General features: G+C 38.8%; 1 protein-coding gene across 1 annotated transcript; it reads right to left on the bottom strand.

The window, feature by feature from the left end:
• Nucleotides 1-10,270: 10,270 nt before the first annotated feature.
• Nucleotides 10,271-36,335, bottom strand: hs3st2 (heparan sulfate (glucosamine) 3-O-sulfotransferase 2). The gene is made up of 2 exons (XM_084743892.1): nucleotides 35,330-36,335; nucleotides 10,271-11,635 (listed from the first exon to the last, which is right to left on the bottom strand). Exons 1-2 carry the CDS (start codon nucleotides 35,839-35,841, stop codon nucleotides 11,017-11,019), a joined length of 1,131 nt encoding a protein of 376 aa, XP_084600018.1. The 5' UTR covers nucleotides 35,842-36,335; the 3' UTR covers nucleotides 10,271-11,016.
• Nucleotides 36,336-67,076: the final 30,741 nt, after the last annotated feature.

Raw genomic sequence — 67,076 nt, 5'->3', positions numbered from 1 at the left:
GTGGTTAAAAATAAGCAAACATGAACTATTGGTCTGACTGACTGGATGCAAAATTTGCTCCCCTGCATAAACGTCAGATGCATCGTATGACCATCCACCACCAAACCACTAGCTCTCTACATAAAGGGCACTCTTCTTCCTGCATTGGCACTGAACATCTGCACTGGGTATAAAGGTAATAATTAATTGTTATGGAATCATAATGCATAATGCAAGAAAGTCTTGAATTCACACAATCATATTCATAACCTATTTGTTGTCCTTATTGTTTTCTCATATTTTTTCTATTTCACTTACACATGACTGAAAATTTCTTCAACTACTGACTTTCAATTTTTACTGGAAATTCCACCTACAGCAGTACATGAACACAAAGGTACTTAAAAAAGTCCATGCTTTTATCTGCATCACTATGATATGATAATGCAACTTTGAGAAAAGGTAAAGCCAGACTTAGACAAAAACAAGAACCTTCAAGCTCAAATTATTCTCTGAAAGTTTAGTTTCACACTAACTTTAACTGAGACCACCGCCTGTCTGAAAAGTAGGAAAAATAAACCTTACATACCATGAAATCTTTGGAAAATAGTTGACAGTAATAACAATTATGTGATTTGTACTTCATTGACCTAAAACAGGCAAACACTCCCGTGCAGTCCTTGAATTTTGAAGTGCCATCAGAACGTTCGTCTGTTCTGATTCTCGCTGCCAACTGCAGCACACAAGTCATTTATTTTGAGTGAGAGAAAAACACATTCGGAAAAACTTCAGCTTCAGCTCCTTGAAGAAGTGTGGAAGCGTCGGCGTGTCTCAAAGAAAAAGACATTCGCTTCAAAGTCGAACGATGAACTCGGTCTGTGTCAAAGCACCAGCAGAACTTCAAGAAACAGACATAAAAAAAAAAAAATCAGCAGCAAATGGAATTGCACATACTTGTTCTTGACACTTTTGTGGTAAGTCATCACTTGACACTTACAGATAACACAAGGAGTGGAAATGTATTCAAAATCCACACGAGTGTGATGGTAACATTATAATAATCTTTTTCACAGTCTCAAGAAAATCCAGTGCAACACCGCAGCTCTACAGTGGGATGTTTTCTGCCCTTATTTACTGTGCAGTTCAGAATGGTCTGTATATCTGTCTGTATGTTTGTTCACTGTAACTGAACACATCCTACATGAGTGACTTTTTGAATCTTTTCATCACCTCCTCTGATGTACCAGTTTCCAAATCTTACCACCCTTAATATACAACATAATTCCTATGGTTTTCCTGCTTTTTGTATATTAATCAATCGTTTAACTTAATTGGTTCAGACTGACTGTTGATTGACCAGTTTTAATGATTCAGTAGTCAAACAACTTTTGTGCCGCGAGACACAAAGGCTGACAATTCCAGTGGAGCTCACTGTAAGTCCCAGTTATGTCAGCAAACATTAATAATCCTCTTACATTTCGAACCTGTGTAGTGCAACTTGTCATGCATTTCAGATTGATTCCTTTGTTGCCTTCCTATAGCTTTGGAGTGTCTCTGCCAACCAAAAGCCATTAAGCTGTACCCATTTTACAGGCCGACAGAGCAGATGAGCCTCGTTATGTCTTTTACCTTTTTTCTACGATTTGGAGGGCGAAGTCATTCAGATGTAAATTACTGTACTGCCACAAGAAGAGAACAGTTCTGAGCTAAATGTTCAGTGAGTGATTTTCTCTAATTTAGCAGGAAGATGACTGGCAGAGTGTTGTTTTAAAGGTGCTTTAACACACCATTTTCAGCTGTTGTCTCTCTTAGCACATCCCCCTCTGAAAGATGTCAAAACGAGGCTGGTGATAATTTCCTGACAACAGAAACATTTGACATTACCAAAGGTAAAATGCCTCCCATGAAATCAATGATTGTATTGTGACCGGAAATGCAACACAGTGGAAAATTCCAGGCAGAGAGCCGAGGCAGGACTTCATACAAAAAATACTGAGCCTAAACACTGAATTCAGCTTATTCTCTCTTTAGAAAACCATGCACCAGATCTGTGTCGACAGTTCAAAATGTAATTTATTGTTGCTTCACTCTTTAAATCTAAGTTTCTCTAAGTTCTCTCTCTTTTTAAAATTGGCTTCAGTATAACAGCTCCCCAATGGTCTTAAATGAGTCTCAACTCCCAACTTCAGCAGCTTTTAAATCTAAATTAAAAACTCTGTGCCTTGGATGAATTAATTTAACACTTTTCTTGATTAAAGTTGGGGATTTTTTTTTTTACTTCACTCAAACTGTACTACAATTATCATTTCTTTGTGTGCTACTCACTGACCTTTTCTTTTGTTTAATCTATAGTTTTGCTCATATCGTCTTAATGTCTTATGTAAAACATATTTTAAAAAACATCTCTTGGGTGGGAGTGTGACTTCCCAAAGTGTCCACTGGTTGCTGACAATTTCTCCTCGTTTAAAAAATAATCACCTCTAAAGCAGCACAATGGTATTTTCTACAATTTTAAAAAACAAAGATTAAAGAGACAGTTCACCCCCAAATCAAAAACATGTATGTATTTATCCATCGAGATTGGTGGTGGATTTTCGGAGATATCAGCTGTAGAGATGACTGCCTTCTCTCGAACATAAAGGGACTAAACGGCACTCGGCTTGTGCTGCTCGAAGCTCCACATTTGAACAACTCAACAGTAATGTCTCTTTACAGAAATCGTGACCCAGTTACTTCAGATAACCCACATGGACTTTGTTGTGAGCAGTTTTATGTAGGAACTATTTTCTTTCTAGCAGAAATAAAGTAATTCGGTAGATTCTACTGTAGAAAGAAAATAGCTCCTACGTGAAACTGCTCACAACCAGGTTTATCTTGAGTAACACCACGAGCTGAGCACAATTTAGTCCCGTTACATTGGAGATAAGACAGGCATCTATAAATTAATTAATTAATTAAATTTCATAAATTGCACTACAGGTGAGTGAAAAAATAAGCATCTTTGATTTTGGGGTGACCTGTCGCTTTAAAGAGACTAGATATAATGTTATATGAGGTTTCCAGCAGATTCTGTGGTATAGAATAACACCCATTTTTTTAATGTTTTCCAAATAAAATGAGTTTAGTTTTGTTCAAATTTAATGATAATTTGTTTGATCAAACCACAGTCACAGGTGACATGTAATCACATTTCTGCACAAACTGTTGGCGGTTTCATATGTAGCTTTTAGCCAGTTTTTCTACACCTTTTAATTTCTTATTTATGTGTGCGCCATCACAGGTGGCCGGGTGCTAAATAGGTGCCTCATTGGGCCGTCTCAGCTCCACCCCTTCTCCACCTCTTTGCCCATTTTTGGATTAGCGGGACAACAGCCTGAGCCACCATGCTGAGAGTTTCACAATGGCTCCTCAAGAAACCTAAAGGTGATGTCACAGGGACTATGTCTGCGTTTTATACACTCTTTGCTAAAGACTTGTAGACTTCAACAGTAACAGAGTAGTAGTCATGAAGAGAGCTGGCTGGAGAGCAGCAAATATCTTAAAATATTTAATATGTGGGTTGAGGGTTTAGGGCTGTAAGGGGAGAAACAAAAAGACAAGAGAAGGAGTCAGACTGATACTGACAGAATGAGCCCATTTTCTCTGAAAGCATGAAAGTAATGACACAATGGAAATGCTTTGATAAGTCACATTACACTAAACCAGAGCCAGTGTGATTGCAAAGAGCTTCGCTACAATCTATGATAATTTCCCTCTGAGAATCTATCCCAGGCATGCAGGCAGAAGCAATCTCTGTGGCTTTTTTTTTTTCTTCTGATTATTGTCTCCTGTTCTCCAAAGGAAGGCCATTAGTTCCACAATTACAGAGAGTTATATTCAAGAATGATTCACCATTTTTTTTCCAAAATGCCTACACATTAAGGGTCAATGAGGCATTATATCAACAGAGCACGTCCTCCATCCATGTTTACGGCACTGATGGCATTTTATTCACACACTGAAAACAATCATGACAGCTTTATGGTTCCATTTCATTAGAGACGCCTTCATAAATCTCAACCTTACATTAATAATTACGTCTGAATAAGCAACACAAATGTGCGGTATCGATCAAAAAGCCAAACAGAAGCATTACTCTTGTAATACAAAGACTCAGAGGAGTTAAATACTCTAAGTCTTTGCAAAGCTTTTGATATCGTATGTCCACAGAGGCTCAAGAACCGACAGAGATACTAAACACAAAATCTGGCCTTTTAACCAGGAAACAGGAAACAGCAGCACCTGTCTGTGCCTGACAGCTCAGTCACTCCTACTAATGGCATTCAGAGTACCTGCTCACTTTCTCCTTTTTCACCCATTTGTAGTTAAGTGAACTCTTGGTGTTGTTCAGAGTGAAGTGCTATTCATTTTCAACACCTGCTGGGATTTTGAAAGTTCCTCGATCTGTGCTTTCGAGCTGCTTACAGCGGAGGCCGGCGGGCTCTGGGGTTTGGCATGAATGACAAAAGTGGTGAAAGTTTGGATAAGTGCTGGTCATTTGGCAGAGCTCCTCATTGTGTTTTGCTCCTCTTAACATGCCGTTGGGCACATTTTCTCCGTTGAATAAGGACTTAATTATCTAAGTTACAGACTCAGACTGACTGCATTTATCAGGTGTCCTGGAGAGGGTGTCTGTTATCACTGCAGACCCCTTCTATTCCTCTGGGGGTCCCCTGGGCACAGTCCTATACACTGAATTGACTTTCTCTCTGATCCCACATTTAAATGGAAGGCAGTGGGCAGAGCACAGTCCTCTGCCAACACTAAGCTGCAGCCTCCATAACAGTTTGTTTATCATTTGTCTTCCAGTTTTATTTTTACAACAGAATGGCATTTGAATAAAATACTGTTTAGCAGATGCCTTAGGAGACACAGGTATTGCAGCACTGGGAAGCTTTTGTGAAAACAAAAAACAAAAAAAAAATTGGCCTGGGGTTAAATGAAATCCACATCTGTCTGAAATTTAAAGGAGCAATATGACTATTGCATCTCCAAAAATTAGTAGTGCTGTCCAAATAGCGAGTTGGAGCCTAAATAGGTTGAAATCCTATTTAACATACCTTTAATTTTTTATTTAACATTTTATTTAACATCACTGCCCCCTTCTCCCAAGACTCAAGGAAGCTCAGACAGGCTGCAGGAACAATACAGGAGTGCAAGACAAACGCAACAGTGTAATTTAACTATAACAAGTTATGACAAATCCTGGTCAGAGTAGCAAGTATTTCCACTTAGCATGTTTTCCTAATTTTAACATGGTAATTTTATGCTTTATTTCAGTAAATATGTTACAGATTTCTCCTTTAACAGTTCAGCCTTTTCAGAAACATGTTCTTTTGCTTTCTTGCAGAGGGTTATGCTGGAGATATATTTGCTGCTTAGCCACACCCTTTGCATTCGCGTTTGTGTACAGCCATTGCTCCAAACAGATGCAGGATATGTGACGCAGCTATGATGTGTGTGTGAAAACGTGTGTTTTACATCACTGTTGTGTCTTTACAGTAAATGAAGCTATGAAGCTATACAACCAGCAGCTGGCTAACTTAGCTTACCATAAGACTTATCAATTTGCCTAGGTAGCTCAGTTGGTGGAGAACATATTGTACATACATAGGAAAATAATGCACCTGACTATTTCTTGGCTTGGGCCAGTGGAGACGTCCTGGATTCTCCACTGGTTGACTTCTAACAGCCAAGAAATACAAGAGTAGTATCAATTTTATTATCGAAAAACTTTTGCTTTAATGAAATTTAAGCTAATAAAATGACAACACATTAAACTGCGGAACAGCCAAAATTTTGCATTCACAATTTCTGGCTCCATTTCCAGTCCATGAAAATAGTATAAGATTCATGTATTGAATTTTCATGACTAAAAGTGTTTTTAATGATGTTTGCAAAGAGGAATATTAATTAGAAATCACCTATTTTTCAATCACACAGCTGCTTTCTTTCCTGCCATAGTATGGAGTTCTTTTATAGCTGCATGAGAACATACTAATGCAAATCCCTACCTTGCTTGCATGTGAACAATACGTTCAGTACCCCTGAGGGTGGCTACCAACCGCTGCGGCATCCCAGGAGCTGGTATGCATCTTCCACCAGTACTGCTTAATTAGTTGACAGTGCGCCTGGAGACCCATTCTGCACTTGACCTTTGTGAAGGTAAGGCAAGCAGCACATGTTCAGCAGACCAGAGGAAATGAGGTGAGGGGAAAGGTTTTCACATCGGTTAGGGGTTGTGTGTGTGTACATACAATAGTTGTGCTATGTGTAATGGTATTATTCAGTTTTTTTTCCCCAAGAATGCACAGCTTCTTTAATGTGAATCTTGTCATTAGTGTGACACTGAGCTCTTCAGTTGTATTACATCAAGCGTGAAGCAGCTTTGCAGAGACACATTCTGAAAAAAAATATCAACATGCATCTTGCAGAGGATGTAAATCCATTTTTTTGGTACATCTTTTAATTTAGAGGAGCAGCTTGAAGTATGATACGTGGGGATAGGACATGTTCCTGGAGAAACCTCAGGGAATGATGACATATTCAAAAGGTGCAATGATGCAGGTAGAGGTTAGCTCACTTGCCATTTTAGTATTTAATGAGATTTCCTCTGGAGGGGTTTCTGCCTGCCAAGTTTCAAATCATCTAAGGGGAAGCCTGCTCTTCTCATTGTCCATTGGAAAAAAGGAACATCCTCATTATTCTCCATAGCTTTGGCTCATTACGGGGGACAAGGAGATGTCTCGATATAAATACTTTAACACGGTCCCCCACATGGAAGAAGTTGGAGAAAAGTGAAAAACAAGCTATATATCTGTTAGCATTACATCGGGAAATTTCCAGTGACACCAGAAAACAAATAGCAGCAGACTTGGTACATTATGTACAAGATGCCAATAAATACAACATATTCCCATCCTTTTTCTATATATTTTTAATGCTATTGATGTACTTTTTGAAACAGCTTATATTTGCAGTGCTTTCTGGGACACGGCGTATATGCAAGTGTTTTTCTTTAGATGTCGTCCCCACAATACAGAGATTACAGACACAAGCTTGTAAAGTGTGTGAAGTTTCAGGGTTGGAGCCTCAGTAGAATTTCAATAGATTTTCAAGGCAGGAGTTATAAAAGACCTTTGCAGCTTTGGAGTCCATAAGAGGCACAGCAAAACACATATTTGAATGCTGCCTCATTATTTGTCTTTATTTAATAAGAAGGAAAATAAATAGACTCCACGGTAATTGATTTTATTGTGCACTGTTAGACATTTCTGATGAGTGGCAGAGGTGTATTTTACCTCAGAGTCTTTCAAAGTTCATGACATTTACAACAGCTTCTTTGGTATTTACGTTGAAGGTTAGAATGGTCAGTCAGAGAGTTTTTAGTTACCTAGAACACTTTGTTCGTTCATAATGAGAAGTTAATACATTATACACATCGATGAACACCGTGTTTTAATTACCACAATGACTGCATGTGTGACATTGCAGGTGTAGGATGCCTTCGATACTGCAAGAGAGCATGAAAATTAAATGGGTACAAGCATTTGAGAGGGAAGGACGTGCCGAAGTTTGAAAGCTGCCTTTTTCTGCTCTGTAACATGTTTTACATTCTGTTAACAAGGCATGAATATTCCCAAAATAAGTTCATCTAATATTCCTCAACCAAAGTCACATGGACAGTAGCCATATGCAGCACTGATAACACATCAAAGTATTCACAGGGTATCATACGGTGACAGCGGTGTGGGAGTTTTTTCCCCTGCGCCATGTCATCAAGCCCTAAGCATTCTTGGGGAAAAGTTATAATTAACTGAGCTGAGATAAAGTTGAGCTTATTGCTTAACTGGTGTGTCTGCTGATGGCTCACTAAGTAGCAGGCAGCTGCAGACGGCATTGGCAGGTTAATCAAAAAATAATAATAATGGAGAATATCACAAATGACAGTTTAAATACTGCTGTTGGCCAATGCACATGCACTGGAAGAGGGATGCAAGTGAATATATAATTTCCTTAATTTGAAAGGTCACATTGTCACATTTGCACATTAGTCTAAGTGCGCCTCAATAAAGCTGCTCGATTCACAGCCCTGCAGTGGGGGATTAAACAAAGAAAGTGTAACACCTATGGAAGAAGTCACAAGTATTTTTCATGCCCCAAATACCGTTTCATCATCACTAAAGCAGCTTAACTTGGCTGTTTCAGCAGGGTGCTTTGCTCCAATGATCATATTATCTTATTTAAAAAAAATCATTAAATATCCTGTTAGAACAATGAATTACAAGTGAATGCTTTTGTAAAATCTCTTGAATTCAGGAGGTACATTATCTCTAACAGCTGCAGTCTTCCATTGATTGTGTTATATTTCATTCCATCAATGCTGTGAAACATCAAAAAGACAAATAAATTATTATAATAATACCTGTTCTTTTACTTGCAGGTTTGTGTTCACAATACTTTTGAACAAAACTAGTATATAATGTGAATAATTATTCGCTGTGTGTTTAATTACAGTCAGTCAAGGACAGATATTTCATGTTGCAGCTGGTGGGGGCTGGGAGGGTTGTGGAGAGACTTGGTTCACTAGTAACAAACGTGAACAAAACAAATCGGTTGCGTCTTGTGATCACTACAACTACAGATTGTTCTCACCACTCACTACATTTTTCTCCTTCTGTATTGTTTGCCTGTTCTTATGTCACCTGTTGTTGCAAAGTGTCAGAGTGACAGAGACAGTAAAGTAAAGACAATTTCTTGCCTGCCTCCTGTGCACGATGCAAGGGGAGATGGAGGAGTGCTGTGCTGCTGCCGGAGCAGCCATTCACTAAGCTTATGGAATTCGTGGAAATAAATTACAATATAAAAGTTAATTATTATTTGTGTGTATAACTCTCTTTCCCCCTGATAGCCTGAATACCTGGGAAGATTTAATTAATTAATATATTAAATATTTTGACAGTAACAAGAGACCCTTGGCTACAGGTAGGCAGTGGACAAAACCGCTGCACTGCACGACGCAATCTTTCAAAACGTAAAACTGCTGTTTTGCATAATTAGCACAGGAGCTTTGTCAAAATACTGAAGACAGACAACAGTGATTACATTTTAATTCAGTAGTCCCTAAAATCGAAAAATCTCAAACTTCCCTGCTGCTGTTTTCCTTCTGCAAATAAATAAATTTTCCACAAACAAAAATCTCAAAGAAGTACAAGTCAGTCAGTGGACTGATATAAGGAGAATGTCAACATCCCAGACTAATTAGGCTTGATAAGTGAATGTTAAACCAAGAAGCAACATGCAGGCGCTTGCAGTTTCAGCACCGTTGGAAGGTCATGTTGTAGTCAGTTCACAGTGAAAGTTAAATTAAGCCGCTGTCATACGGGACATAAATATCACCTGGGGATGTCTTTTGAAATAATTGCAGAGGTCGTCTGTGTTCTTAATCCTGTGCTGGTCGGACATCTGTAATCTGTGCAATAAAAAGTCCACTGTGCATTTGCTACCATATTACACAACACAGATACACCCAGCATAAATTTGCATGTAATTAATTTGGGCTCTCATTGTCTTATTATTAGTTTTTGCTTGTTTTCCTTGGTCCCTCTGCACTTTTCTTCTTCGTTTTTGTGTCAAGAATTTTGGAGGCTTCAGTGGAAATGATTAAGGACAAGTCTGATTGGCTTCAGGGTGCAAATTCAGGAGGTTAATCTAGCTGCTTAGCATGGAGACCCGTTCAGAGAGAGCACAATCAAATCAATCAAAAGAGGAATCTTGAAAGTTAATGAGATCAATGACATGCATGGCAGCATTTGGTAAAGGACGTTTTATCTTTCAACGGGCTCAATACGAATATCTTTATACCAGTATGTAAGATATATTCCTTGAAATTTGGCCATCAGGTGAAAGTTAATGTCATGCTCAAATGCAGATGAATTTCTTAAGTCTGTCTGTGATTGTAGTCCAGTGTGAACAGTTGAGTGAAGTTGCAAGTTTGAATTTAAACAACTTTAGTTTGACTCAACGGGTTACGAATGAACTACCTGAACGTCACGGAAACGGGCATCTGGTTTGATTTGGAAACCTCGAAGTTAGTGTGCTGCACTTATATATTACACTAGATACTGATCAATATTAGCCAAGGATACACCACAAATGTCGAGAACACATGATTGTATACTAGAAACCATAAGAACTGCTGCTTACCTTTAATCACTTCTGGGCAAGAAGAACAGAAAATATAAATAAATACTTCAAGACTTTTGCCTTTTATTTCGATGATCACAACAAAAATTCCAACACAGAGAGTGCTGAAGTAGAGTTCAACAAATGATAAACCTTTATCTGCATCTGTCTTAATATAACTGTTCTTTTTTTTTCTCAGTTACAGTACATTTATTCGACAAATTTGTCACTGTTGCCTTTGAACTTTTGTCAACAATAAGGAGATAAATTTCATTAAATTGCAGAATAACTGACAGGCTGATTTTATTATTCATTTGACATTTTGCTGCAACTTCATGTCGAGAGCTCATTTTAACAGTGAAGCCGGTGGTTCATTTTGAGCAGATATGATGAATAAATAAGCAATCTGGGCTATGAATATTCAAGCACTGTGATTAATGTAGGTCTGGTGTGGCTAAATGACAAGATAGGAAGGCATTGGGATGATGGCTGGTAAATGAATTAATGCTGGTTGCCTGTTCAGTAATTCATATGTCATGTATGTGATAAGAAACTTGTTCATTCTATATATATTTTTTAAAGAAATGGCACTTGTTATCAGAATGATAACCCAACCCAGAACCCAGCATGATGTGAAACCATTTATTTGATTATATTTTAATGTCTGAGTTGTATATTATTCTATATTCATTTAGTTAATTTATACATAGTTCAATAAACTTCTCATTTAAACGTTTTGCTGAAGATACCCTCATTTATATTTCTGTCCAGTGGTAGCCATTTTGAAAACAGCACTGATTCTGGATGCCGCTCTCAATCCCACTTGAAATCTTGTCCCACAGTTTCATAGAATTTGATATTAAATGGCCTATAAAACTCCTGCAGCTGCTCTATGACCTCCCGTTCGATCTGCACGTGAGTCCTGCCCTTGGATTTGCCGAGGCAGCGCGGCTGGCTGCTGCTCTCCGGCTTCTTGAGACAGGGGAAGCCTTTGGTTCGATTAAAGTAGAAGTGCTTGTCCGTGATTATTCGTTTCAGTCCTAAAAAGTCCTGAACTCTGCCCATTTCCCCTGCCGGATCCGTGATCAGCCGCTCCCCGCTCACAAAATGCATCTGCGATGGACGGAAGTACTGCAGCCAGTTCTCCAGGTGCAAAATATACATCCCGATCCGAATGGCGTTCCAGGAAGAGTCGACAAGACCCAGACTTCTGTTCTTAAAGGCCAGCTCTTCAAACGTGGGGATGTCAGGCTTCTTGGAAAGAGTCTGTGTGTAGTCGGAGATCGCTCTTGTGACCGGGTTACGCACCACAACAATCAGCTTGGTCTCATGGGACATGCTGGAGATGCGTCTGGGCGCCTCTCTGGTGACAAAGTAGCTGGGAGTCTTCTCTAATGTGATCTGGCTGTCTAGAGTTCGTGGCATTAGTCCCCTTGGGAGAAAAACAAAAGAATAAAACACACATGGATGAGTCAGCAAGAGTTGTTATTTGGCTGTCTCAGAGCATTTCCACATGTCTCTTTGATGGATGAGTTTAGGAAAGCAAAGATGAATCCCTACTTGTATTAAAAACAACCTTAGTATTGAACATTATATTACATTACATTTACACTGTGTGGCGTTTAGGCTCTAAAGAAAGGATAAAGAAAAAACATACTGAACAGGTTATGTGTTTGACGCACATAACTGGTCCAGTGTTTTTGTCCTGCAAAAATCTTGGTATCACAAAAGCAAGCAAACACAATTTTCTAACATTTCAAAATAAATGGCAAAAAAAACTTTTTGTCAGTGTTTCTGTCTGTTCAGGTGTTTTATCTTGGTACTTGTCATTTTTCGTCTGGTTTTGCTGCTTGCAACAATATGTTATTTCTTTTTGTTTTCTGCAACCATCTGGCGACCCCTGAAAATGATCTCACATCGCCTTTGGGGTTAAGAAACACGGCTCTAATGTACTACATAATAATTTACCATATTTTATTCTCTCATTATAGTTTTTAAATCTTAATTTGCAAAGTAACCTGTAACTATAGCCAACAAATAAAAGTCTGAAGTAGCAGAAAATGCAAATACTAAAGTAAAGTATCTTAGAACTATGCTCAGGTACACTACTGAATGTCTTTAGTTATTCTCCACCACTAGAAATAAAGAAAGGCTAAAATACACCAGCACTGGTTTTGTAACATGCAGTGTCAAATCTATAGAAATATTCACATTACATAAACTAGAAAATACATTTTGTGACATTTAAAAGAGGCAAACTGTGCAGCACTCCCAACACAGAGTGTCAAATAATGGTATACAAAACCCAAATAAACACAAATGTGAGTATATTTGTCGATATTCACTGATGGCAGGACAGCTTGTACAATCAAAACATGCATCATAATTATCATCATCATGCTGCCAAGATAATAGCTTTGCAAACTACAGGCAAATGTTTCTATTTGTCACATTTGTCATGTGAGTTTTCCTTCCCAGTGTAATATGTCATTCTGCTTTGGCACTTTGGTTCAATAAATGCTGATTAATGAGCGTCTGATGCTGGCTGTAGTGACAATGAATGCCTCAGTCACAATTCAGAGATCATCCATACTTTGTTCCCTGTTTCCTCCAAAGAGAAAAAGGACCATGCTGTGCTGTCTGCACAATAACTCTACAGTGTGGTGAGAATAATTACAACATAGTACTATTAAACTGCTCCTTAACTTGTATGATTACAGAAGATGTAGTGCCTGAATTTCTCTATTTCACAGCATGTGAATCAGTTTCTGGATTTCAAGTGTGTTACTGCACAGTTCTGATGACTAAATACCACACTTTCTTTATTATTGCAGCGGGAAGGCTTCGATTAAAACCTAACCTTTCTCAAAGTTTTCTCTCTCAAGGTAGGGGTAGCCATAGGTTACCTCTGAAGTCTTGGAAATATTGATCCATTTAGCTTTATTTATGAATCCTGAGTTGTTGGCTTGGGTGCCTCAGGGCCACTAGGCAACTATTAATCTTTTATGAGAACAGCACCTTTTCAAGCAAACAGCTTTGCTACACACTAACAAACTTGCAGCCTTTTTCCAGGAGGTGCAGAATCTAAACAGATCTTTGGTTGTGTGCGGAGGAAACTGTCTTCGTTATCTGGTCTGTCAGTTCCTTACATTTTCACCATCCTCAGAGATGAAGATTGCGTAGATGAGAGGATCCCATATGTGCCAGTTCAAAACTGGGCTGGCAATGTGAGCACATCCAGTGAAAGGTCACAGATGGTTGTGCTTAAAATAGTGTATATACAGCGCTGTTCTCTTGACAATATGGCAGCACGGCTTACAGGGTGTTCATGAAAGGCGAATTATGGTAAATCATGATGAGATTTCACACTGAAGTTTTTCACTCACACTGGTTGTGTTTGTTTGGATCCAGTGAGCCCGTCCATCAAAGGAAGTTACAACATGTGCTACCTTACCTTGAGTTATTGATTTCCACTGCTGTTCTGTTTGTTTGCTCCCAGCGAGTCTCAGCACCGGATAACTTACATGACTATTACACAGAAGTCAGACAACACTGAGGGGACTGATATAGAAAAGGTGGAAATAGGAGTGTTAAAAGAGTGGATGCTTTGGTTGAGAAACCAGCTGCACCACATTTGAGATAAAATACTAAAGTGAAAAAATGGAGTGATAATAACATTAGGGTGTTATTTTTCTTTCGACAGACGGTCGAGGGAAAGTTTCTCTGTTTGCTCTGTGGTGATGCTGTTTCGGCTTGAAAGTAGAGCCTGACCGATCTAATGGCCGATATTATCAGTCAACATATTGGCCTATCTGTTGTCTGATTAGCACCTTTATGAAAACTTTTTTTTAAAACATATCATAATAGGGATTGTTTTTATTTGTTAGCTTTATAGGGGCTGTTGTTAGCCTGCTGCGTGGGCTGCTTGATTATGTGCTCTAATGTTTTACTGTTAAATTATTATTATCATTATTAGTATTATTATTAGTATCATTATTGTTGTTGTTAAGGTTTTATATTATTTTTTTTATTTATAGTTATTTATATTTATTCAAAATGCTCTGTTAAAGTTTACTGTTTCAGTGGCTTGATATCATTTTGGACAAAATAACATTTATTGCTAAACTGCCTCCACTATTGTCACCAGTGTTAAACACTTTTTAGGGATCACTGACAAATGTGTGTTTATGTGCAAATTCTATATTCTGTATATTATTTTCTGTACGAAGCTAAGACTTTATTTATGTACAGGTATTATTAAGATGTGATCTTGACCTGGATATCAGTGTGAAGCACATGTCTTTGCAGTTAATACACAGAGACAGAATGCACAGAACATACTGCAATCAAAATGCATCTGGATCACGTCTGCAGGTGGTCTGACTTGCACCATGATTGAATGTCAGCCAAGTGAAAGTTCAATCAGTACGGTTTAGGTGGGTGAAAGAAAAAGCCGCCCAATATGTTCAAAGGTCACCTGACTCCACCTGTTTGATCTCAAGCAGATACACATGAGCCCCCTTAGCAATGCAAAGTAAGAGGCGACACCAGTAGGCGGTGGGTGTGTCATGTCAGAAGGATTAAAATGTATAGAATTAGCATCAGACTGTAACTCTGATCATTTCTTATTAATATTATGAAGATCATTTACAGATTCTGAGGTTGACATGAAGCACAGTCTACTAGCTGTGTTTAAAAGAGACATGAACCTTTACACACAGGTGACACGTCTGTTACAGGCAAATAATAACACAAGTTACCAGCTGGAATGGAAATTTCAAAGAACACCGTTGCTGTAGTGTTGTTGTCAGAGAAGCGAGTATTTCAACTTAACACGTTTCCTTAATCTCTGTGGTCATGTCATGGTCATTTTATGATTCATTACAGTAAATATATTACAGATTTATCCTTTAAGGTTTGGTTAGGTTTAGGCACAAAGACGCCTTGGTTAGGTTTAGGGAAAGATCGTGGTTTGGGTTGAAATAAGTGCTTGGTTAAAGTTCTGGGACCTTCGTAATGATGGTTACAGGAATACACCCTTGGTAAAGGCTGAATGAATGTGGTCATGATTAAAAGAAGCCACCGCTGACTGTTGGTTGGAAACAGAAAAAGAACAGCAGTCTACCTTGTTAAAGTCTGACTGGAGACGACTGATTTGATCTTTTTTTCTTTTGTCTGCATCTCCTAGCAGTCCTTCAAGAGCATCCTGCGATGCTTTTCTTGCACTGGGACACGCGATGCTTCGACCTAACTAACTGAGTATTAACAACAACTCACAATGCAGCCAGACCTGAGACAAAGAAAACGTATACCACTGCTTGTCTATTCAAAGGATTGTTTAACTAGCTGCAACTGCAGCCAAAGATAATAAGATGTAATTGACTGATTAAAAGATATTCGTGTTTATTTTTATTTAACTCAGGGACATTCATAAAGCATGCTTTCATGTCAGTAGAAGCAGTGTGGACCACCAAGTTCCAAGTCGGCTGTCTTGCAGTGATGTTAATGAGGAACACTGGGCTTGTAATATCTGCTAACACTGTTTTGATCTACTAGTTTGTAGTTGGGGCTCATGTTCATGTTCATTTATCTTGTTAAAATTAGCATCAATTCAAAAATAATTTAAATGATGAGCAGATATTAACTGTTTTTGAAAACTCATTTTCTTTGCTCACTCAAAGACATGGCAGCAGCGGCAGCAGCAGCAGCAGCAGCAGCAGCAGCAGCAGCAGCCTTATTTTCAGTTCGTTATTGAGATAGCAGGAATCAGACCAGAAGGAGAACATGCGATACCTGCGGCAGGTGTCTGAACCAACCATCAGGATTTTTCTCGCCCCATGCCCCCAAGAAAGGACCGACAGTGTACACAGAATCTGAAATTAGAAGATAAAATTCAGGGTCTTTGGGTTCTGGTGTGCTTTTACTAAAAGCTGCTCAGTCCTTGCTCGGTAATGATTATTCACAGTTAGAAAATCGACATGATTGTAATTCCAATGTAAATGCTTCAAGGGTAATCACTAATGTTTCTGAAAACTTAACATCTCTATCAGTATGCAGAAACAAACTTTAAAATGATGCACTTTAATGTGAACATCTGGCTTTGTGGGAGCGACACGTGTAAACACAACACACACACACACACACACACACACACACACACACACACGTTAATTAACTGACATTTGAGTGAAGTGCTCTGATTGATTACCACCTTTCACTCAAGAGTCAAGACTAAATTCTTGGGTAAATTTTTCAGCCTTCTTTCCATTCCTTGGTGAAACTTTAAGTCAGGATGCATTACAGGCTTGGCAGTGACATTTTAATCACTCTGGGAAAATGAACTCAGGTGTGAAAGATCTTTACAGATACTGTAGATGAAACCTGGTCGAATAGGTTGAAAGCTAATTTGCTCTGGAAGCTTCAGCATTGCATTTTATGCTGTAAGAAAACATTCTTTAATTTAGGTATGTCTGAAATTCAAAAATCTGAATTTAATTTATTATAAATAGTTTGTATGATATTGTATTGTAAATGCTGATACAATCCAATATTTCTAACTGAGTCACACAATAGAAAGGGGCCTGGCTTCTTATTATTAATAGCAACATTATTACCTAAAATATCAGTTTTGCTTTTATGATGATTATATTATATATATTCCAAATAGGAGAGGGTGAATTCAGCCTTCAGCTACACACCTGTGAAGTTTTGACTGCATTTGAAATTATATTGAAAATATAGCACACTGTATTAAATAAATGGACACACATGAAAACTTGAGTCACACAAATATATATATTTTTCTCATTAAACATCTCAAAACATTTCCACTGCAAATAAAATAGATTTTTGCATTGTTCCGTTTTACTCCTGCCATGTCCGCTACAAATGGAGCACTTGTCTCATCTCATGATAACAATGTACTATATTGCCCAGCAGTAGTAGGTGTCACCAGGACCACATTTTGCCATGATGACACACATACACACCCACAAGGTGAAAACAATGCCAGCCATATGGTGTAGCGGCTGGTAAAAACACACGGCTCCATCTGTTCAAACACATGAGGGAAATGACAGCAACAAATGACTGTAAGGCAGCCACTAATGTGTGTGTGTGTGTGTGTGTGTGTGTGTGTGTGTGTTTATTCTGTTTATTGTTTTTGAGTTAAGTTTTTGATTTGGGTCCCTCCACAATAGGTAGCCTCTGCAGTATATTGCAGTTTGTGTTTTATAGTTTTAGCGTGTTGTACTGCAGAATTATGCCCTCTATGCAAAATGATTAAGCAAACACTAAAATTAATCAGACTTATTTAGAAGTTGCTTTAGAATCGCCTGCATTCAGTATTAAATGATTTTTAACTGGATTTTGGGCTTTGAAATAAAAACATAAATAACCACTTTCTAAAAACAGTTTTGGTCTATAATGATTTGTCGAGATGTTTTATGTTATCTTTATCAAACACTCTCAAATGAGCATATTCCTGCAGCTGTTCAGTTCAGGTAGTTAGGGTCAACAACGGAGAGCATGGCTGTCATTGCCACTCATTAGTGAGCTGCAATGTGCTGTAAGCTGGTCTGCATATTGTAGTGACCCTGAAAGAACCTGCTGGCTATCTCGCCGAACAATTTATCTCTGTTGGCGCAGTGGAGGCAGGAGGTCTGGAGTTCACACTTAGTTCCCTCTGGACGCAGCTATATCATTATGGTGGAATAAGCCACAAACATAGGATGTCTTTATTTCAAAGTACCAAGGACTCCCTATTAAACCCAGATGTACCATTCTCCTGCAGTGAAGAGCTCCGCTGGGAGAACATGCTACACTTTCTACAGCAGCAGGGCAATGCAGGACAGCAATTAGACTGCTACAGGCCAATCAACAGTCAAGTTCAACACAACAACACTCACATTGTTCATCTGAAAATGAAAGTATGTATGCAACATACCTGCAGCAATTCATCAGCAAAGGATTTACAGTTGTAAGCTATTCCCTGTAATGATTTATTTGACTTTTGACAGCCAGTTAATATCTGTAAATTGCCCCGTATTTCTATTTCACTCAAGTTTCGACTTCTCATGGGGCTGTAAATGTTTGGCCATTCATCTGTGGTGTTCAACAAACCGAACATTTGAATCTTTTGTATGTGCTGAATCAGTCGGGATGAGCGCTTTCAACCCTACAGGGTCTGCCCTTACAGACAGCCAATTCTCCATCTCATCAAGTTCACACAGGACTGGAGAAAACCTCATCAAAAACAGGATGCACAGTCCTCTGGGAGGTATTCATTTCTCTGTGAGTTTGAGTAGTGAACCCCATTGTGTAGCTGACTTTTGTGCTTAAATTAGACACTGATCAACATTGGCAGTAAAAGAGAACAGCAACAGTAAAAGGGAACAGTGAAGTAGGCCTAAAACATACAAAACAATGCAAATACCATGAAAGGTTGGGCTAACGCTAGCACTTTATATTAAAGGTACATGAATTATTATAAATTCATACTGCTTCAATTAGAAAGTGATCAACACTGGCATTAACTTGACCTCTGCTCTATGTTTTTCAGTGACAGCACTATCAGAGGACTGTATCAGAGTGATAATCAGCCACCATTTACCTTTAAGCCGCTCACAAATCAGTTAGCTTGAAAGGACATATTATTATGGAGTGTCAGAAACAAGGCCATCAACACTAGAGTCCCAAAGGACTGCAGGAAATTATACAGACTCCAAACTAGAAAGGTTTCCTCTTCTGGAGAGAATGAACCCGCTCAGTAAGGTTCACGGCGACTCGAACATTTACATTTTGATATTTCTCCCACAGAAAATTAACTTCTGGTCCTGTTGATGGTGCTCGAGTAAACATTAAGGGTCAGCAAATATAAGCTCAGAGTCAGCCCAAGGCATAAGGAAACCAAATACCTCCTTAGGGCCCCAGTGTCCCAAGACCACTTGAAATGTTCCACAAGAGAGCTGTATATTAGGCCAATGGTTATGATATAAAACTGCAGAATTCTGCACAGATCTGGTGACATGATCATGTGCACTGTAACAGATGTTAACTGAATTTTGATGCAAACACATTCAAGTCAGACAGGTAACAGACCTCCTCTCTTCTGCTTCAGTGCACTCCTCTGCTCTGGCTAAGGGGCTGGCATGTCCATGGATAGATCATGTCAGTGGACGTATTTGACTGACAGGTGCTGCAGCAAATGTCAATTATTGTGCTGCAATAACTATGATATGATGACGATAAAAATAAAGAAAAGAAAAAGTCCAACATGACAACACCTCCAAAACACAAGAAGGCTTTTCCTCCACTGCTGCCCAAAGAAAAATGAAGAAAACGAAGACAGAGTCAACTTTCATGTATTCTGAGAGGGGACAAATAATTGAGACTTTGGGTCATTGGCAATGTTTCACAAAGTTGAGGAAGAGTTTCCTCTCACTCAACAACTTTTTCCTGTGCAACAAAAAATCAAATTGCAGTTACTGTTTTTGCAAAATGTGACAATTTTACTGTCATTTAACATGTTACTTCCTTCGCATTCAGCTTCACAAATATCTTGGCACACAATGCACAGGCACAGAGGAACTAAAAACGCCATGACAAACCGAGGCTATTTTACACACAAACAAAAGGAATAATTTAGTGTATTGCTGAATTCACATGAAAGGAAAACTGATTAAGAATTTGATGTAGACAGCAGTTTATAATGGTTCACCTGTCTTAAAAACTCAGAAGATTCTAAGATTTTTTAAGGAAGTCTGACACTTTTTCCTGGGTGACAAAGCGCCTAACTTGTACCCCGGTTTCTTTTTTAGTGCGTTATTACAGCTAATAACACAATATACAGTTTTTCTTTATCTGTCTGTCTCTCTTTCTGTCTCTTGTATCAACAGCGTCCATACATGTCTGCTTTTACATCTAACTGTTATTGAATGAAGGCATGTTTTTTACAAATCTGGTTTGTTTATTAATGGCATGCAAGGATTGTAATGTAGTGAGTCTGTAGGGATTAGTTAATGCTGCACAGTGATCAGAGACTCAGGGTAGCCTGTGTAAAGAATGAGTGTGTGTGCTACAGCAGTAGTGTTTATGGAAGCTACAGTGTGTGTATGTTCTCAGTATGCCTCCTATTAAAGCTTCAAAACCGAAAACGCTCCTCCTGATTACTGAACATTACATGGATTATGGCCACTTTGTAGATGAAATGTTATTGGCACATGCAGTATCAAAGGGTTGTCATGTTGTCCTTGAAAAACAAACATTGTTTTTATATAGTTATATACAGTATATAGTTATATGTCTTTTATAGTTGTATTTGAGTTTTTGGCTTCAGGCAAAGTATGAGGGCCCCCAAAGAAATTCTTGCTTCGGGCCCCCTGTTGTCTTGGACTGGGCCTGTAGAAGATTTGTTCAGAGTGCATTTATATTGATTTAAAATTTTAGGGCAATAGCCAATATCACTCAAAATCTCCTTCTGTCTCAAACACAGATAACAACTGACAAATGAACAGGCCCTCAAATCCCATGACTCCCAGAACAAAAATTAAACTTTTTCCAAGAAGAGATATGAATCCATTATAACAGTAAAATCCAAAAGATAACGAACGGAGTACAATGAAATCCCCTGACACACAAACTGCACAAAGATTGGACATTAAAAGCTATTTGGTGCAGGGCTGTTGACTGATCCACCGCCCCCCTCCCCTGTATGTGACACTGAATACATATAAATAAAAAAGCTGCAAATTGCTGCATCACCTTCAGTGTGTGCATGATACCTTTCACAGACTAACGATGAAGTGAAACAGTAGACTGCTCGCTTCCAGACAAGTGTGTCTTTTTGAACAACTTAAACTTCTAAAGAGCATCGCAGGTTCATCGGGGATGCAGACCGTCAGAACAAGTAAAGGTCAGCTTTGAATCATCTCCTTGTGAACGATCAATGAACTCAGAATTTATTACTGTCATTTCACTGTGGTTTGAACTTAAAACAGAATGTTGCATATTGTCAGTTCTGGACGGGCTCTCAGTAAATGTTTGCAGTGCAAATATAAAATTTGTCATGCAACAAAGCCACACGTGCAAAATGCAAGTCCTCCAAAAAAACAACAAATAAAGAAAAAGAACCAGTGGACATACCACATCAGTCATTCTGTCCACATGCACATGTGCTTTTTACATGTTAGACGTGACATGCAGACATCACATATGAAGCATCTCCCCTTTCATTCATAATTAATCAAAGTGGGAACAGACTTTTGCTAATAAAAGAGCTTAATGAGTTAGAGGATTTCAGGCAAACACTGATCTGATTGGGATTTAACTTAGAAACCATTAATCACAATGTGAAGTGTTTCTGCAGGGGCCGGGGCAGAGAGATTTCGAGAATGGCCTTTACCTCCCGCCGGACAACAAATATTTGTCATTACAAGGACTAATAATGAACCCTGCCCATTAAACAATATGCAGGCCCATGGGCCGAACATGGAGGGGCCTGAATCAAAGTATCCATTACATGCTGTGTTTGTTCGGTCTCTGGAGTAATTTAACAACAAAACAGTTACCCAGTAAATTATCAGAAAAAGTCTCCTGGGCTCTCATTGCCAGTGTGTTATCACAGTAAGCAGCCTGCAGAGCAGTGATGGTCACAGTCCTTTATGAACAAAAAGCTTTGGTTTAGAAACAAAAACGAGATATTTTCTATAAGAAGTACTTAAAAGCTTTTATCAGAGCTTCTGCAAAGTCAAATAATATCAAACACACAGTCAAAAATAATTAAAACCATAGCTCTATGTTTGTGTTGTTATCTTCATTCTGAATTAAAGCTACACAAAGACCTTCAACAGTGCAATCAAGAGTAATAAAAGGGAACAGCAAAGTAATACTAAACACACACAAAAAGTACAATGCAAATGTTATCTAATATACAAAAGTATTTTTGGTCACAGTAATTTTCAGTTGGAGCTTTCACATAAGCCTACAGGCAATAGTGATATGTATTGGCAAAAGATAGTTCATCAATACCAAATTACCATGGTTATGTAAAGTATGTAACAAATATGCCATTAACAGGCACATAAACAGCTTATCATAGCCCTCGGTAAGTGGAAAGTGCAGCACAAAGAGCCAGTCGTTCAACAGGCGTGTTGTTCAATGTGGTGGATCATAAAAAATACCTGAACATAGAGGGAGAGACCCGCACACCAAAAGGCTCTCATTTAAAGTATTTATTTGCGTAACGTTTCAAACTCCAGGCTCTTCCTCAGACTGCTTCTTGTATGTACAGCAAGTTGAAATCTGTTGTTCAGATTCACCATCAACATGTGACACAGAAACAATATGGAGTGAGAAAATGAGTGTAGATGGTGTAGTCTCTTATTTAATTAATTTCTGTCTCATTCTTCTTTTTTTTTTCTTCTTCTTCTTCTTCTTATTAGATCTGACTTGATAAATTAAGTGGTTAAATTCAAAATTAACATTTGAGAATCAGATTTTCAAGAGCCTGTGTTTGGTTTGTCCTTTCTGGGCTACTGTAGAGACATGGCGGTGCAACATGATGGACGACATGGAAAAGGACCTGGTCCCACCGTAGATATAAATGTCTCACTCTAAGGTTATAAAAACATATTCATCTTTATCTGGATGTTCTTCCTGGTGCAACCCTCCCCATTTATCCTTGTGACCACAAATTAGGGAAGGCACTGGTTTTTGCAGCCGGAGAACCAATTGATCCTGTGATCTGCAGCCGAACTAAGACAGCTGCCCCAACTAAGGTAAAAAAAAAAAAAAAAAGCCCACATGATTCTTATATTCAGGTGATTATACACCAATAAAAACATTCTTATGAATATTATATTCCATTCTGCTGCTTTGTGGGTTTTCACAGATTTCTTTTGTAAACTTTCTTTCCCTACTTTTAGAAACTAACTTGGGGAACTCGAGTTTCATACAAACCATTTGTCCTTAAATGTCCTGAAAAGCCAATAGCACACACAGACGTGCTCCCCTGCTGTCGAAACCCATTAACAGTTTGTATTACTCAGGTAGACTGTGCAGAGAAAATGTTCTTATGCTGCGTGATTCTCATAATGTCTGTGCCACAGCACTTCCTAAAAATGGCATCTTCCTCTTTTGATATGACAGTATAGATCCAGTCTGCACTGGAGAGGCTGCTCCATTATTAAAGTATCACTCACTTAGATTACAGCTGTGATGACATCTGATCATTAATCACCGGCAACAGAGGCCTGCCGCCTTTAAAGTCTATTAAGAGTTAACAAAGAGCAGTCCACACGAATACAGCAATCCTGCGGCCAATTCAGCAAGGTGAGGAACAGAGGTGAATAACAATTTGGCGCTGCGAGTATCAAACATCTATTTTTCTAATTTAATTGAAGACAAATTGGTTGAAAATTCAGACTTGACTGAGCCACATGTCTCGCAGTCGAGGGTCTTCCTAACATCAGGCCTGTCCTCAGCCACATAATAGAATCAAAATAGATTCATAGGAGGACAATACAGTCCTGCAATACTGCAAGAAAGAAATCGCATAATGTATTTGACCTTGAACCAAAACCTATTTAATCGCTGTCATTTCAACACTCGGCTCTTGTTTTTCTTGAAATAACAATTATTCATGGTTTATTCTGTGGAGGGAAATGACTGACACTTGCTCTCCTTGAACAATAACACGTTGAATTGAGCTGAGCCACGAGCTGTCACATTAACATGTGGCACGGGAAAGTGTCCACAGACATTGAAATAAAGACACTCAGACAGATGGGAAAGCCTCTGAAACCCTGAACTACACATTCTCAGATGAGGGATGCTGCTTATTCTGCCTGTTTTGCGGATTTTTTGATGGATTTACAGATGTGGGTCTGATGATTTTAACTGATGAACACAGTAAATCAAGTCCGTAAAGGATTTTTGTAATGCTGAAGTATCCTCTGGGTGGCAGCTAAAATAAAAAAATATTTTATAACCCTTCTTGATTCACACTGTGAAAGTCTTAATCAGTCATCACACATATCTGTTTCTTTCCAATTTTAAATCAATATGAACCAGATCCACTAAACAAAAAACAAAATTATAGCAGTAGATGAATATTTTGTCTATAGGTAACTGTAGGAGGCAGTTTGTAATGTGTCCCTAATGCCCTCTAATAACCTCTGATAAGGGCCTAATAGTGGGATATGATACACTTTAGTTTACAGTACAATTTTGTTTTAATGTGTCCCTAATTAATCTATAGTCTAATAAATGGTCCAATATTGCATAATAAAGAACATACTGTTTCTATTTTTTGTCTAATTTAATACAAAGTACAGCTTGTTAAGTCTTATTGGTGCGCTGCAAAATAAAGTGCGACCCTGTTTTTGTGAATCTTCTCTTGCTTCAGTATCAGATGAAATGAACGGTACATTTTCTGAAGAAGAACAAACAGCTGCACTCAAAGCTTTTGTTGATAAGACAGATGTGTTTGCCGAACTTCCAGGAACCGATGAAGACATAAAATCAGGTCTGTAAAGGCTCGTTGTAATACTGGAGTATCAGCTACGTGGCAGCTAAAATAAAAATGTTTTATAACCCTTCATAATGATAACATTGTGACATTGTGATGGGCAGATTATGTCCTGTCTCTGCACTCCACTCTTATTAATCGCCTATTTGTGAAGTCTTACAGCAGCACCTTAGCTGACATACGTGGAGATTTCTTGAATTTTCATCAACGTTGGAGCTCTTAGAAGTTCTTCCTGGGTTTACAGTATCGCCTCCAGCAATGTGACAGCCAAGGATATTTATAAATGGAGAGCGGACAGTCCACAAACCTCTTTAGCAGTTTTACTCTTCACTTAGATGGTGGGAAAGTACAAAAGGACACGGAATAGGGGAGACATGCAGGAGGGAGAGCTCAGACAGGATTTGATCCCTGGTCAGTAGGGAGGAGGGGGGGGGGGGGGGAGTTAACAAGCCAGCAATCTCTAAGAGTGAGTGAAGGATTGCTGGCTGCTGGATATTTCCAGAATCACAATGCCCTCAGAATGACAGAGCTATTTTGATGGTGATTTTGATAGATCTGAACTACTGAAGACCAAATTAAATTAGATTTTCACTATTTCCAAGACACATGAAGTGAAAAACCAGAATGAAGTCAGCATTCATTTATTGCTTGACCCGCAGCAAATACTGTCTATATCACAAATTACATGATTAACAACCCTGTTTTCTAAAACATACGTCTATACACTACTTAATGATGAATATAATGATGCCTCCATTGTAGCCTGGGAACCAGATGAATCTGTGAGCTCTTGTTTCATTTGCTCTGGCAGATACATCTGCTCCCCCTCCTGTTTAGATTGCACCTGTCCTGGATCTTTTTGGGACAATCACAACTGTTTATCTAATGACCGTGCAGAGGAGCGCAACTTTATTGGCTGTTAAGGCGTTTCTGTAAACAACCAAGATAGCTGCTGCTGATGTGGAACTGTTTCTGTCAAACCCGCTACCGCGTCAGTATTAAATAAAGTGAAAGAGATATTTTCTTTAAAAGAGCAAGAAACAATTGCACTTAAAGCTGTTGATGTTCAGAAAGATGTTTGCCGCTTTCCCCACAGGATTTGGTGAGTTTAACTTATCAAGTACACTGTGTCACACGTTTTGTTGTAGATCTAGCCATTTGCATACAGACAGGATATCAAAAATGCACTGAGTGATCTGAGTCTGGAATCTCTCAGTCAGTCTAGACTTTTCTAATGTTTCATCAAGGCCTGAATTTTTCTCTAACCTTAACCAAGTGCTTTGCACCAAAAAATGTATATATTGAAAAAAAAAAATCTTTTTCAATGCAGCTACTTTGTCAAGGAAGAGTAGGATAAACATGGATGTTACCAGTGCTACTAATTAGGGCTCCATTCCATTTAGTGTAGCAGAGCCTTTCCAGTAGTAAATATGGCTGTGCAAAAGGTCTATTATTCTATTAGTTGACACAAGTGGATATTACAGTTAAATTAAATGTAGTGTCAGTGAATTTTTGGTTTAGTATGAACATTTTGCAAATTTATTATAATTTAGTAAAAAAAAAAAAAAATAATAGAATAATATGCATTTACACATATCAGGAAATCATCTAGTGCATTTAATCCATCCAAAATGTGATTAAGAGCAGTGGTTGGGGTATGTTATTAATGTGCAAGTTGGGTTTATAGATAAATTCAAAAAAGGTGCCCTGTGGAGTTTCTATGATGCACAAAACAGGGACCCACTCCTAAGAAATTGCTCCATAGTGCTTTGCAGGGAACCACTGAAATACAGTTATAAACAAGAGTCTTAGCCTACGTTAACACTTAGGTTATGTTTACACTGTGGCCCAAATCTGATTTATTTTGCTCTTATGTGACATAGATCAGTTTTTTTCACGACAGTGTGATCAGCTGAAAGTACATCAAATCTGATCTTTTCTATTCTGATATGAGCCACTTTCACATGTGGTCCTAAATCAGGTACAGATCAGATTCTTTACAGTGTGACTGTATTATGAACAGTCATGTCTGAATCATATCAGTCATTTGACTTATATGTCTGAAGCGTCTTGGCGCAAAACTTTTGTGGAGAGATGCTGACAGATTTAGTTAAGAAGAGCAGTTTAGAAATCTGTTTCTTTGAAGGTTTTCACATCACGGTCCCACCACTCCGGAATCTGATTCCTCATCCACACACACTCTTCCATACAGAAGTAGCAACCATTGCTCCACAAAAAGTCACATTTAAAAATTTTGCTGTCTTTCTCCTCGTCCTCACTATGATCTGCTCATGAATTTACTGACTTCCATTGCATCAATTTATAAATGAAACCATAAATGCTGACTTTAGTGGCATCCATATTTACTTTTGTATGACAATGTGCTGCCTGTGAAGTCTATTCTTCTTTTGCGCACGTGGATCATTGCAGAACCACGGTTGGTTCTCACAGCAACAAAAACCTTTGACAGGAGTCTGCAGCTAGCATGCTAGCAGCTCTGTGAAGCTGCATGTTGAGTTGTGATAATGCTATCATGCTCAATAAGCTTGTTTACCATGTTGACTGTCTTGGTTTAGCATGTTAGCATGCTACTTAGCATCATAACAAAGCATCAGCTGAGGCTAAGGGGAAGGGAACATCACTGACCTGTTGATCACCACAGTTTTAGAGGTATTTCATTCAGAACACAAATGTGAACCTCACTGTGGTCCTTCAGGAAAAGTCAGGAGATCACTAAAGTTATCATGAGAAAAGTTGTTGAGATATTTCATATCCGCCAAACTGACACAATTGGTTGTTTAATTGCATACACCAGAGCCTTGACATATGCTTCCATAATGTATGCATGATTACATTATTTCTTGAGTTATTCTATTAGAGGAATAAAAGCATCTCTCTGCATTTCAGACTGGTCTCACTGGGGAAACGTCTCAAAAAGACTTGTTTTGTAATTAATGTTAACCACTGCATGTCTCAGAGCTGCACTGAAATGAAGACAGCTCATTAATAATGCAGAGTTACGCCTTACCATCCCTCGCTTTATAATGCGCAGTTTTCTGTGTTAAATGAGAACCATCTAACTTTCTGTCCTCATCAACCTTTCTGATGATACTGTTCCAGAGCTCCCTGCCTCCCTGAGCCAATTAATGTGGACCTGGAGAATATTTGTAGCTGCAGCCTCTCATACAATTTCAACCCTTCTCAGGGAATCTACTGGAAGTGCTTCTGACTCCTGTGAAATCAATAGAGCTGAGATGCCCTTTTAAGTCTTGATGGTGTATAGCGACGTGTTTTTGTTTGATCTTTATGATTCTGTGGAGGATGGAAAAAGTGGCGAGAGAAGTGCGAAGAAATTGGTGGCAGCGAAATGTCTGTTTTATCGGGTCCCGTATGGTTATGTGAATGCCCTCGCACAAAATAAATGAGGCCACGTGTGTGTTCTGTTCAGGAGGCACGGTAATGAACACTGCACCATTTTTCTTCTGAGGCTAAATGATCTGTCACACGCTTAATGTAACAGGACAGACTGTGCAGAACAACCGGCCAGTGCACCGAAACTGACGAGAGTTAATTTGGTGTCACATGTTGTATGTTTCTGTCTGTTCAACAGATATTAGCCACTAAGATCGAGTTGACATAAAAACAAGGTGAAAGTGTTTTTTTTTCCAGAGAGATGAAGAGTGGACAACAAGTCAATGGTTTAGTTTCTCCATAGTTATCTTGTGATGATCGCAGAGCCACTTCGCTGATGATGTTGAGACGTTGCTGATGATCTGAAAAAGCTTGAAGGTGAACCTTGTGTTGACATTATTTTGTCACTGATCCCAAGGTCAATAAAACCTGTCTATGCCAAAATTAATTAGTCATGTTAAAAATAATTAATTGCAATTTTAATAATCAGCTAACCATTGGAGTCATTAATCAAGGCCATAATGCTTATTATACAGCAGGAAATAAAACTGTTGGGTGGATAAAATGCATAGAATGATAATTTTCCTACAAAGTGGAACTTTAAGGTAAGATTATTTTGTCAGACTAATGTTCCCAAACTCAAGAATACATCTATATGTTCAAACTTAACTATTCTTACTTCCTTAAGATTGTATTTTAGTAGTTGCTAAATGCTAATGTTAGTATGCCATTCCAGTATTAATCTTTTTGGACTGATCTGTCTAATTTTAGAGAAATCTCATCATGAACTGAAAAGGAAAATTAGGCCTGTTGGTGGTATTAATACCGAAGTCAAGGAATAAACAAAGTGATCAGAATTCTTCCTCTGGGGATCGTGAATATATATATGCACCAGATTTAAGGACGTTCCAGCCATTATTGAGGCATTTAGCTTCTCAGTGAGCACTAACTGCAATTTCCACATTGATATCTCGTTGAAAATTCAGTTTGACCTCTTTTCAAACTCTTTTCAACCAGCTAAAATGTGGTTACAAAAACAAATGGTTTAATGTGATAATATGCTCAGCTATCAGCTGACAGAGACAGGATATTGATTATTTTGAAGGCACTTTACCAAAGTCATATTTCACTGGCAGTAATTTCAATGCATTTAATGTTTCATATATGTCATACATACATAATATAGGCTTAGTGCTGTCAACTAGAAGGTTCCAGGACATAATGGGAGGACATCGTAATGTAAAATAAAGATCTGATTGTGCTTATTGTTATAGCCTCAGGCATGCACAAGTATGTAGGCAGATTGGTTTTAACTTTGATTTTTCTGAAGTATCATTTAGTGGTAGAGTGGGTTGGACAAAGGTCTTTCATTCAGGCACTTGGGTTTCAGCTCCTGTGTGATGATTTTTTTTTTCTTCTGGCATTCTTTTTTTTCTGAGAAATTTTATGATAAGCTATTAGCACATTGTGGAGGATGAAAAATCTCACATTTGCAAATTCTGTTGAAATATGGTCGAAATGCGAACGTTCAATCAGCGTCTTCAAATAGCTGATGAAAAAACTTTCACTTTGAACCAATTCTGAACATTTTTTCACTGAAACTTTGATCAAAGTTGTTTTTTTTTTCAACAGAAAAATGCTCAGACAGTTTTAGACTGATTAGTTTGATGTGCCGGATGTATACTGTGGGTGTAACCCTGCCATAGGCCCTATTTCAAGAAGCATCCACTATCTGCATCTTACTGTTTACAAAATCCCTGTTGCTATGGGAAACGACAACAATGTCCAAGCTAGCAACCTACACACTAAAAATAGCAAGTTACCATCTGGTTGCCACTGGTATAAATGTAAACATGCTATCAGTTTTTACCTTTTCTTTTGTGGGGATCTAGCCATTTTAATGTCAGGGCTCACGTTCAAACAACGTTCCATCAAAACAAGTTCCACCCTGATAGAGGGGCACCGTCGCTGCTTTCTGGGCTTTGCATCATACAAGATGTTTGTGATTGCTTTAAAGAAATAAAAATACATCAGAGTGTTTTTTTTCGCCAACAGAAGAATGATAATGTGTGGAGCCAGACTTTCTCCAGATATATATATATATATATATATATATATATATATATATATGTATATATATATATATATATATATATATATATATATATATATATATATATATATATATATATATATATATATATATATATAACTGCCATCCACAGAGCTGCTTATATGACTAAAAATACATGTAAAGCTGTTCAAATACTTATTTGATTCTCTGTGTTATGTAGGGATGCATGATATGTTTATTTATTTTTATTTTATTTATTCAAAAAACTTCACAAATATACTTTGGCTTTTTGACTTTACCCTATTTAAATGCTTTGACATCTGTTAATCTCTGAATCATATTTATCAGGTAATATACATTGATATTGATATCAACTAATGTAGCTGTGATGGGCCAATATTGGCTGATAATTTATCAGCCCTGATACTTATTGTGCATCCATAGTTTTATAATTAGAAATTGCATTTTTTGTTTGTTTTTCTGATAACGTGGAGGCATTAATCATCAATTTTACATATATTTTCACGTTCTGGCTAAGTTGTTTTAATTGCCTAAAAAAATAATTTCTTTCTGCCCATGTCACTCATCATTATTATTGATAAATGTTCTTTTTTTCACTCCATGTTCAGGTTTTCCATTGTATTGGATGTGGAGCTATATTTCATGTTTCATTTATGTCTGTGTTTTAAAAATGATTGAGGGTAGGTGTTTGTGATTTGATTTCTTGTCTGATTGGTCATTACAGCCTGTAGGATGATTTTTTAATTTAATTCCTGACAGGGATTGAAATGTTGCTTTGAATTTTTAATTTAAAAGATAAATGATTGATTAATTCATAATAAAAATGAGTGTTATTTGCACCCCATTGACAGGCAGACAGATGGCCCAACTGACAACTTGTGCACAAAGCAGAGCGACACATGTAGGACGTACAAACACATTGTGTTACTTGCAATAAAGACAAATGTGACAGTTAATCAAAATGGAAAGATACTTTATGTGACGTGCTGCCAACAACCCAAACATTGTGACAGATAATCACTGAGGGCCAGTCTAATACAATGAACATCACTCAGTCACTCATCAAGTTGAATAAGAGCTGCTTCAGTCTGAGTTAAACCAGCCTCTGTGTCCACAGTATTGTTAAAGTATTTATCTTGAAACTATGAACTGTCAGCTTGTGACAAGTGTGCAATATTCCAGCTTTGTAATTTTCAACAAGTGGCATCTTATCAGTGTGGAACCTCCATTGATTTTGCTTAAATTTATAGTGACATAGAAAAAACAAGACTGAAACTTGCAAAGCCCAAACCTCTGGTCGAATAGTTTGCTTACTGATGAAGTAAACTTTTGCTACAGAATCATTAAGCCGCATTAAGATGGTAGACTTATGTGATGGAGGCTTGCTGGTGCAGCAAATAGTCTCATGGTTGGGACATGAGATGTCTGTTGTGATGATATCTGATAGAAAAATGCATCATGGCTACTTCTCTCTCCATACAACTGGTGTTTGGCTAACTTCTGTAGTGTGTTGATGCTTCATAATTACGGGAAGCCCATGATTGTAGACACATTACACAGTGTCTATATTTGGCCTTGTGTGTGCATGTAAAAATTAATCCCCTTTTTGGTTTAGTGTTTAAAAAAACAAAAGGCTCCTTCCTGTGCATGCAAATAAAATGACATCACAGTGTAAGCTGGATACCCAAGTATAATGCATATAAAATTAAGATTAATATCAGTAGTTCCAATTAAAAAAAGACCTTAATAAATATGCAAATTATTGAGCAAGTGTTTACTTTTTAACTTGCGACCAGGGTACTCTGGAGTGTTTTATGTCTTACATAAATGCATTTTTGTAAAATTATAGCTTCTGGTTCATTAGTCTGAAGATGAAAAGGACTACTTCTCTTTTCAGGAGTACAGATCATCTTTTCAGATAACTATTGTACACTGTGGATGTGTGTACGTGTGTGTGTGTTTGTGTGTGGTGGATTTTCTTGCATGAGGAAATTTCTTTAATACTGCATTTTCTTTTTATTTTGTACATTAGTTTTCACTGCGAAATTAACTGTCTGAAAGGACAAGACTGTCTATGAAGCTTGTGTTTAAACAAGCATATTTTCAATGCGTAAGTCACAAATCAAAGGAGTGAACAAATTCAACCTTGTAGGAGAAATGTGTAAGACACTAGAGTTAAAAATTGAGTAGTGCAGTCCAAATAGTGAGTTGGAACCACATCAGAGCCTATTTAATATACCACGCTACCATACTATGGTCAAGGTGAGTTGTTCTACTTCGCTCCCATCTCCTGAGACGGGAAGCTCAGGCTGACTGCGTGAAGGCTGCAGGGACACTGAACATGAGAGCAAGACGAGCACAACATTATAATTGGACAAAAAAAAGACAATGAGTAAGCTGATCAGCTGTTTAGAACTGTCCGTCAAACTTAGCTGTTGATGTAAAGCTAAGCTTGTTATCCAAAAGAAACCAAAAGTCCACTGTGTGCGAGTTGGAAATCAGTGACTGCCTGCTTTACTTCCTGCCAGACTCCATTAACATATGGCTCAGTTTGACTCATCTGACGAACATTCGGCATGAATTTGAACTCTAATAAATGCCAAAAAGGCAAACAAAAACAGTTTTTCCAGACCAGAGTGGAAATTTCAAAGAACATGGCTGGCATGTCTGAGGACACGCCATGGTCATTTTATGATTTAGTACAGTAAATAGATTACATGTAAAGCATTCTTAATTGCAGAAATGTGGTCTATCGTTGCTGCATGTCAAGTATTAAAAAATATAGTTGGTATTTTTGCAGGTGTAACAAATTTCCACCAGGTTATATTTACTCCAAAACTCAGCTGGCTGACCTACCTGCCAACTGAGTAATATAGTAGAACAGATCAGTCTCAAAATAAACTGTCACTGAACTGAAATTGAATCACACACGTCCTGTAATTAAATAGCTAAGAGTTATTGCAAAAGCTGAAGGCTAAGGCTGCTCAAAGCACAAAACCAAACTGAGTGCATGTCTAAAGAGCAAACTATGAGCAGAGACGTGATGGGCAGGTACTCATATACATGATAATTTGATGCTGCCTCTGCTGTTCATTCCTGCAGTGCAGCCCGAGAACAGACTTCACCACTTGCTCCATGTTCTTGGATGCGGTGCTCTGTGGTCTGTTCCTGCCACGCTGGTGGCACTGTGGGTATGTGAGCGGAAAGCTGTGGGCAGCTCCAACAGTCAGACATAATATAACACAAACACCATCAAGCCTTTTCGGAGGGCTTTTGCAGCCTTGAATGCACCGTTTTTAGTTAAGGCGTACTCGTGTTTGGCAGTTTGAGTGGAACCTTGAACTTTCGGCTTCAGTTTATGGCATCCAAAAGGTTAGAAAGTGAAAATATGAACTATAAAGGCATCTCTTCTGCAGATTCGATTCAACAGGGGCCATATGAAGAAGTGACAGAGGAAGATAAGAGGCACAGAGGTGGGTGGGGGGTGATGTTCTGGCAAACAACCAATGTAAGAACATTTTGTGCCCTGGTGTAGCCTGTTTGAAGCCAGCTGGTAACCTGCGGGCTGCCTGTGTCTGATTGTTTGTGTGAAGTGATCCTACATGAGCCTCATGGAGCTGTCTGTTCAGCACCATGGAGCTCTGCTCACAACAAACATCTGCAGCACTGAGAAAAACAACACTGAACACACAAAAAACTAGAATCAAACTTGTGATACGCTACTGAGGTGGTGTATATCAATATCATGATATGTGATGAGATATTGCCTTAGATTTTGGATTTGGTTTTAAAGGCTGCATTACAGAGAAGTGATATAATTTTCTATATTAACCAAGAGACTGTTTTAGCTGTTCTATTATTCACCTTCACCCACTTGGTCTTACTTATTCTGTTAATATTTTTCAAAAGCACCAACAGTCATTCTACAATATTGTCTATCAACATGAATATCAAGGTATTTGCTCAAAAATGTTGCGACTTTTGATTTCGTCCATACTGCTCAGCCCTGACACCACTACAAGTGAAAGTTTAGCATTTCTAAACCTTAATAAAAATATTACAGCTGCAATGATAAATTGCTTAATCAATTATTTATTAAATAAATTGCAAAAATATTTTGATAATTGACCATTGTATGACATTTTAAAACAAGCCACCATCGATTAACTAAGAAAAATAACAACCAACTATGAAAATAAATGTTAGTTGCTGCCCTATAAAGTATTTATTCTAGGAAAAACAGCCATGTTTTCAGCTTTGTGGTCGTTTCACATTTTTCAGATGATCCAGTGGCTTTGTCAGTGGCTTGTTTGGCTTAAGAATTCAGAGAAATGTCTCAACCCAAAAAGGAGCACTCCCTCCTTCAGTATTAAGGAAAAAAACAGAATCACCAAATTTTGGACATAAGTGGTTTTCACAGGACAGCAGCGATATGATGTTTTTGTATTAATATTACTACTGCATTATGAGCAGCCTATGTTGTATTTTACTGCTGTAGATATTTGGTTGAGGTAATTCTAACTACTTTATATATTGTTGATTAGTTTAATAAACAGCAATGCATCAAATTTTCTAATGTTTCCATTAGTTGAGAAATTACAGTATGTTACTTTTGAGAAAATGTGTATATTTATGTATATATATCACACATGTGGAATAGCCTAAAAATATCAAATATTATTTATAAGCCATATCGCCCAGTCCTAATGTATAGGTATGTTTGCATGTGTGTGTGTGTGGTCGCCACATTAACAGACATGAAGCCTCTGTGTGTAAACGCTGCAGCCAAACGTGCCTCTTAAAATGAATTACAGGCCACTGAGAAATTGTAACGATTTATGTGACTGAGAAGTGTCTTAGATTACAACCTTACACTAATGCTGGTGAGAAACTTGTAAAATGAACGTTTTGATATGGAAGTGTGCACATCAGGACCTCACAGGAGTCTCTGCCCAGCAGAAGAGAGGGGTGACTACAGTACACTCGGTGACAGGAGTGAAAATATCTGTGCAAAAACGCGTCAAAAGAAAGCATCTACCTCAGAAAAAAAAAATACAGATGAATGATTAAATGTTTGTTTCATTTTTCCTCACCTGTACCAGTCCAGCCCTCTGTCATAGTTTCTGTCGAAAAAGTGCGGCTCTGTTCCGAGAGCGCGCACATCTGGATGTATCCGGATGAACTCCAGCACCGCCCGGGTGCCTCCTTTCTTTACACCCACTATTAACGCATTAGGCAGCTTCTTATTCCCATATTTCTGCGCAACACTCATGTTTCTCAACTTCATGTCAGCCAAGTGACTCCCAGACGAGGCAGAGGCTTTACTTTGGTCGCGGACATCACTTGCTCTTCGCTGGGCAGCAGACTCATCCAGAGCGGACCTGACTTCCAGCGAAGCGCAATTGTCTAATTTTCCAAGAAGTTTCTTCCCTCCTGCGTTCTTGCTCGGCGGGCATCTTTTCCCCTCGTAACCCTGGTTTGTCATGATTGTGCTGCGACAGAAGAGAATACTATAGCATAAATATGTGCAGGACAGTGACACAGTGAATATGAAGGCGAATCTGGCGCTGAATCTGTTCGTAGATGAGAGGAACCTATGTGCCATGTCTCCATGGGTTCAAAGTGCTGCATGGTTTTCCATCGGAGTCCTCCTCCTCCTCTCTTGGTCTGCGGTCGGAGTCTGGCAATAATATAGGTTCTAAAGTCAGACAGACTGGCATATGAGGATAGGGGTGGCTTCTCGAAGGCATCAACTGCGCGTAAGTCGCGTTATTTCTTTTCATAGGCTGTTGAACTGTGCGAGAAAACTTGGGAGCAGAATATGATTACAGCAGCTTCCAGGAGCCAAAATGGGTCAGTCCTCCTTCAAACAAGTTGCTCTTAAGTAGTTTGAAGTGAGACATTTGGCTCACAATACTGATGCCACTGTCTTAAAAGGAATCCCACGGGAACTGGACGCCCATCTTTCTCCTCCTTCCCCTTGTTGTGTGCCGACTGTGAGAGAAAAGAAAAAGTCCAACGCGTCCTCAGTGTCCCTAAAACTCTCACCAGCGCGATTGTTCTGCTCGCCTCCGAGGGGATTTCGATGCTCAACCCACCTTTCCCTTTCATAATGAACTTGTGAAGATATATGCACTTAGACTACCGGCTATAAATATTTAATCAACCCTCTGACGTCATGCACATGATCATAATTCTATATGCGTTTTTTCAGTTAAAGGAACATCCCGCATATTTAAGATCACATCATATTTGGAAATTTAAAGATGCAACATAAATATGCAAATGATATTTAATCTTTATAAGACTGTATAAATGTAACTACTTGTTATCATATTACATAATTGCCTCTGCATTTGATTATTATTGATTTTAATCACAACTTAATAATTAAGTATAATTATTTAATAACCAGGGGTGGAAGGAAGTATCTGATTACAAATACTCAAGTTACTGCAATTTAGTAGTTTTTTGAGGTACTTTTATGAGTAGATTTTCAAGTCTGTACTTTTAGTTGCACTTAAGTATTTATTACACCATGTCATCTACTTAATTGCTTTCAAACTCATGATTGAGTACTAAGTACAAGTTCAATTAATGTCTAAAAGACCAAAGTAACTGATACTCTGAGTAGTTTTTAAGAGAAGTACTTTATATTTTTCCTGAAGTATTTTTCTAACACCAGTACTTTTCCTTGTAACTGAGTAATATGTCAGTAATGTAACAGTACCTGTATTGAGTACAGATGTTCAGTACTTTTTCCACCACTGTCAATAACCAATATACAAAAAGTAAGAGTCAAAATGAACAACAAGGGTTGTTTCAGTTTGTGTTGTTACAGCAAGGTTTAAAATCCAAAATGTACATTTGTTTACAAATTAAATGGCAGCATTTTGCTAAGATGCGACTATTAACATTATTAGCTACAGCCACTTGGATACTGAGTTGTTATCTAGCATACTAACATCTAGCAGCTGGACACCTTCAAAATAGAAATGCCAACTGGGACATGTAGTCTATGGACACCAAACTTCTGTAATGCAGTATAGCATTGTTTTGTGCAAATTACATTCTTTGCAAGATCTCATGGGCCACATAAAATGAGGTACTGGCCCAGATTTGACCCTCGGGCCATGAGTTATACCTGTGTGGTTTTAATGGATCCCCATTAGTTGCTACCAGCAGCTATTGTTCCTGGGATTCACACCACACAATAATGTCCAATGTATTACCCTTAATCCTACCTGTACCCACAGAACCCAGATATATAGGCTTGTCTTTGCAATATCTAAGAGGTGCTTTATTCTATCAGAATAAAAGAAATCTTCGTGACTCTCTCAATCAGTTTATTCCTAATGACCAGTGGAGGTAGGATTCCTGTAACTCTGTATTCGAGTAGAAGTACTGTTACTGTTACTGAAATATTACTCAACTACTGGTGTAAAAAAAACTTAAAGATTCAGAATGTATTTAGTGTCATCTAGCTGTGAGTTTGCCTACATTTCCTTGCATGTAGGAGAACCTACGGCGGCCACTAAAGTCACCAACGGCCATATCTAGATTCATTGTTTGGTTTGTCCATTCTGGGCTATCTGTTCAACCCGTGCTCATCTGTTTCACTGTGACGTTTGTTTTTGCAGTAGTTATTCTTGGGGTTCCCTAAGGTGCCTACTCTGTGTAGTTAAATATGTTCAGATGATGGTTAATGATATGGCTAATTTCAGAGGAATTCACCACAACATCTCGGCTTTGAAAGCAGCTATCAACAGTTTTGTAATCATTTTTCTGCTGTGTTGCAACATGTTTGCTTTTCACTTGAAACAGAATGATTCATCAAGGCTGAGCTTTCTCTACGTGTTGAGCATTTTCTTTAAAAACACACACACACACACACACACACACACACACACACACACACACACACACACACACACACACACACACACACCTGGGCATTAGCGGCCTCTGAAAGTCAAGATCACACTTAATCCTCTGTGTTGCCATGATGCAAGCTGGATGCAGGAATGCAAAGTATTCAGCTCTTTCAATGTCATAGTTTTCATTATGGAGGAGTGAACATCTTATGCAGTGTCTGGACAAACAGCAGCTGCATATTTCACTTTCTTCTTCAGAGATGTCCGACTTTCAGTGTTAACATTCCATTTAAATTATTTCAGGGCCATAAGTCAAATGTAAAATGAATGAATCTGTACAATTAATCTAATTTAGGAGTAGAACTTCTTTTTGGTTATGAAATCCATTTGAGTTTAATATTAATTTTTGAAAATACACAGCACTTATTAAACAACCTCATAGATTTAGTTTAAACCAGATAATTACATAAACCAAATAATTACACTAAATGTATTTTATTTCATTTTGTTATTTTATTTTACTTGGGAAAGGTCAGAGCGCATAAATTAACATGAGCACTTGAGGCCATCATGTAAATGTACCACATTTAGCTATACAGGCTAATTCTCATCTGTAGTCCCTGGCAGGTTGATGGCATATACAACATTAATAATTACAAATAGTAATACATTCATGATGACATAACCATATACAAAAATATTAAAGAAAACTTACTGTGCAAAGGCACATAAATACATAAACACAGAGCTCCCTTGGCGTCACTTTAGCAGTGCCGTTGTTGTCCATATTCCACAGAATAATCTGCACCTACAGTCCAACAAGAGTAAGTGTCTCAAACACCTGTGGAGGTGGCCAGGGCCTGCTGTATTATGCTGGTGCCAGTGCAGTGACCCACTACACAATGAATAGGCTGACCTAATGATTCTTATGTCAGTGTCATATCCAGTAGTGACAGTTTCAGTGGTGGAGTCCATTCCGAACTCCTGTGCTTCAGCTCAAAGTTCAGGCTGATGTACCAGGAGTAATTGGACATGCAGCAGTTTGCTCTCCAGGCTGCTCCTGGTGGTGTCTCAGTCTATGAGGTTGGTTATGTACGGGTTAGTTTAGGGTTTGTTTCAGTCTACTTGTGTGCCTTTCTTCCCTTTTAAGAAACTACAATATGTACTTGATCTTTCCAATATGAGTGTGATTTTCCAGGTCCTCTGCACTCCGACAGACTCCTCACAAGGACCTGGTCTGCTTGATGGTTTTGGACGCTGTGTCATACGCTTCGTTCATTTGCTGAAACCGTGTTTGAGGATATTCCTGGTGGGAGTTACATCCTTCCTCATCATTTAGGCAAAAGGTCAAATAAATCCGCAAATTTGGCTTTCTCCCAAACAGCAAATAAAAAGGAGAGTAACCAGTTGCTTCACTGGTTGTGAAGTTATTAAAATGTACAATTTTATTCACTTTTTCACTCCAATTTCTCCTTTTCCTGTCACCCAAGGTCCACAGCATAAAAAACAAGGTGAGATTACTTTTTCAGTTGAGTTTCCTTGTGAAGGGAATTTGCAATGCCAGTGTATTTTTGCAGCAGCTGTCTGAATAACAGGTTCTCAAACTCTTTGCCTTGAACGTGGTGTACTTTGGCAGGAAAACCAAATTTCAAGGCGTTTTCTCTTCTGCTATTTTGCCTATTTTATTATGGGTTGGACAGACAAACTTAGTAAAGTCGTCTATCACTAAAATATATTCATATGCTCCCATGCTTTTGCTTTTCAGCCCCAGGCTTTCTTACATTTGACAAGAGACCTCACATCCTCACTATGCTGTGTGAATGTTCTGTTTGAGACTAAGAAATCGTATGGAATGCATATTTTATCACTGAGACCTTCAAGGCTCTCTGCCATACTACGTTAGAAAGCTGAGGGTACATTTCTGAGGCCAAATGATATTCTGTTCCTTCCATACAGACCAATCAGGGTTGTGAAGGCTGAATTGCTTCGAGTATTTGCTGGTGCTACTTGACGGTGAGTTCTGAGACTACATTTCGTTCAATTCGTTCCGCCTCTTTTGCGCTCCGCACAAACTTGTTTACCTGCATGCAACCAAAGCTCACTCAGGCATGATCGGTCAGTACTACTGGGACTACAAATGGATTACAAATGGACTACAAATGGAAACCAGAAAAACTCCTATATCTTGTCCCTTGCTTACAGATTCTGCACTCATATGCAGAAACCTGTTTAGCGAGATAAGCTGGTAAGTGGCTCCAGCTCCCCAAGACCCTCTTAGGATTAGCAGGTATAGCTGTTTGATAGATGGAGATAATTTTGAGTCGCTCATCTGATAAAGGTTTCTTTCTCATTTCAGGTGTCATTTTGAGATCTGTTTTGACAGGGCAGCTGATGCACTTTTTTGTCCTCCTGGGAGTATTTTTCACTGGGTAGGCAACATTATCATCAGTGGCACCCTGAATTAGGTTTAAAAGCTTAGTAGTAATTTCTGAGCTGAGCTGCTCTTTCACTGGGCCGAACCCAGTCCTCCCTATCTCTCATCATCTCCTTAGCAGCCCTATAGACCCCTTCTATGTTGATTGATTGAACATTTTGAGATTTTTTTGTGTTTTGCCTTTAATTTTGATAGAGACAGCTGAAGACATGACAGGAAAGGGGGCAGAGAGAGAGGGGACGACACGCAGCGAATGAGCCACAGATGAGAGTCGAACTGGCGGCCACTGCAGAGGACTGATAGCCTCAGTACACCAACTGAACTACAGGGGCGCCCCAACATTTTGACATTTTTTGTGGGCAGGGCTTCGGTGGGGGCTGAAAAATTCCCTAGACATGTTAGCTAGGGCTGGGTGTCTTAATGTCTTAATGTGATACTGATACGAATGGAGTACTTCATTTTCCTAGATCCTCATTCTCCAGGACTGTGTTAGAAACAGAGACAGAAAGTGTTACCTTAAAAAGTTCACATTAACAAATGGGACCAGACTGGATGACCCATTCACACTAATTCAATGGATGGACGAGATTTCTACAATTGCCATTGGGTTGTGCAATTGAGAACTTTGCCCGTTGTTTGTTTGTTTGTCTTTGGGTGACTTTTGTCATTTTGTTTTGCTAATTTAATGGTCTCCAGAGTGACAAGTGCTGCTCAGCGCTGCTCTGGCTCAGGATGCTGCTGTTGGCCAGTGGACCCTCACTGAGCTGGGAGGACGAGTGAGAGGAAAACAGCCTGTAGAGCCAGACTGTTTTCACATCTAACACAGCAAATTAAAGATTTATTTCGACCAAACCAGAGTTGGTGGTTGTTGAACAGTGGAAAGACTGGGTTTTATGTTGTTTTATGTTGTTTCTGTCTGTCATATTTGTACGAGGTGTGTTTCACAGAGTTAACAAGGCAATTAAAGCTCGTCTTAGTTTTTGTTTGACCATAGCTGTTTCCATTGTTTTGACTGGCAGTGGCAGCTGGTGTGTGATAAAACTTAAATTTCGAGCCATTTCTACTCAGATTCTGGCATCCAACAACACAGCACGATCACACTGTAGCTTGGTTATGTGACCTACTACTCTGTGTTTGCGTTCAGTTTTTGCCCTAATTTTAAGTCACACCATGATGTAATCATGACATCCACCCAAAAATGATCTATTATGGGTCTTTGCACTATGTCCTTGCTCATTAGTACTGGAAGTAGTATCTCATCATACCCTGTTGTTTTAGCTTTTGGAACACAGAAACTGAGACTAACTTCAACTCAGCACTGAAGGGGATTTCTAAGCTGCTGGCACCTCTTAAATCCGGCAGTTTATCATCACTTAACAGGTCAGTGATGGGATTGATTTTTACATCAGGTAAGTTTTGGACTGCCATGCCTCACTCATGACAGATACTTGTGCTTCTGTGTCCAACAGGGCTTGACCCTTAATGCAATTCATTTTGCACCAGACAAGACACTTTCTGCCTCCCAGCTCTGCAACTTGTTTGCATTTTGTATGAGGGTTGTATGAGTGAGAGGGCTGGTCTTTATGTTTCAAAATGCACTGAAGGGGTTGAGTTGGCAGTTTTTTCTTTCCCACCTGCCTTATGTGAGGGCTCTGTGGGTGAGTTCAAGTTGTATCTGCAGCAATGTGTTTCACTACCACTACTACCTCATATCCACAACATCAATTGCGACTCATCTTCGTCTTTTGCTTGCAGTATTGTGCCACAGACAGTTTACTCTCAACCAGTGTGTGCAATAGGGAGTATATGACTTTGTAAATGTTAAAGTATATTATTAAACAAAGTGTTCTATTAAAGGAATTGGACATGTAATTAAAAATAATTTTACATGTCTCCTGAATCTTCCTGTTTGCTTGAAATAGTCTTTTTCATGATGTTTTAGATCTATTTGCTGTGGTTGTCTGTTGTATGGACGTCCTTTGAAGCACCGACTCAGCAACAACAATAATGTGAAGCATTTCGAAGTGGAAAAATTCAGAGCGAAGTTATGTGACAGGACACACTTGCTGCTTCAAGGCAAACAGTTCTTAAAAAAGGTTGAAGCGCAAAAGTGAAAGAAGATGGTTTTCTAAAGGATTATAATGATGAAAGTGCACTTATACTGTATTAACTGAAAAGTGAAAAAAACAGAAGAGGTTCGAGGAGGTTAAGGTGAAACCACTCAAATAGAAAATTCGGATACTCAATAACCAGCCTCTGCCTCCTTCTTACTCTTTATTATTTCAGTTCACCTGCTCTCAGTTCTCATAAAAGTCACATTTGACATTAAAACAACAGAAGCATGCAGAAAAAGACCTACAACCAAAGAAAACATTCAATGAAACAAAACATTCAAGGTTTGGAGCCTGTTATCCTTCCCTTTCATTGCGGTATTTACTGAGCGAACCCAACAAAGACCATGGAGCTGATCAAGTGTGGAGGGTTTATTTAAGGTAAACAAATAGGGGATGAGAGGCAATGAGAATGAGGCTGAAGCAGGCAGCAGGTTGGCAGGTGAGGCATGGGATACAAACGCATTCATCAGAGGCATAAACCAAGCATGAGGAATAGTTCGTAGAATATACAGAGCCAGAGGAGTAAAACAGTACAGACAATGGTGTGGCATTGAGTAAAACAAGAATCGGGGTTGATATACTGCAATGCTAGTGAGCTGATGAAAGGCAGGTGAGCAAATTAGAGGAGGTGATGAGTAGATCAGTGACAGTTGTGTATAATGAGCAGAGGGGGGAACCAGGAGAGTGAGGAGAGAAGACCACATCACCTTCACTTCCCTTCAGTCCTCGGTATAAAGTCACAGCAAATGTCACATGGAGGCCACTTGGAGAGTGTTCACTCTGAGCCCAAATTATCGTGGACATGGGCCAAACTAAATCATCAAAGTACATGTGAAATACATTTTTCCCAAAGATGGTTTCTGTCATTTAGATAGCGCTTGTCAAGTTCTTGTTTGTTCAAGTGTGAATGCTGAGCAACGTATCCACTAGAGGGCGCTTCTCAGAGTCAAAATTTACCCTAAAGAAGAAGAAGAAGAAGAAGAAGAAGAAGAAGAAGAAGAAGAAGAAGAGTCAACAGTTTCTGATTACAACAAACATGGCAGTGCTGCAGGAGGCTGTGTGACAATTAATTACATCACAACATATGGAAGTTGATTTCTTTTCACAAACTTACAACAATGAACGTGATCATTTATAATACTCTAGAAGTATTTAGAAATACTTTAAAAATTCTTAGCCATGTCCTGTGGTCATGTCTCCTTGCCTCCACAACTTCCAGTAGTACTGCTCCATTTCATCCATATCAGAAAAATCCTTGTGCACGTTTTCAGAGAATGTGCACAAATATAAAGTATGGACAGAAGGCTCCATCTGTATCTGTATGCAAATCTATCTGTATCTTACACTTTGCTTAAATGAGCCTTGAGACAGACAGGCTGTTGTGCTGTTTGTAAGTAATCAGACCAGGTTTTTGTTTCCAGATATCTCTAAATCTCCTGCATGGATTGCTCTATAGGTACGCTAATGACATGACTTTCTAACACTCAAGCATCAAAAGTAAAAAAAAATAAAAAGCTTGTTTAGAAACCTCCTTCCAAAGTGCCAGCAGATCATTTATTTCAGCGTTTGTGCACAGACTATTGTTCTTTGTGTCGTCCTCCAAACTGCTCTTGTGCACTTCCGTCATTTGGATTTGACGTTGTCATTGTGTGTCGCATTGTAAATGAGGCAAAAGATGAAAGAAATCAGATTTGAGCGGACGGAGTGGCTGGAAGGGATGTACTGGTAGAAATTCAATCACATTAAAATAAATAAATACCTTAAAACTTTGCCTATATTTGCAAATATCACTTGGACACATGGAAAATTGAAAGAAAGAAAGAAAAACACTGGGGCACTGACGTGGCACCATTTTTGATTAACTTATGTTTATTGTAAATTGAAGAAGGATGTAAAAGAGTAGTATATATAGTAGTATAGGTGTATGTATCTGAGATTCAGTGCTTCTTAGACAGCAGTCTTTGCTCTCTGGGGTTCAATGCTACACTGCTGCACTGGACTCCAGGACATAAACAAGTGGCTTTTTATGAAGTCATCTGTCAGCGCTGTTGAGCTGGCCACCAGACAGCATCATTTCACCTGTAGCTCATGTTGAATGATGACAGAAAATGTAACCAGCTCCAAAAAGTTTGATTTGGACTCGGACACAAGCAGTTCCTTTTTCGGACTGTCATTTTTCACTCTGTTGTCTCTCTTGTTTCAGTTCAGAGTGTAAGAAATAAAAATAAATTATGATAAGATTAGATAACCACATCCCTCAACCCCATCAATACATGCAGCAGTGAGAAAACAAGCAGTGAAATGAAACAGAATTATTAATTACTGAGGTTTTAACATCAGTTTTGGTTCTTGGCTCCTGCCATGCAGCCTACCAGGTTATCAAATCAGTCTTCAATGAAATATAATCAGCAATCATGTGATCACATGAGCCCCATTATGGCCAAAACAGCTGAAATATAAAACAAAAATATTGGAGTTCAAACTGTTTAACAGCTCAAAGGAACAGTGAGACACCTGAAACAGAAACTACAATACAGCTCTAACACTTTCCCACTTGATTGGTTTGATGTGTCACTAACACTGTACATAAGAGATTGGCATTGAACTGCAAGGAATATGGACTCATTACTGTTGTTCAAGGACAACAAAGAGATTTTTTAAAATCTATGTATTTCTTGCTTTACTATAAATCTCTTCCTGAGTATCTAATTTCTGAAAACCTTTTTTTTTTTGCTTTTTGCCTCATAATCTGTCAGCATTTGTGGGTGAGTGGTTCACTTTTTTGCCATTTTCACAGAGGCCTCAGTCTCACGGACTTCAGAAGCAATAGAATTAATTTGCAGTTAATGATTAAAGTTCCATAAATTGCCAATCAATCCTGTTAAGTGACTCTTTGCTTTTACAATAACCTCACATAGTGACTTTACTGCTGTACCAGTACTAAAGCTTTCACTCTTCACTCCACACATACACTCACACACACACACACACACACACACACACACACACACTTCAGAAAAACTCCCTCACCTACTTAAAGTCTGCTCACATGGACAGCAGGTACTGAAAGGGCCTTTCCAAAACTTCCTAGAACACTTATACTTGTGGACAACACTGAACTTGTCTGCCCTCATATCCTTCACACAGTCAAAGATGAACTCCTTCCCTAGAAACAACATTTCAGGATGGTGGACTGTAAAATGATTCAGTACAGGAGTTTTGTGATTGTTTTTTTTTTCTCATGATGTTTATTCTGAGCTCAAACACATTGTCAGAATACTTCCCCAGTCTGTTCTCACTCCTAGTGCATTAAATAAGCTTGGTAAGTGCTGGTCAGTGTCATCTCTGGAGGCGCACCTCCAGCATTGGTGATTAACCTGAAAAGGGCCAGAAAGGATGGATGGGGCAAACCGTGTAACACCAACAGTCAACGTTGTCTTCTTTTTAAGTTACATAACATAGTCCACCAAAATCACTGCAGTACAGACGGGGTGCAATTAAGGCGTTACACAACTTCAGTTAGGAGAGCAAGAGGCGGTGATAGAGCGAGTCATCCACTAATCAGAAGACTGGCCGTTTGACCCCCGACTCCCTCATGTCCACATGTTGAAGTATCCTTGGGCAAAACACTGAAGCCCAAATGCTTCCTGAAGGCATAGCTATGTGTGTATGAATGAGTTCTGAGGAGCAGAGGCACCTTGCATTAGTAAATGAGTAAATGTGACATGTAGTGTTAAGCACTTTGAGTGGTCAGAGGACTCAAAAAATGCAATATGAATGCAAGTCCATTTAATTTACAATCTTTTCCTGAACCTAACCAAGTAGTTTTTGTGCATTCATTTTGGGAGTCCACCCAGACATTGCATTAGGGCTGCCCTAACTAAGAATTTTTCAGTCAAATCAGATTTAGCTGCAAATGAATATTCAACAATTTATTCTTTTGTTTTTTAAAGTTTCGCGCACCACACTAAAACCCAATATCAGCCAATTATGAGCATGTGTGACCATAACAGTCAGGTTTTATCAGTTTTCTTAATTGTCTGTGAAGTGAAAACATCAGATTTTCACACAGAGAAAGTAAAAGTGTGCGTCCTGTTCAGTCAGTGCACTGTAAAGCTTCTCACCGCAGGCTCTCCTTCACGCCGTGAATTAAGGGTTTATTTTGTTTCTCTCAAGTCTGCATGAAGTTGGCAATGACGATGTTAAAATTACAGTTTTGCAAAGGGAGTCCAGCTATTATTAAAATATGATTCCACTTATTTATAATTCCTCAATGACATTGCATACATACATTGCATATTTATTGTTGCTAACTGGACCGCGGACATCTGCACACAGCAAACTGGGGCTGGAGGGGTGGGGCCACTGACCAGCCTGCTGTACTTAAGTTAGGAGTGAGAACATCTATTCACCTCCCAGCTACGTGTGTGTGTGTGTACTGCTTGTGTGACACAATACACACACACACACACACACGCACACACACAGAGTACCAGACAGACAGAAGGAAGAAGCCAGTGTTACTTAGAGCTCACACTCAGAGGGGAAAAACTCAGATATTAATGACAGACTGAAATTGCTTGTGCACTGTATACCATTAAACTCTTGGAATATTTGAGAATACATCTGTATGCTTGCAGTCCCACCTGGGAGAACTATGATGAAGCTGAACTCTGAACACTTTTTTTTCGTATTCTGTGCAAATGTATGCAATTCCAATGAGTAATAGAGCAGAATAATATAAAACTCTTGTTTGATGTGTGCAGGTATCCCAGAAATTGCCCCTAAATTACAAGCTTCTGCAATATGTGATAGTTTGTCATGCAGCAAGTTTTCATAAAATATGACATTTGTAGGGCACCATCCTGACTTTCATGCTGTGTCTTCTGTACTTCTGTTCACAGGGATCCTGCATCACAGGAAACACAAACACAGCCCAATCACCTACAGTAATTTTCAGCCAGTACTTAATCTTTTCATGTTAAATTAATTTTATATCAACACAGCAATCAAAATCAGCACCTTCAAAAAAGCCTTTTTTCCTGTTGACTTGTGTTGACCACTCGCTGCTACATGCCAATTAACCTCACATAGTATCTCTTTGCTGCTATACTACTGCTGCTGAACCGCCAGCTGTGCCCTGGCTGAAGCTCGTGTTTCCAGCAGAGAATATTGTCCCCGGGGATTCAAGTAATCTTTCCCTTTTAAGTTGATATAAACCACTGAGAATAAGCAACCTTGCCAAGCTTCGGCACAGCGGCGCAGCAGAGAACCCTGTGGTAATGAAACACCTTCCCTTTCTTCCTGCCATCGTCCTATAATTCCAAGGATATCAGGATATCTCACTTTTTCATTTAGTTTCTTGCTATTCAGAGATTATAGGATCACAGTCTCAGTATGATATCAGGATTTGACAGCATTAAGTTATTCCACCCACTCTATGTGGAAAGCCTGACATTATACAGCTAAATTATGAGGCACACTCACTGTAGGCTGCAGTTTTGTAGATAAACTTGAAAAAGATGCCAGCGTAAGGACAATAACTATTGTTTCTTTTTTTAAAAAAAAAAAAGTTTGACAGCGACGATGAGTTTCAGAATTGGTTATACAGTAAAATGTGTCATCTTTATTTGTGGTGAACACCCACTCAGTGTTTCCTACAGATTCCTGTCTGTCTGGTGGCAAATCAGATCGAGAGTCAACATGAGTTTGTGTCTTCACAATCCTCCTTCAACATAAAAAAAAATCCACTGGAGACAGAGGTAGTCATTATCTCCAAAATATACCACAAGTGCTGTAAAAGCCAGGAACGATTGGCTGAAATCTAAAACTTAAAGTTACTCTCGCTGTGCGACAAATATGTACTGAAAATCTTCTCATTGTTGCTTATTCTGTTTATTTTACATCACTAAAAATAAAGACCCTTAAAAGTCACATATGAGACACATTTAAAGGGATAGTTCAGATCATTTAAGATCTCTAAAAGACTGAGGCAGCGGTAGTCCAGCAACTCCTGTGTTCAGGGAGGTAAAATGACTGTCTCTGCTGTCTGGTTGAATGAGAATATTTAAAGTTTTGATGGAAGTTAAAACATGAAAAATATCCTAAATTTAACTTTTTTTTAATGGGCCTAACATTTTGCTACTGACCCTGTCCACAGCAGTTTATTACTTAGCCTCAGTCAACTGTTACACTCCCCACTATTGACCTCATACAACCCCATTTCAAATAATCCAAACTATCCGTCTAAGTTAAGAAATAAACCATCTGCAGAACTCTGAACGGCTCTTTGATCGGACCAGTTAGGAAATGATCGTTCAGGGAGAAGAGCGGGGGACAAGAGGCACTGAGGGAACCCTGGGAGCTACAGTAATGTTCTGTTGCTTTGAGACTGCACTAATGTTTTCTTTGAGAACAAACATAAGTATCCTGGATGTTTATTCCACTCCACTGAATCCATAACACACTGTTATACAACTGCTGAACAAACCCAGTTCATGGAAATGCCCAAGCTGTGATATAAATGTGGGCTGCTGTAAATGAGTCGAGTGAGATGCTCTTTCTGCTTTAGTTTTAGAGACCCGTCTTGTGCCACCAGTCACTTCTTGCACATTTCAAGTCATAAACTGGACCCAGGAACTTAAAGGGCAGTAAAATAAAGCAATTGTCACACCAACACACCTCTTTTAATAAAGCCTTTACACTGTGTCATCAAAATTGATTTCAGAAGGATATATACAGGTTAATTTTCAGTATGGAGGTGTTTCAGGGCTGAAAGATTACATCAAACTATCAACACTCTTTATGATAATCATTGTTGGATTTTTTAGAAGTTTTACTCCACTCAGCAACTGTGCACGAATAAAGGAGACATTCACAAATTTTCAAATCTGTCTTAAAGGGGCAATATGCAACAATTGTGTGTCCAAAACAGAGCACTGCAGTCCAAACAGCAATATATGATACACAATCCATGGTGAAGCGAGTTGTTTCTCTCCGCCCCCTCCTCCCCAGACTCGAGGAAGCTCAGGCACGCTGCAGGAACACTGCAGGAACACAAGACGAATGCAACATGGTAATTTGACAATAACAAGCAAAGTCCTACACAGCTAAGCCTGTTATCCTGAAAACAAAATCTCACCGCTCTGAAAATTCTCACTCTGGAGTTCAGTGGTTGCCTGTCTCACTGCCTGCCAGACTCCATTAACATCTCATTAACAGCTCAGTTTAACTGTTATAAACATTTACTCCTTCCCTAGAAGCTGAAAACAAAGTTAAGAGGAGGTGCAGTTGTCTAGTTCTGTCTCAGACTACCTGATTTACAATATGCTGAAAGGTTAGTGTGGAATTATTCCTTTTATTTTGCCTACCCTAGCTTTAATTTCACATGCTGGTCATTTTTTGATTTATATTGTATATATTACAGATTCCCTCTTTAAACAATACCTACAGGCCCATATGTACTTTGAAATGGTTTTAGCTGGCTGTAATCATTCCCCTGGTTTCTGATCCATGCCTAATATGCTCCCCCTGTAAATGATGTGTGACAAAATCCACAGTCTTCATTCCGAGCAAAAATGTTTTCCAGAGCTTATCAGAAGTTAACATGAAGCTTCAGCAGCCCGAGTTAATCAAACCAAAAGAGGATCTTCCAAATTGACTTTTTCTTTAGTATAAAATGGTGGGGGATAATGAAAGAGGAAATTTGGTACTAAAACGACTGTAACTTTGGAAGATACTCACTTGATTTGTCTAACAGAGACTGCTGAAACCTCATATAAGCAGATAGAGTTTGGAATGGATTTTTGCACAGAACAAAGAGGCACTTTGTCCCCCATGATTTACACTGGAAACATATTATGGAGGAATCTCTTAATGGCCAGCATGAACAGGAGGAATGAGCTAGCAAAAAAGCTGCAATGAACACTGGGCACCTGAAAATGTGAACCTATCCTTTAACATGAAATCAATCAATTCTACCAAACGGTCTGGTGTGCAGGACTCTGAGCTCTCTGCCTAAACATATCATGATAAAATGTTTCGTATATTAGAAGCTCAGGATTTTCTGTAAAAACACAAGGATACAAGTTGATTTATTTTAGCATCATTTATAATGAGGAAAGAAAATGAGATTTTGTTGTAGTTCCCTCTTTGATTGATTGAATGGAACTGATTGTTGCGATAAATAAAAATATAGAATAGAATCATATAGAATTAACTCATTTATATGATGGAGTGCTGGGGATTAATTGAGCATCTTCACAGCCTGAGGGAAGAAGCTGCTCTCAAGTCTGGTGGTACTAGGGGTGTTCCTGGCAACTAATTTCCCTGTCGATTAAACACATAATTTAATTCAGACTAGCTGACCAGTCTAACAGTAAGAAAATGAGCACAACTTTGATAATGTTAAACACTGTCCGAAAAGATATTGAGTGTATTAAGAGCCATTTTAATCAATCACAACCACCTTTTCAGACCGAAGAGGATCACAGTGTCTGAGGGTAAACAACCTGGAGTGACGTAAGCTGCCAGTCTGCCACACAGTGTGGCTAACGTTAGCAGTGCTAGCAGCAGCAGCTGCTCTGCTTGCAGGTGAATGTCTGTGTATGTGCTTAATGTGGCCACACGTTGCTCCAGTTGAGTGGTTATACATTATTTTATTCTGGATGGAGCCCTTCTTGATGATCACATTTGTCATTGAGTGAGATGAGACTTTTGCAATGTCTGAATGCCATTCTCATCCCAGGTCTTGCAGTAGTCTTTAAAGTCATGAACAGCTCTTTGAGTGAATTCCAGACTAGCCTCGAGGTCATGGTATTCTCTCTGAAGCTCCCTCTTTTGTTCAAGGACTCAAGCACACAATAATAGTTTCTCTCCTGTTGATTGATAAGAGTTTTAAGTAAGTAAGTTCTTTTCTGCTCAACTAATTCATGCACCTGGGCCATGTAGATGGTCTCCTCTGAATTGCTGTTCGAGCTTGAGTGACATGGCACTGAAATGTTGTCATCTTAAGTTTCCTTAAAATATGCAGTTGTTCCTGAGCTTTCTTTACCAGAGTGGAGATGTGTGATGTCATGACAGGTTCTCTGTGATGATGATTCCCTGTGCACCCACACCATCTCAGCTCCAGCGATGTAGACCGGGTGTGCATCTTTGCCGTTTGTCATTTGTCTGAAAATAAACAATCAGCTCCTTGGTTTTGGTGACACTGAGCAGTAGGTTGTTTTCTGTGCACCGCTCTGCAAGGCTCTTGATTTCCTCCAGATGTTAAGTCTCATCGTTGCTTCCGTCGTTGTTGAGTTCTGTCCATGTCGGGGGCTGCAGTCGTGTGTACAGCGTGAACAGGAGGGGGCTGAGCACACAGCCCTGGGCGGCTCTGGTGTTGAGCACTAGAGTGGAGGAGGTGAGACCACCGATATGAACTGTCAGGGGTCTGTTTGTGGGGACGTCCAATATCCAGTTGCAGAGTGTGGTGTAGTGCTCTGTTTACCAGTCAGCCAAAACGAGAAAAAAAAAATCCCCATGAGGCACATGCTGAGCTTTTTAAATAAAAAGGCTTTGACTATGAAACCTGTAGCGTGATGATAGTTAAGTGATGACAGTTAAGAAAATCAACATCACCTTTTTTTTTTGCCAGCTCATTTTTAAATAAATATCAGGCTACAGCTAATTATTTTTTTGCCTTTTTCTTCATGTTCTTATTCACTTTCTTCTTCCTCCTGCATATTTGTTGCTGAGGGACTGAGAAAAGACAACAAGGACAAAGGCCAAGCACCGACGAAAGGCCATTGAACAGCAGGTTACCTCTCTCCTCGCCAACCACGGTGTCAGCTAATTGCTGCTGACATTTTGCCCTTGTTGTTGTTTCAATCAAAACTATTCTGATGCATTGCTTTCTTTTGTTTCAGCTCAAAAAGGGGACATGGTTTAGAAATGCCATCCTCTCTGAGCATCTCGATATTCGACAAAATCGTCTAATTATCGCACAGTTTGCTTTGACAGTACTCAGCAGTTACCTGAAAGCAGTAATATGTCTGATCCTCCTGCATGGAGGGTAAAAGTCAACACCCACAGATCTGACAGCCACCAGGTAAAAAAGACTCTTTAACTGTCAAGACTCAAATTAGTTACAACTTTAGCAAAAATCCGACAAACACAGGAGCCTGAGTACTGTGATCCCTCATCTCGCTAATGGGATAGGACACTGCTGCACAGTTATTTGGGATAATAAGCACAGGTTCTAAGCATCTGTAGCTCTCCATTTAAATGATTCTTATTTTTAAAATGATTGCAGGTTGTTCCATCATTCCAGTGCCTTTATGTGACACAGACGCTGCCTGTTTTTATATATAATCATGCGTCCCTGCATAATGAAAATATTCTAACACCTCTGTCGCTGACTGATTTCCATGTGTTCCATTTTGATGTACACTCTTGGAAATTAAAGTGCTAACTAAAACCATAAAGGTTCTTCCCATAACAGAAATGTTTTGGTTCCTGGTAGAACCTTTTATAAAGGTTCCACTTGGGACCCTTTCAGAGAACCTAACATAAAGGGTTATAACTAGAACCCTCTGTGAAAAGTTTCACCCAGAACCTTTCAATCAAGGGTGCTAACAAGAAAACACCCAGGAGTTCTACCCAGAACCTTTTTATATTCTAAGGGTTTTATCTGGAACCCACCCAGGGGGGTTCTTCAAAGAGCTCTTATATTCTGACCGTTTTATTTACAACTCATCCAGGGGGTTCTACAGAGAATCTTTTTATATTCTACGGGTTTAAATTAGAACACACTCTGGGGTTCTACTAAGAACCCTTTTAAATTTCAAGGGTTTTATGTAGAACACACTCAGGGGTTCCACAAGGACCTTATAAATTTTTATATTACAGGGGTTTTATTTTTATTTTATATATTTTTTTAATTTTACCTTTATTTTACCAGGCAAGTCAGAACCAGTTCTTTATCTTAAACCTATCCAAAGGGTTCTACTGAGAGTTCAAGAACCAGGATCGAGGATTTCAACAATCCATGAAGAACTCTTTCTTCTTTGGATGGAAATGGCTCTTAATGCAACCCTTGGTCTTTCACAGACCCCTTGACAAACCCTTTGTTCAAAAAGAGGGTTCTTCAGAAGCTCTGGGTGAAACCTCAACCCTTCAGGAGGAACCCTTTGGCATCCTTATTTCTAAGAATTCAGCTCTGTGATGATGGACAGGTGCCGTCAGAAGGACATGAGCGCTGCTAAGAATAAAGCCATTTGTTTGCTCCGAGCGTTTCTGAACAGGACTTCTTATTGATTGAGACAGACAAACCACACAGCTGATGGATTTTGTGCATTTTATTTGGGTTTCAATGACACAGACAAAGAGTTGCTTCAGCAAGTGATTGATCACTGCGCATAGAAGGCTACACCCCTGTTCTGTTGCCTAAATGCAACAAGAGTCAATTGATGGCTGTGAAGTGGATTCCGATGTCCTTTCAGTGGCTCTCAGATTTGTTTTCTTTGATTGCATCTCCAAAGGTTCTTTATTCTGGATGGCCGGTGCCCTGTGAAAAGCACATAAACAGGGAGTGCCTAATCTCTGAAGCTCAACAATCCTAAATCCAAACAAAATGAGAACTGTCCCTCAGTGGGACGGTGCATCACAGAACACCCTCAGACTGGGAAATAGGAAAAAGCACTGATAATGACACTGACATGATGAGAGTCTCTGTGCAAACAAACTTGTTGTTATCGCTTGGTGAGGAGAACCAATTTTTAGCTTGTTTGAGCTAATAAAAAATTCAATCAGTGGGTATTTTAATTTAATCCAATCAATATGTAATCTTGAACTCCTCAATGTCAAAGTCAAGAACCAGTGTTGCCACAAAAACGTCAAATTTGGTTCAGCAAATGTAACTGCTGTAACTTTAGATGTCACTTGTTGCTAACATCCCACTTTTCAGTTTAAGTCGTCTCATTTATGGCCTCCAGAGATAATTAGCGGTGACAAATATTGATTGGAATGTCCTGCGGCATATTATGTCTGACAGAGATGAGAATATTTAATTTGGTGATATTCCGCTTCAAGCAAAACTGTAGAGTGTTTAATTTTCACACAGGCTGATGTGACCGCATGCACAGAATATTATGTGGAGCGTTTATAAGTTCTTCACTCTTTTCAATCAAGCGCGCTTCAGAATGAGCATACTGAACAGCAAAAAAAAAAATATTGGTCTGCATATACAAATAAAACCTACGTGCAAATAAGAATTTAAGAAAAAACATTCCAGGTCATGAAGCTTATTTCTGAAGAACAAGAGTCAGAAATGCAGTGTATTTGGCCTGTGCCAACCATTAATGGATGGATTCTGTGGCTCCACTTCCTCCAATTGTATAAAACAAACCCAAAATATACAAACACTGCCATCTTCTTTCTGCTGGTGATGTCATTTAGAGCCAGAGTCAGCGCAGTAGTGACCAGCATTGGAGCCACGCTTTTGAGTTCCCACCCACACAGTCAGCAGGCTGTGCAGTCATTCATGGCAAGAACTCCCCTTTTTACAGGATCAAATAACTAATTAAAAACAAAGTGATGAGAAAAAACATCTTTCAGAAAAAAAATCTAATTGACATACTTTGATGTTTTAGCTTGGCCCATGTCCCATCTATTAAGACTGGGGAGACTTGTTTTGTGACCTATACTGCAGCCAGCCACCAGGCAGTGATCAAGATGCTTTGGCTTCACTTTTGGGGAGCTTTCATATCATCCATTTTTATATAAAGTCAATGGTTCCAACTAAGCACATCGCTTTTAAATATTAAAGTAAACACTATGAAATGAATGGACATCCAGTGCAGTACTGTATATAACAAATCTCTTATCCTCATAACAAAATATAACGACTCAAGAAATTACTTTATATGTGTGTATGAATGAGTTTTGGGTTGAATGTGAACCTTTTAGATTTGCTACTTGTGTGAAAACCAATACACCCATTATGCCAATTCAATGGATCAATAGAAAAACAAAAAATAAAATAAAATTAATTGAAATTAGAGATGACAGTTGGTGATACTAATTCTCCAGTCAGGTGCCATTAAACATCTGCAGAAGAAGAGGTCTTTAGTTTTCTTGCACATAGACATATACAGTTGCAGATGATGCACCAAAACATTGACATTTGAAAAACACTTCTCCACATAGATCGTAGATCCTTGAATATAACATTAACCATTGAAATCTGGTTTAGATTTTATTTTTAATTTACATTTTAATTACAAAACAACAAGATTTTAGACAAAATATCTAAATATGATTATAGTTTCTTTTGTAGGAAATTGTTTCATCATTCAGGGCTGAGGCTGCACATTTTCGCACAGACTCATTTGGGATCTATAAAACCTTCCATTATATTTCCTGTAAAAAGACTCTTTCCATGCACAGTGTTTCGGTTTCTTTATATTTTGCTCCCTAACGTTTCTACCCCACATCCACACACACACACACACACACACACACACACACACACACACACACACACACACCGCTGAATTCTACAACACTTCCCTTCTGGCATTTTAAGTTTGTTTCTGTTTGGCAAACAAAACTGATAAACATTTCAGCATTTTTCATGCCTCTCCCATTTTTTTTCCCATGGTCGGCAAGCCATTCATGAAACTATCAATAAAGAAAGAAAAACAAAGTTATTATTTTTTGGCAGCGCTGAATGCTGCTCATCTTTTTGTTCAAACTTAACTGGGTTTGGCTGCGTTGCAGGCAAATTACTGGTCATGTTGGCTGTTGAAAAGAAGGGAGGGAATAATTCCTGAACTGGCTGTTGATGAGAACTCATTCGAACACTCTTTGATCTAGAATGTCAGAAACAAGTATTTGCTCCTCCATGTTCTTCTATGCTTTTTTTTGTCTTAATCCTATTGGAGGTTTTGTCAAGTCACACTAGATAGAAGAAGTCCAGCCCGCATCAGCTAGCAGCTGATATTGTGGGTTTCTTTTTCCCCACATACGCTTTTATTACTTAAAAAGAAAAAAAAATCATGTTCTTTAATTTCATGTCTAGATTTAAAGCAAATTGCCCTTTCATCACAGAAATATGGCTGTGTTACGACCCCCAAGTTGGGCTAGGGGATGAGGGGTGCAACATTAAATACATTTTCCCAGGAGAAAAAGGAAGGAAGGAGAACTGAGATAAAAGTGTAAACAAAAGTTTTTTTTTTTATTAATAAAGTGTATCAAATTAAGTTAACTAATTAAACTAACAAAAGGGTTAACTTAACCTACTAAATTAAACAAGAAATGCACAAACAACAGACAAGTGTCCATGCTAACCAGGGAGGCTAACAAGAACACCACACAAACAACACAGAGTGCCTTTGCTAGCTGGCGGGACTAGCAAAGCACATGGGGGCACCCAGACGAGTGCCCTTGCCAACCACGGAGGTAAACAAGGCACATGAAAGACAAAGACAAGTGACTTCACTAGCAGAACACGAGCAAAGCACTTGTCGATCGCCATGAGTATAACCTGCTGCCGCAGGATTAAACCACACACTAGCAGACTTTAGTCTGCCAAATGGCCCACTGGCCCTGACTGGCTGCACTCTCCAGGCTTTTAAGCACCAGGTCCTGATTGCAGAGCAGCTGCACCTGATGCCACCTGCAAGGGGGGAGGGGCAGAACCTGGGCACAGGAGATCACAACACCACACAGACACTGTGGCACGTAACAAGCTGCAATAGTTATTTTACAAACTAGTGGATCATTGGCTCCTCCCTTCTCAGTTCTCTTCCTCTGGACCTAAACCCAGTAAAATGAGCAGGTTTGCATCCTCCTCCTCTAGTTACCAGCTAGTCTTCACAAGATTAAGAGGTTCTTTCTCAATAAGAGATTTTGGTAGGCAGGATTATAAACTGGTGGTGTGCATTATAGCTGTTGTAGTATACTAACCATGAGTGTGTGCTTAAAGGAGCAATATGTAACAACTGTGAGCTACAGACAGTAGAGTAAATAAATCCTGCAGCTGTTTCCCCCTGTCCTTTCCTCCCCAGACTCGAGGAAGTTCAGGCAGGCTGCAGGAACACTGCAGGAGCGCAAGACAAATGCAATGCATCTACTCCTTCTAGAAGATTATTAATGATTTCTTATGACTCATTAACAGACACTTACTCATTTGGCAAACATTCGGCTTTAATCTGATCTCTAATTAACATTAACAGCAAACATTCATTTGAGCCCTGAATAATTTCAAAGGAGAATGCGGAGGTTGGTGTTAGAGAAGCAAGTATTTCAACTTATAATATTTTTTAATTTCTGATGACATATAATGGTCATTTTACAGTTTATAACAGTAAATATAGTACAAATTTCTCATTTAAAATGGTCAAAATAAAAACAGAAGGTATTTTTAGATGGATTCCTGCACAGAATCAGCTCACGTACAAAATGCAGAACATTTCATTTGTAGTGACCGAGGCGACTGAGGTGGGCAGAGCACCTATCTGTCTGTATTCACGGATTAATTTTTAAAGATACCTGATACTGACTCCCCTCCGGCATGCTCCTCCTTGAACAGTAATTTTTGATTTTCCCGAGGAGCCTCACAGGGAACATATGAGTGCTGTCAGTGCAGGAGTGAGCAGCGCTGCTTTGCACAGCATCCCACCGAGAAAACACAAGTGAGACCTCAGCTTTCAGCTTTTTTGAGAAGGTGTTTGTAAAAAGTAACCCCATATGTTACTGTAAATCACTGATGTCTAAATCCAGCACAGAGACATAACATGCAGTGGTATTCAGTTAAACATGAGCTGTGCTGTGTTATCTGATTTTTTTTAGATGCCATCATTCCTTCTCCAGTCACACAGAGGTTTTGCACTTGAATGTGTTTGACCCTCTCACAAATAAACTAGGTGAAAGAGAGATTCTTTGGTTAATAATTACTATTTACAGTCTCAAACAATACTAAAAAGGCAAAGATTCAAAATCAAATACAGTGTCATGAGTTTAATTTCACTTAACAAGAAAAGCCAGAACAATATTGGAAATCTCATGCGCCTCATGTAAAAGGGAACAGAGATTATTTGGCATTACACTCGCAAACACCAGTGTATTAATGCAGATCCCATATGGATCGGCAGAGCACTAAACCATATCTATTATTGAAGCGTGAGGGAGAATTTTTAGAGCACTCTGAATTTCTGCCATATTCATAATTTATATTTAAATCCTTCTTGGTCCCCTCTACATATTCAGATCTCATTTACTGTCATCCATGCAGACTCGGGGCCTTTATCCTCCAGGAATCTGGTCTCAATTAATGTTCTTATCGAGATTTGGGAGAGGATTTGAAAGGAAAGGTGCTTGGCAGTGACCATGGAAACACGCACAAGAAGCAATCTGTGTGTTCTTACAGATACTGGAATAATTTAATTGTGTGGCAGTGTTTTTTGCTAAATTTTCACACAACATTCACCATGTTGCCTAGCAGAGCACCGAGTCTTGTATCAGAGCTTGGTTAGATGTGGCACCACATACACGGTCTACAGAGGACTTTATCCACAGGAAGCTTTGGGATCGGTGCATAAATATTTCATTTAAACAAATTGATTGTTGCAAATACTGATGGAGGTGTTCAATTTTCTGCCTAGTTTGTCTTTCACAGAGGGCTGACTCTGCATCCATACCATCCCTGCACTGCTGAGGGGAAACTCCACACACAGCCGGTGTCTGTCAGAGGAGATAGTGTTGCCGCCATATAGAAGAATGAAAAAAAAGGAGGGAAAAAGCTTCAATCATTCATCACCTCTCCCTGCACCAGTGTCACAGGGGTGGAGATTCAAAATTCAAAGAACAAGGTTCTGCAGAAACACAAGGGGATGTTTTTGGTGATTTGTCATACTTTTTGCATGGTAGGCAGAACTGTGAAGTGCCGCAATTCGGCTCTGCTGAGAGATTCCACGACCGCAAGATCAGAAGTGTCAGATTTATTTTCCATTTCTGTGTTTGTTGTATTTGTTCTGCTCTTGAAAGTGCTGGTCCTGTTGCCATAACAATAATCATGGCCATAAGCACAGAAGAAACGACAAAACACAACCAATGAAGACAATATGACAAAGGAAAATGGAATAAAAGTCATGTCAAGCATGTTTCCCCCATCAATTTTAATTGCAACTAAACAAAATGAAGTTCCCCATAATTTATTATAGAAAACAACAATTCGCATATCAGATGGCCAGCTAATTAAGAGGCTATTAAACAGGGAAATGTCATCCCCTATATTACCGTTTTTAAATTTGATTTAGACTGACAAAAAAAAAACTATTAAAGAAAGTGTAGCTGAATGCACAATCACCAACACTGTAAATAATAAATCTTCAGCTTTCAGTTTAATGTGGTCATAAAAACTCAGTCTGAAGTTAATTTTCATTAAAATGTCTTTGTTTGGAACAAATGTAGCTTGTTGTGTGTAAGCCATAACAGTTTGCTCTTCCCCGTTTGCTATTTGTTTGTGGATGTAGGGCACATCTGCGATATGAATTAATTATTTAACATAAGCAAATGTTATACAGTAGATTTAATTATGAATTGAAGGAGATGCATATTTGATTTCTCCTTTTTTTCTAGCTTACACCTCTGGGTTTTGCTAAACAAAGAAATCTCTGCAAGCAAAGGTAGCGATGCAGACTAGCACTCAGGACACTCCTGAAGTGACCGGTCATGCCTATCATACAGTAACATTGTGAGATGTATTAGCTCAGCAAACAAAACCTAAAGACAAACTGAAGACTAGTCCCTCCAGCTCAAAAAGAAGCAGAGTTTGCACCCCCTGAACACAACTGCCAGGACACATCAACTCTTCAAACTCAGACAGCAGCCGAGGGAAAGTCCGTATAAGCAAGAGTGAGTTATGTGATATAGCATATGTATAGCCAACAGGGCAGAAATAATACTTTATGCGTTTGATATGTGGCAGAGCCATGACATATGTTGATTTTTATTTCATTGTTTATATAAGAAAGCAGTGCAATACAGCCATCGCACCAGCTATAGCTAAAAGCTGTTTTCTGCAGAGAGAAGTCCTTAAAATTAAAAAATAATAAGCAACTGTAAAGTATTTTCTTTTTGTGAATTGTGCAGCTCTGGCTTAAGGAGACAAAAAGAGTGAGCCTGTATTTATTTGTGCTGTGAACAATAAAGAAAAGGGACTATATACATCTGTAACATAGAGCAGTGTCAGCACTGACATTGCCGTTCAAGGATATCAGAAGCAGGACAGACGGTTAAATCTCTCACCTCAAAGGCATACAGCCCCTTTGTTTTCATAAACACAGAGTAAACTGGGGACTAATAGCAAGGTTGCGCGCTGTATTACCCACAATGCTCCCAACTTAGTAAAAGCCTGCAGGGACCTTCTCCAGGAAGGAGATTTGAGAGCAATGAACACGCTGCACTTCAGAGGTTAACTTGAGGATATTTATCAGTCGACGGCTTTTGGGATTTGTGCTAAGTGGAATTACCATACATACTCTGGAGGCAGTGAAATAAAGTTTGCTCTCATTTTACAGATAGTACGGTAAAAACTGTAGCATGAAGTGCCCCAGAATCACTCTGATATGAAAGTACAGCTCAGTATGTTATAAATTATCCTACTTAAAATTAACTTCTAAGTTTTATTTTTAAATGACATTCAACAAGGAGATTAATTCTGTACTGATTTAAATCCTGAATACATATCTCAAAAGTTAGTTTGCTGAATAGCAAATTCATAATGACTGTGAATAAAGCTATAGATCAGAAATAGTTTCCAAAATGCCCTGGGATGTTCGGTGGAAATATCTGGTTTTGTTTCTGCAACATTCCCTAGATGTTAAAACGGTTAAAAGTTTTTCTGACATGAAACTAATGTTATTTAGTTTTCCAGAATGTTCTTGGAAGGTTAGTTAAATGTTAGAAATACCTGGTAAATATTAGCATCTAAATGAGTGAATTTTGAACTCATGCTCAATTTGTGGACAGAAACATGTCTCCAAATGAATGATAATTTTGCTCACTAACTTTAAAGATATTTCAATTTTGTGTCCTGGCTAATGCAAGTTTGAACACAATAACAATTTCTTCCTTAAAATGACCCAAAACTAAAGTCTCACAGCCATGTCTGTTAAACATAGATTGCAGTTTGAACTGTCACCAAAATCATTAGAACTTAGCCTCAAGCCAGTCTTCTCCCAAACAAGCTCAAGAAGTGCTGGTTGTTCCAAATAAGGTGCAACTTGTCTATCAAATGTCTCAAGGGGGTCTAACCAGTAAGAACATTAGGCGACACATTGCTTTGCACAACACACTTCAAGTACAAGTGTTAGTTTACTACAAATGAATGCAGTATTGTCAGTTTTGGAGCACACAATGCACTCTGTCCCATAATGTATATTTTACTCTTCACTCTCTGGGAATTATTATCTACATACAGTTGTTTTCTCCTCAGAAGTAAAGTCAAGTGTATGTAAAGTTTCACATACAAACCTAAAAATGAGCACGCTTCATGCCCTAATGCACAGACTGAAATACAGTTCCTCTCTTCCCTATCTTAGTCAAGCTCAACACATCCTATTTGAAGAAGATGACAACTAAGAGGCTCCAGATGATGGAGCTGACACATCCAGAGAGTGCAGGCTGTGATGTCCCCGTACTGAAGCTTGAATTTTTGCCACGCTATCAGTGTAAGACTGCGTTTGAAGTGAGTTGAAAGAACTTAAATCCAGTGACGACTGGGTGCACTTCCTCAGCTGTGACCAAATTCTGAGTGAATGCGGGTGCACAGCAAACCTAATGAGGATGCTAATGTTTCACTTTTTCCTCCAAAACAGCCTTTTGACGGATCATTATATTTTCACAATATGTTCCTAAATTGAATATTATTTAATGATAAGGGTTGATCTTAAATCCAAGTCTGAGTCATGCAAAGGGAAGTAAAATGTTCAAATAATGATCTAACAGTGTATTTAACTACCCCATATAGATTTATTTTTAAACACTTTTGGATAAGTTCGAAAATGTCCTCATACCTAAACCGCAGAAAAGGTCTTTTGCCCGTGACTCCAAAAATAAATAGGCATATATGACCAGTGGAGAGGACAGGTGTACTGGACCTTAAAGTCTATGTGAAAGAAAAAAGGGAGTTTTTCTTCTGAACCATTAAACATTCTGTGTTCAGGATTTTTTTTTGGTGGACCTGAACTATGGCTCACCAGCTCTGTGTGCCTCACATCTCAGCTGCATCCGATCAGTATAAACGAACTCCAGCGTTTATTTAAACTTCAAGTCCGTTTTTTCAACAATAAATGTAAATGTGAGGCTGGTACCCATTAAAAGGGCACTGAAAATGTATGTTATCCATATTTTGTAATCCAAGTGAAGCAGAGTGTGCTATATAGAGTCAGAGAGAAACTTACTCTGCTTTAGACTCTTCCTTCACTTTACCGAGCAGCAGTCAAATTTTTTCAGTGTTTTCATGGGTAAAGGGTACATTTACTGCCACTAGACAACTTCACTGCTAAACTTTGATGCCTCTGCTCTGATTGCCAAAGTCTGTCTGCTCTGATGGCAGCCAACAGCACTCTGTTTTCCTTATGTTTCTCTTTTTTGCTCATCCACACCCACTGTGCACACACACATACACACTCCAATGCTTATGCATGGTGTTGATGGGAAAATAGGTCAGGAATATTCACACATACTGAAGGAAATCTTCACACTGCACAAAGTTTGGCTGTGCATTTGCTGTTGGATGCTTTGAAATCCGCAGACAACGCAGACCCTTTGTAGACAAACACTTCAGTATGGCGTGAACAAGGTCATCATGAAAGCATGATGCTGATGTGACATATGCTGACAAATGTTTTCACATCCTCATACTCTATTTATTATCTTTTTCTTTTTCTTTTTAACTAAACTAAATTCTATGACTTGAACCCCACCACCACGCTCGTCAAAGGTTCACATGTGCAGAATTTGTGTGTCGAAATAATGACAGTCTTCAGCATGTTGGTCCTTCATTAAACACAGATAAAAAAAGACAGGTGTGTTAAGTTCAGGGTGAACAAAAGAGAACTGTAACATCACTCTGACCTGCGGAGACAGAAGCTAATCACACACTTATTAGGCTACTGAAGAAGAAGTGGAAGTTGTGCTGCTCTTAATCAAATCACACCACTTTGCTGTCTCCTTGTTGTTCAGTATACACTATATTTGGACATTTTCTTTCAAGAAGTTAATTATTTACTCATTCAGAATGCACATTAATTCCTCCTGTTCCTCTTTGCTTAGCTTTTATCTTACATCTGTGACCTCTGTGTGTGTTTTCTATCTTTGTAAAAGAGTTGTTCATGCTCACAAGTATTAACTGAACTGTCCTTGACTGTAGGAAGGCCAAACAGTGTGTGCTTCATATTTAAACAGGCTGATTTCAGCAAACAAAGCTTGCCATTGGGGTTACACACCACCACAGAGACATGAACCTTGAAAAGTGACTCATGACAAAAATCCATAGAAAAAATATCTTTTGAAAGATTCTCATCATTCAAATTACATAGATTTTTTTTTTACCTTACCTTAATGATACTTAGAGATATTTTCATATCTTAAAATAGGAAAGGAAAGTGTATTTAAAATAAACTGTTCCTAGATAGCTCAGTTTTGTAGAAACTTTGCTCCACATTAAAGCTGTCAGTCTACATTTTTTTCCTGCCTATCATTTTGTAACTCCACGTCCAAAGCAATGACTATTAAGACAACATAGACTTTCGGTGTCCCAAATATTTAATTCTCCGAAACAACGTGTCTCTCAGGTAAATGACATGCTGCTTTGTATTGCAGGGCGTAGTAGACGAGAGAAGATGGAGGGCAAAGGAGCAAAGAAGGAGTCTGGAAGGCAGAGTGCAGGAGCAGAACCATAGACAGCTGAGAGTCAGTGGTGCTAATGTGGGGTCTGAGTGTGTAACCTCACTCTCAGTGCGCTCTGATTAAAGAATGATTTATAGGCCTGCTGGAGAGCCCGCTCAGCAATCCGTCTCCTCAATGAGATTTTTTTTTTCCCTTTGGAGGGGTTTGGTAAATCAAGCCATCTTGGAGAGGATCTCGGGTGGACAATGTCAATGTGTTACTGAGAGGGAGCCATTAAATGCTATAATCACAAAGCATGAGGGGGGGTTCACAGGTGCATACAGACACTTATTTGTCACATACAGTGTTGGTCCTGACTCCTTCAGCGGAATAAATCAGCGTATGGAGACATTCACACATCTATCATTCCCACAGACCGATCATCAGACTAATCTTAGTCTCTCGCCTTTAGAGCTCATTTGCATGTGAAGATTTGAGATGTGTCTGATAATGAGTGTGTTGGAGTATAATATGTCTTTCTCCTTCCTCGAGATTCATGCTATAATGTCGAGTTTATACAGCGTTCACTGATTGTTCAGACCTAAATGCATAACCTGTAAATGGTATGAACACTGCAAAAAATACTCCTCATTATTAGGTTTTTTTTGTCTGTTATTGAGATATAAAAGTCTTGTCATCCATGCTAATGTCAGCATGCTAACATGCTCATTTAAAGACAATGTTAACATGTTGATGTTAAAGGAGAAATCTGTAATATATTTACTGTAATATATCATAAAATGGCTATGATATGTCTCGAGACATTAAGGAAACAGCTGAAATTGAAGCCTTTGGAAAATATTTGAATACCCTAAATAAAAATTACCCAACATAAGACAAAATGTAAAGCTGAATTTTAGCATCTGTTAACAAAAAATTGCAGTTTATATTTAATTCATACTAAGCACTTGACACAGGGGTATAAAGAGTCATTCATTTCTTAACAGGCAGCATTGTTGTATTGTCAGTTTTCACTACCAATGTTTTTTTTTCTTTTTAACGAAGTCAACATACCAGCTTGTTCACGTTAATGGGCTCTCATCGCTCATTTGGCTCAAACCCAAAATGTTCCCTCACTGGTGCTATGGAGAGTGACTTTGAAACAAAATCCCTTTGGACTTATTCCTCCAAACTTTCTAGCCGCATTGATGCAGTCATCAGGAAAAAAGAATGCCTAGCCTTGAGTAACTTGTTATCTTTACTCCACCTGGTTCACACTGTGTGTGTGTGTGTGTGTGTGTGTGTGTGTGTGTGTGTAGGAGCTGTCTGACCCCCGTCCATAACAAAAGCAATACTAGCAGAAATGACAGAAATATATCTCAGCATAGTTTTTTTCTGTTCATTTGGGTCAGGCACTGTGAAAAGACACTGAGGCACCGCTCTACCACGACAGAGAAAGGAGCAGAAATGTAGGGTAATTTTCTGTTGATGTTAATAACAACTTGATAGATGTTTCCATCTAGACTAAAACTAAAATGATTTAGACTAAATTATGACTTAAACTAAATTAAACTGAGTGTCACTATCTTGAAAGAAGACAGTAACTTGGCTGCACTGAAATCATCAATAATTTGATTTGCACTGGAAACTCTCTTTGTACTGTTTTAAGACAATAAGGACTCAATATTAATCAAAATTGCTTGACAAGCGATGGAAATTTCCCCTCTGGTCAGAAGACTTCAGCACAACAGCAGAGCAATGGCAGCACTTATGATGGGAAGTCACTGTGGAGCGCTCTGACACACCCATCAATCATTAACAAATCCTCTGCAGACTGAATCCTATCTATCACACAGTGTCATGATGCCATTTGTCCAAGGCGTGCTGCATGACACTGTGGTCTGAATCACAAGTGCAACAGTTATTACAACAGCGAATAGCGGTTCATTTCTATGTCATCTCCAAAGTGTGCAGATTGTTTGAATTTGGGTCACAAAATGAAATTTCAGGTACTTTGCTTATGATTATGCTGCATCCAAGTTTGCATTCCATGACTGTGACCTTTTTATTAACCAAAGCACACAACCGCTCTGTGTTATGTTTCCCAATTATCTCTTCCTGTTTACCCCATTACATTAATTAGAATGCACTGTATTTACATAACCCAGAACAAATAAGCCATTGAGCTAAACCTATTATTAAGCTTCTGTGAAAATAATTACTCCACCTACTGTTGCTATTGTTATAATGTAGCTACATTCAGGAACAAACTGTCACAGACGAGCCTGCTTATTGACATTTAAATAAAAAAGTGTCTGTGTTTCATATTTTTATTATTAAATCATGTTCTCTCATAATTAAAGATCAACGTGGCAAAGCCAAATAAAATGAAAGCATGGTATTTATCAGTGATGAAAGACGTTTTCATTCTTTTACTAAAATAGAAGTACTGATGTAGTTATGTAAAAATAAAGCATCAAAACCTCTGTTCTGTTCCATATTATGGTTAAATGTGGTCGAGGTTTTAAAGGAACTAAAGGAG

The sequence above is a fragment of the Lutjanus erythropterus genome, chromosome 19 (assembly GCF_056507025.1).
Source record: "Lutjanus erythropterus isolate fLutEry1 chromosome 19, fLutEry1.hap2, whole genome shotgun sequence".
Classification (NCBI taxonomy): Eukaryota; Metazoa; Chordata; class Actinopteri; order Lutjaniformes; family Lutjanidae; genus Lutjanus; species Lutjanus erythropterus.
Note: the sequence above shows the minus strand (reverse complement) of the source record. Positions and strands in the feature narration are given on the sequence as shown.

Coding starts and splice junctions, on each gene's coding strand:
- hs3st2 (XM_084743892.1), bottom strand. CDS start 35,841: ATGGCACATAGGTTCCTCTCATCTACGAACAGATTCAGCGCCAGATTC. Junction 11,636..35,329: donor AGAGGGCTGGACTGGTACAG/GTGAGGAAAAAT, acceptor TTTTCTCCCAAG/GGGACTAATGCCACGAACTC.